The following is a 69,157-nucleotide window of genomic DNA, read 5'->3' as shown; positions in this document are numbered from 1 at the left end:
ACAACACCTTCATACTTTTATTTGTTCATATTGACAGTCAATATATGGACATAACAATCCTGGTGTGTGATAAACATGGTAAATGGCACTCAGTTGGAAGTGGCCTTTGAGGACCAGCCTTATATCGAGAACAGTTTGAAGATTCCGTCCACATCGTTATCTACAGCAGGCTCCTCATACTGGGGACCCCCTGCTGACCTGTTCCTGTGATATGGACTTGTACATACAATAAAACTACACTACCTACACTGGAGTCTGTTCTGTATCCTGGACCGTGGAGCACCAGTAGCCACTGCTTTCTGTAAGATGGCTACAATTGTCACTGATGGCTACTGTCACTGATTGTCATGGTGGCCATGCTCATGCTGTCAGTCACTGGTTCAAAGTGGATTATTTGCAGTGGCGTCAGAGGTATATTGGGGGGCATGGGTGGCCCAGTCATCTAAGGCGCCGCGATTCGCTGTGCAGAGTTGCGTCCCTTGGGCACGCCAGAAACCTATGATTGATGGTTTGAATCCCGGTTGGCCCCGCTTTTGTTTCTAGGTTTGTGAGTACCATACCCGTGCTCGTGGGTTTCACCGAAGTGGTAAATGTCTGAGACCTGCATCACTTCGGGCTTTCCTCCCACGTTAAGCTGACACGCCGTGATGTAACTGGAATACTGTAAAAAGCGTTAAACCCAACTCACTCACTCACTCACAGGTATATTTCTGACCATGGCATTAAACAGCATTCACACACTCTGTGTTCCTAGGTAGTGAATAACAGGAGACAACTCAGTGTGTGAAATAATAATAATAATAATACGAGTAATAATAATTATAATAATGGCAAGGTTATATTACACTGTATCCTCACCCTGAGGCTTGTTCATGGTGCAACATTATTATCCAAGTAAACAGATCACTGCCAGTTCCAACTGGTATCTCAGCTTCCTGGGGAGTATACATATGTGAGAGTAAATATACTCCCCCTGAACATTGTTTTGGGGGAACCGATACCAGGAGTACTGGTTCCTGTGAAACAAAGTACCTGAGATGAGGACTGTATTTCCCTCCCTCTGTCAATTTCTACATAGGAATTATTATTCCTTCAGGAATATTTATACCTAGGACTAATTCATCGCTCACATATACAACCCAAGCTGCGTGTAAGGCACAGAAAGGTTTTGATTTCACTTCATACTCACTAGTTGCTGACTAAACAGAGGGCAAATACACAACTGTTTGTAGTGTTAGGCAGGACCTACATGCAAGTGTGGGGGCACAGGTGGCCCAGTCGTCTAAGGCGCCGCGATTCGCTGTGCAGAGTTGCGTCCCTTGGGCATGCCTGAAACCTATGATTGTGGGTTCGAATCCCGGTTCGCCCCGATTATGTTTCTAGGTTTGTCAGCACCATACCCGTGCTCGTGGGTTTCACCTTGGTGGTAAACGTCTGAGACCTGCATCACTTCGGGCTTTCCTCCCACATTAAGCTGACATGCCGTGATGTAACTGGAACAATGTTAAAAACGGCGTTATACCCAACTCACTCACTCACTACATGCAAGTGTTAGAAACTCTCAAGACATAAGCTTGCACAGCATAGTCACTAATCCCCCAACTCACCAAGCGTTGGTTAACATCACCTGATTTGAAAACATAACACAAAACTGCTTTAGGAAAGTGATAAATATAAAAGTTTATTGCTTTGTGATGGTAGCAGGTGTGCTTGAGGTGTATAATAGTCTGAATAGTACATCACTCATTGATGAAGACACATTTACACTAGTACAGAGACATGTTTAAAGCTGCACGACGTGGATGTTTTTTCAGGAAAGCACCATTATACAGCATTCATAATAGTGTGATACACATGGTGTATGAAAAAACATTAAACTGATGGTAGAATCAGAAGCTACCCAAGAAGTTAAGTACAATGCAATGCAGCATGAAAACAAGTGCAATTCTGGCAAAATATATTGAACAATTCGTTGACCATATTGGAACTGGATTTCCAATTAATATTAAAATAAAATGCCACTGAAAAACGAGTTATACTTGATCTTGAAGTCACCACGTGTAAACTTCATCAATCTAATATTTGCTAAGACTAAAACATATCGTGTACATGTACCAGGGTGATCAATGTACAAACATCTGCACACATGGCATGTCAGGCTGTGATGGACAACTCAAGTCACTGCAAACTACACATGACTATACTGACATATACAATGTATACTTGCTAAGTTTACAGGAGTGTCTAGAGAGAGCCATGGTTACAGGAATGGATTAGAAAGACTATTACCATGGTTACATCTATACATAAATGCTGAGTATTCTATACAAATACATTGACATGATTAGACCTATGCTTAAATGCTGCATACAATATATACAGTCGAACCACGTTATCTCTAACTCTGTTACATGTATCTCGAATGCACCGATATCTTTAACCTCTTCTCCGGTCACAAAATAAATAAATATAAATTTGAGATTTATTGTATCTGAGATAAATATACATAACGCTATCTCGAACTTTGGACTCGATCCCAACTTTGTCTTTACAACAGAATTTTGTACCTTGTATCTTATCTAATACCTTTCCCTTTTATTGACAAATGAAAGATCGTGAGTGGACATGATTAAAGACATGGCTCTTCCTAGTTCTAAGTGCTAATCAAAGTTGGATTAATGGAATGAAAGCCGCTTGAGGCGAGAGCGGCACTTTGTTGTTTTCGTCAAGTGGACAGACTGATTGCTACTATGCCTAAGGTACATGTACACTGTACATAATTTGTCACAGTTATTATTACTCATTGCTGGTGAAAAACATTTCAATTTGTCATCGCATGCATGCGATGTGTTCTTAATTTCCTGTGTATGTATCTAAACTACTGTTACTTGATCTGTCTGGATATTCATTGTCTCGAAGTTATAAGACGGTCCTGCAAAATTCATGATGACGGGTTCAAAACTGTAGGTATATTATGACTGCCATTGTTACAGCTAAACTTGAAAAACTCTATGTACAGATATACTGAGATTGCCATGGTTACAGCTACGCTTAAAAGCAATCTCATTAAAATTAGATCTTAGTTCCCGCTATTGCTAAACAAAGATCTGAGGACATCCCATTACGGGTCGCATCAGAACGACCATTCATCTAACCAATCAGAGCGTCGCTTACCAGATCATGAAAGTGATGGACGGAATGTGTTTTCTCATCATGCAAAATCGAAAAAAATTAACACAGGGTATTCCAAACGACAGTTAAGTTTTCTTTTTATTATATCCATACAATCTAGGCCATCTATAAGCCATTCCAGAATGTTCTTTTCATCAGTTTTAAATTTTTTAATCAAGAATACATCAAAATATGTTTTGAAGCGTAGTCACCAGTTTGAAACTTGTGTCGCAAAGCTCGAGAAAGCTGCCTCCTGATTGGCTAATGTCGATTGCTTGTTAGTCATTTCATTGGTCGGTCAAAGTTCGCAAAAGGTCGTTCTGATATGACCTGTTATGGGATGTGCTCCGATCTTTATTTAGCGGTACCGAAAACTAAGATCTGATTTGAATGAGATTGGCTTAAAAGCCTTCTATATACAGCTATAGTGAGATTACGATGGTTACAGCTTGTTAATGGCTGCTGTATATATACAAATAACGTGAGATTGCCGTGGTTACAGTTGTGTTGAATGCCGAGTGTACACAGATATATTGAGATTGCCATGGTTACAGGTACGCTGGAAAGCCGTATATATACAGCTATAGTGAGATTATGATGGTTACAGCTGTTATATGTTTGCTGTATATATACAGATAGTGAGATTGCCATGGTTACAGGTACGCTGTAAAGCCTTATATATACAGCTATAGTGAGATTATGATGGTTACAGCTGTTATATGTTTGGTGTATATATACAGATATAGTGAGATTGCCATGGTTACAGCTTGTAATGGTTGCTGCATAGAAACAACAGAGTATCATGCTAACACCAAAGCATAACAAATTGATGTCCAGGAATAAATGTCCTGTTACATTGTGAGTATTTATGGTGGACATTAATACAGGTTAAGATACTGACAAAAAGATATCATCTCAAGCACCAAGTTTTTCTATCTTAGATGGACATTAAGTGAACAGAAAAACCAGAAGCACAGGCGTTTGACATGGCATTTTGTGTGTATCTTAAAGATTATGAATGATTATTTGGCAAGGTAGTGTATGCTTGGCACCAATATTTCACATCTACCACTCTTTTATGTCTAAACTTAGTACTTGTATTGTTTTCGATGAGATAGTATTTGGAAGCAATGGCCAAGATTCTCTCCTCAAGGTTGCAACACACTGTAATACCACCAGTGGCAGGTCCGGGGTGCTGATATTGTGTACTCTATGCCAAAGTCATTAAGTGAAACACATAAGTTGACACCATCCCTGATTATCAAGTGCCTTATACATCAGTTCTATAACGATAAATATCCTGGACCAATTCACCACCACAGCGTATTTGAGAGTCTGGGTCAAATGACAACATGAAAAACAGATCTGGAATTATTGCACTGTCCTTTCTTGGTTGACACAAGCTGCCAAATCACCCGGACTCCCCGTGTCTCGTATTCCACCAGGAACCTTAAAGCATGAGCTACTCCTTTAGGAAAACCTTTCACAAGCCAAAATATTGGAATTTTGAGAAGAGGCGTTGTGATTGGTTATTCATTTCAAGCTCATATGTGAGAGAAATTCTCTGCAAAGTTAGCGACAAGAGCATCAAAATGGTGGTGTCACTTCTGAAACGAAGCTATGGTGTTCACTGAGTCCAGAGTGTTTATCGACGTGGAATGGAGACACACTGGACAATTGAGGATGGGCTGACACATAAGAAACTGACACTGCTTCCTAATCCCCTGGCAGCATACACCTGGGTACCCCATGACACATCAAACTGATGACTTATGTACAATTAAATAGCACAATCTCATTAAAATCAGATCTTTGTTCTCGCTATCGCTAAACAAAGATCTGAAGACATCCCATTAAGGGTCACGTCAGAACGACCTTTCATCCAACCAATCATAGCGTTGCTTACCAGATCATGAAAGTGACAGTCGGAATGTGTTTTCTAACCATGCAACCATGAAATATTTAACAGAGGGTATTCTGAACAACAGTTACAGGTTCTATGATTATACCCATACAATCTAGGCCACCTGTAAACCATTCCAGAGTGTTCTTATCAGTTTTAATTGTTTTAATCGAGAATACGTCAAAATATGTTTCGAAGCGTAGTTGCCAGTTTGAAACTAGTGTCATAAAGCTAGAGAAAGCTGCCTTCTGATTGGCTAATGTCGATTTCTTGTCAGTCATTTCATTGGTGGGTCTGACGTGACTCGTAATGGGATGTCCTCAGATCTTTGTTTAGCAGTAGCGAAAACTAAAATCTGATTTTAATGAGATTGTTAAATAGCATGTCTCAGAATCCTTATCTAAAGTTGAGTATTATAATACAAACAATAACAGTTAACTGAAAAGTCCTGTTCACACTGCAAACAGATTCCAGATGTGGACAACATGGTGATACATTACCCTGAAGAACTGAAGGCAGCTAATACATTGTCAGTCAAATACATTAAGGCGATGGAGCATTTAAACAGCTCATGTCCTTTGAAAAAAAGGAAAGGTTGATTGTACACAATACTGTTGAAAGGACTTGTTCACCATGACTTAAACTCGACAAAACAATATATAGGTAAAAACAGACTTCTTTCTCTTTTTGTTTGGGCTAAACTGACATAATGATTTGTTTTATTATAACATACAATCATGTATACAAGTCTAAGTACAGACACTTCATGTTTCAAAATGTTTCAATGGCTTGTCTATATACATGGTGTAAAAATAGTCATGTATTCATCCAGGTTCTACAAGAAAATATCGATACAAACAACTGTTTATAAAAAGTCTGATTAACGCTGAAATCCTCACCTCAGAATTAATCAGATCAATATATTAACATTTCCTCATCCAGGTAAAAATTAATAAATTCTCTAACAACCATAAGAATGTAGTGTTGGAAATTAAGCGTGGTCCAGGGCTCCTGAGGTTTGCTGCTGTAGTATTTGAATCGAGGTACCTTCAAATCATCCCCCGTTAACTTTAAGGCTATGGAAAGAACCCATTGACTCCCAAGCTTAATTCCGAACACTGAGAATGCATCACTGAGACGCCAGCTGATGGAGGGAGACAGGTTACAGGTCCTCACGGCCAGCTTCAACAGGCTCAGGTATACGTAGATTGCGTCCTGGTTTCACCTTGAAGCTCTGCATCTCCGGATCAAATTCCAAATCCGACTCCTGACATCACAACAGTCACAAAATTAGTAAACTGATAATTTACACCAATGATTACACAATTTGATCAAAATGTTTCCATCATTGTTTGACCAAGGTTTGGTCACTAACATGTTTTTCTTGATCAAAGGATGTGGGATGACAAGGGCGCTCAAATACTTAGACTTTTAACACTGACTACATATTTAGCTATCCATGAAACAATCATAAACTACTTGCAAACACAGAAGAAGCCCATTAACCACCATCTCCTGAAAGTTCCCAATACGTTAAAATACCAGTTCACAGATGCCACACCATGATCTACATGAGATCCAATAGTTACCAGTCGTTCGATTGTACAAGTAAAACCTAGCACTGAATGATATAACCATGTTTCACAATAAAATCAAAGATGACCTTGACATAATAAAACGCCAGCAACATTTGTTAGAATGTGTAAAATTTAAAGCTATACCTGTAGAAGTTACCATGCCTCAGAGTGAGTGAGTGAGTATGTTTTTCTGCCGCTTTTAGCAATATTCCAGCAATATCACAACGGGGGACACCAGAAATTGGCCTTACACATTGTACCCATGATGAGAATCGAACCTGGGTCTTCGGCGTGACGAGCGAACACTTTAACCCCTAGGCTACCCGACCGTCCACCATGACGCAGAAACTACCAATGATATAACCAAGTTTCATACAAGTCTGAATACTAACATTAACCAATAACTTCCTTTGACCTCAACCTTCTCAAAGCAGGGCCTCCTACCACAGAAGGTGTACACAAAGTTTAAGACAAACACATGAATACTTAATAGAGAATTGTAGCAATCTTGTGAGCATAACCTTTCATGTGGAATAAGTCCATTTTGGAAATGTCAGTAACCTTGGAACCATATTCATGAGAAGATGATTATACCAACACTTACCAGATGTTTGGGAAATCTTTTTTTGCCGGCAACGTCAACGCATGCCATGGAGAGGTCGATGCACACTTGCTGCGACAGGTCGAGGTAGGTCGCCATGTAGGTGCGGCTGTAGTGGCCGACCAGGAGAGGCTCCAGGATGTCTTGATGCGTATCTGGAAGTCAACAGAGGGACAACTGATCACATCCAACAGGTGTTACTGTAACCACATAACACATCTGATAGTTGTAACATTGGCATGATTACATGTCAAAGAGGTAGTTTGTGGATAAAGTTCCATGTAATACACAAAACATTCAACAGATTTCATTCTCATTTATGATATCATTTAGGGCTGGGACGGGTAAATCGGGTACCCGGGTTGGGTGGGTCCTGAGTAGGACCTTGGTACCCAAAGGACTACCCGGACCCGTGGTTTGTCACGTGATATATATTGTTTGATGACAAAAAATATCTAAAACTCTATGGTTATACTATAAGTCACTAATAAATATCCCATTTCTTTCTGACAATGTATCCATTCCTTCTGACCTCTATATGTTTGAATAAAGATAAAACTTCATACATTAAACTTCAGTGTATGCATGAGTGGATCGTCTTACACGTGTATCTGAAAACATTTTGACAGAGCTAAGGTCAAACGTTTCCAAATCGGACAGTTTGTACCTATCTCTAAATATCTACAGCGGGTACCCGGGTAGGGTCGGGTAATAGGGTGGTGGGTACCCGGGTAGTAAATTTGGACCCGTCCCAGCCCTAATATCATTTGTAAAGCATTATAATTAAAAACGATGATCACCATTTAATACCGAGGTTCGAGGCTGGTTTGGGTAGCCTAGAAGGATGTGTTCGCTCATCACACAGAAGGCGTGGCTTTGAACCCTTAAAAGGGTACAATATGTAAAGCCCATTTCTGGTGTCCCTCTCCGTAATATTTCTAAAAGTCTGCAAAGCTTGATAGAATGGTACATGTTATGTATTGTGAAATTCTCACCAGTTAAAAATTTGCAGGCCTTCAACAGACTGTCGGCAGAAACTTCCGCCCCACTGAAGTGATTCTTGTCACAAACAGCCTCAATGGCTTCGGCCACTTGAATGTCCAGTGTGTCAGATTCTGATCGGACTTTCAACAGATTGTCCAAAGCTGTCAAACAAAATATCAGATAGATCACATTCATACTTCTGTTACTGCGATAAAGTATCGGTTTAAAAAATATTCAAATGAATGTGCAGGATGGTCATTCTACCAGTCAGTGATTGCCAATGTGGTGTAAGAACTTTTGGATATAAAATTGTGAATTGTCATAAAATGATCAAAAACATATCTATACAATGTTCATGATGTACAAAAGTAATTCCTGGTTATTTATAATGATATAGTTTAGCTATTGACATGTTTCATAAAGAAGATGTGTTACCTTTCACTGTGTATTCACACCCTATACAGTAAATGTCTGAAATAAAAAGTAGAGAATTATACCAGAGTAAATAAACCATTTCCTTTATCATAAGAAATCTTAAAACCAGAGTCCATTTATCACTCCAACTATATCATAAGCATGTGTTTATGAATCACAATCAAATAGTGATGACACCAGGTGTTCATGAAAGGTTAGGCATATCCATGGCACCCATTACAAACAAATGCAAAGGCAAGTCGATTGTTCACAAAAATATAGATGGGGTCAAATGGTACATGTCAAAATAGGAAATTGCATCGGATAAGTTTCACTGATGCATCAAATTTGGAGGGAGTGGGTGAGTATGGTTTTACGCCGCTTTTAGCAATATTCCAGCAATATCACGGTGGGGGACACCAGAAATAAGCTTTACATATTGTGTGCATGTGCGGAATCGAACCCGGGTCTTCGGGGTAAAGAGCGAACGCTTAAACCATTAGGCTACCCGACCGCCTCCATCAAATTAGGAAATGTCCTCCACATGTGTACCATAGTTTAAAAAAAAAGTTTTGCTAAGGTCTTGAATGTTGTAACCCCAGTTAAACAACTTTTGAGCATGAGTCATATGATATGCTTTTTGAAATCATGGGAGAAAGAGTATGATCAACTGTACTTCAAAAGTTGTGAAATGTACCTCAAAGGCTGCTGGAATATTGCTCAACATAAAGGAAAAGTTGACTATTGGAAAGTTGAAGTCAACCCTCTTGTCATACAGTCATGTGTATAATTTTTTTCACTCTGAGCATGGATCGGAATATGAAACAGGTGAGGTGGTTTTACTGGTCTTGCTCAGGTGGGTAAATCAGTTGGGTTATAGCGAAAACGGCACTTCAGCAAAACGTCATCTTATTTTATTACACCTTGGTCAAATAAATGATAGTAAACTTACATAGAACAAGTAAGAAATTAGACCCCTTCTCCAATTGACTCGCCGACTCTGATTGGTAGGCGCAGTTAACTTATTGTGAAAACACTTTACGCTTTGAAGTTTTAAGTACTTTTACTCAATTTAAGCTGAAACTGTATTTAAGAGGCCAAACATGGTGCTGTCAGATCACAATTATTCATAATGGCCTTTCGCATGGCGAACTGAACCCGGGAACTGTGGCGCCCCAAAGAGCCGAGGACATTGGACTTCGAGGTACTAATAATAATAAAATAAACTACATAATGCTATTGTATAAATTCTCAGAATAATTGCAATGTTGTAACATAACGAATATTGTGTTTTAACTTTTATTCATATTTTCTGATTGCCGAGGACTTCTTACCTGTCCGTGTAAATACATCACATACATCATATACCATGTAAATAAACCATATATATTACTACAAGAATCCTTCTTATCCATATTAGAAATAGAGGTGCCGTTTTCGCCCGACACATAGTAGCTGTTTTCGCCAGAAAAATCAGTGACGTTTTGCTGAGGTGCCGTTTTAGCCTGCACCCAATCAGTTCAAGCAAACTGGCTATTTGTATTCTCTTGTTTTGATTTTGCCAAGCAGAGATTCTGACTCATATATACAATATGTGTATGCAAAAAGAGATTAGTAAGGAGGGGGCACAATCGGTGCCCTTGGAATGCCTACTTCTTGCCTAAATGTCCTATCCACAAATTTCACATAGATATTATCTGTGAGGAAGTCAAGCATTTAACATATTAATTTCTCAGTAAACATCAGATGACATTTGCTTTGAATTTTGACAATTTGTCCTGAAAAAAGTCGGTTTAATAAATCTGTTTATACTTGTAGCCAGGGGTTAAGATTTGTAAAAAACAATAGAGGCAGGGGTTACGGGCGGAAGTTTTAGCTACACACAGACCATATACGATCATGTTCACTGAAGCGTGTCGACTATCGAATTCTACACATAGTGAATGATCCTGTACGGATATCAAAACGAAGTCCCCCTCCTGCAAATAGCACCCCCGTTGGCACCTTTAGGAATGTCCTTTGGCACAGATATCTCTTTGGCACCGTGCGAGACACCTGACATGCATGTCACAATGAAGACAATCCATACAGAACTAGAAAATGCCATTTTCATCGAATAACTTGATTAGCAGGTTGAAGCGTCTCTTCGCCGGAAGTGTTGTCAGGTGCGCTAAGGGAGGTAACTGGAAGGTAACTGCAAGTCGCTAGAAATAATTGATCTGTGTTAGGAAAAAGGAACTATCTGTCGTATTATGGTTACGGTGTTAGTTTTTTTAATCGTGTTGCGTAACGGAGAATGAAGAAAGACATATATGACGTTCGCTGAAGGAAATTCATTGACCGCACAACCATCGTTCTACAAAATAGTCCAGGCAATTACGTATAAGGTGCAATCATTTTTCGATATATTTTGGTGCTTCCTTCTCCTAAAATATATCATAAGACACCGTTTTACTATGTATTCCCTATTTTATAATATCGTGTTATATACAAATATATATGAATATCATACCATATCTAATGATATCACAAATTCGAGTTTGAAACGTAATTATATTATTTTAAAGATATTAAATAATGTATTGGTGATATCACTTATTCATTTCTTGATATCACTAAATCGATTTATTAATATCTAAATAAACTTAGATTTTTTTATTATTTTTCAAAAATTGAATTTATTATATTCAAGAAATGACTCATTGACATCATCATGTAGGGAATAGATGGTAAAACAGCGCCTCACATGCAACAGACTCCAACCGACCAGATCGACTGAAGCGGACATAAAATATCCCACTATATGTCGATACAGCAGAGAGCGGCTGGCGTGTGACTTCATCAGGGCTAAACTACCATATGAAAACGCGTAGATGTAGACGTGCAAATACCAGAACACACTACAAGAGGGTTCATGCTTGAGCTAATCAGTAAATCAGTTTAAATCAGGTCATTCAAACACCACTTTGTTTGTCTGCTAACACAGGTTTATTGTCTTGATCACCTTGCAATAAATGACTACTCTAATTACAGAAACAATGTCTCAGTTCCACATAAGAAGCTAATAACAACGGCTAGACCTAGACAGGGCAGTAGACCGTGAAACATTGAAAGTGTTTCTTAGATTACAAGTTACATTAAACGTTTGGGATATACTTTTCTCTCCGCCACTACTTACTGCTAGGCGTCACTGATCGCGCACCACGCCCACCGCTTGAGATATGCCAGTTTGACTGACGGTATCAAAAACCAATCTGCCCCACCCTCGCAACAATAGAATGGCAGGTAGGCTGAAAACTGATAGGAAGTAAATCATTACAGGTGTATACCCGACACCCGCTGTCTCCATGATCGGACTATAGGTGGCGCTCGAACACCCGGGGTGTCAACTCTATATCTACATATACATCTAGTAGAGCTTTATGGCTGTCCCGTCTCTTCTGCTTTAGTACTAGCATGTTAAGTAGACCCCGTGCAGGTATTTACCAGCTCTTGATATGTGACATTTATTGAACTCTAGATCTAGTTTATTGCTCAATTCTACACACATTATGATACTATTTACCCCACTACATTCGTCATCAGTCGCCCTTTTCCCTAACCTTCTTTCAACGGTTTGTCCTGGGATGATTCGGGTGGCTACGAATGATTTGAGACAGTGTCGTCAGTGACATACTGGTGACAACACTGAAATGTCCCTCTTCGGGACAGTCACCAGACATAGAAGTGAGTCCTGGATTGCAGATAGAGTTAGTTTTAAGTTGTCGGTATGGGTGATTCTTGGTAAATTTGGACGACCTAAAACAGTAACCACCTAATATTGTACTTGTCATCCACACTAGGTATCCACTATGCATGGCCTGTTACTTAACTAACCTTGTATTACAGTTGACAAGCGACGGCACGGGGACATGCAATGAATAGCATGGCCAGTTAAAGAAGAAAACGGCAGCTATTCTGATCTGCAAATAGCATGGTCAGTTAAAGAAGTAAACGGCAGCTATTCTGATCTGCAAATAGTATGGTCAGTTAAAGAAGTAAACGGCAGCTATTCTGATCTGCAAATCGCATGGTCAGTTAAAGAAGTAAACGGCAGCTATTCTGATCTGCAAATCGCATGGTCAGATAAAGAAGTAAACGGCAGCTATGCTGATCTGCAAATCGCATCAGACAAGTTCGGAACAGGCAGCTAGTATGATCTTCAAAGCGCATGGTTAGACAATCAAGGAACCAGCAGCTGTTCTGATCTGCAAATCGCATGAGACAAGTTAGGAACAGGCAGTTAGTATGATCTTCAAAGCGCATGGTTAGACAATCAAGGAACCGCCAGCTGTTCTGACTTGCAAAGCGCATCAGACAAACAAGGGAACATTGGCCTTTGCTGCCCAGAATGCTCATTGTAAGGCAAGCAAAGGTATCCCTGACCTATACACACCAATGCAAACAACGTATTCCGGGTCTATTCTGCACTGCACCAACCAAGGGGAGGCAACTCTGGCATCTGGCGACAAATCTGTCTGCCATCCTCGCGGGAGGTTCTGACAATACCCTTTGTCGTTGAGGACAGTCTAAAGCAGTGGGACTGACTGCTATTTCTCTGCTTGAGTCAACAGCTTACCGTGGTGGGGTCCTGTCAGGTAAACTCAACCTACCCTCTAGCAAACTGTAACATAAGAGAATGTTTACTGTAGATGCCTTCAGCAGATTTGTCTCTGATCATGGGGATTAGCAGTCTTCACGCCGTAAAGAGAATCCGAAAAGCAAAGAGGCCTTAGATGGCGGGCAAGTTAATCGGTGTAAATGTGGACGGTGGGATTCGGCTTAGAGTCTGGAAGACTCATGTAGATTCGAGTTTGTACACAGCGCCAGGTCGGAGGTGGCTTGACTGGCTGTGTATCGCGCGTCGGAGACACCCACAACGGCGACATGAGACGCCTGCAGCACGCCCGTGTGGTCATCTGCCGCCACTGTGCCGCTACCGTCACTTCCACCCCTCAGTACATGACTGTCTCCACACGCAGGGCACGTCCGAAAAACACCACAAGACCCCCGGGCGTCGGAGCCTATAGAAATACAACCTACGTATACAAACATCTCTACACAAGGTGCGAAAATAACGATATTCTCAGTGTTCTTCTGCCTGGGGTCTGGGTGTCACAAGTACAGTTGTCTAGTAGGCCTCTAAAGTAAATGATCTGGCACCCAAGTTATGTACATAACGTGAGCATGGAGCGCGTGCTGTTGGATGTAGCAATGTGTATTCCTCACAGCAAGGCTTAAAGCCGACAAAGGGTCATATTTTAAAGACAGAACACAATCCTCCTTGTTTGTTGTGCTGATCAGGTCAAACATGTCCGTCCTTCCAGTTGGTCTTATGCTGCAGAAACTTGTTATTACGTAACCCAATAACACGGGATGGAGTGAGACTGAACATGAGAAGCAATACCACAGAGGCAGGAAGAGTGAGTGAGTGAGTTTGGTTTTACGCCGCTTTTAGCAACATTCCAGCAATATCACAGCTGGGGGAGACCAGAAATGGGCTTCACACATTGTACCTATGTCGGGGATCGAACTCGGCATGACGAGCGAACGCTTTAACCACTAGGCTACCCCACTGCCTAAGAGACAGGAAGAACTGGCACCGCAGGGAATAAAACACATGAGAAGTACATTGCTAACCAGAAGTCTATCCCCATACCTTGATGTGTTGGATTTAATCGTTTAGTGCTTCTACGCATGCCCCTTGTTATGACAGGAAGTTGAAGATTATAACCTCTATTATCACCAACTGCAACACATCACCTCGCGTGCTTCCATGACGTAGGAGAGAGGCGGACTGAGTCACGCTATCTCCCTGTCCGCCCGCATGTACAGCCAATATTTACATCATAACTAACAAACGAGAAATTATGTATTACCTGCAGCGAATTAAGTGTTATAAACCCAGCATTATTAACGAGCTACCGACTTGAGTTGGCCCCAAGACTAGACCTACAACCTTCATTAACCGCGAGAGTACATATGTTGTTCCCGTTATACGATACAGACCTTTTCGAGTTTCTTTCTTTTGATTGTTTTTGCAGGAAGATGACAGAACAGAAGCCTCGAGTTAAGGAGTCACTGAAAACAACTGATTAACATTAGCGTCAGGCTTGGTTAGCCACGCCATATTGACCACCGATTGAAAACTAGTTAATATCTGTGTCAATAAGTTTGTCTACAGACTCTCACTGTCTGTTGGGTCTATTGTTTTCACTATTGGTTGCATGGTCTTTATCACATCGTCTATTGTATCTGTGCTTAGTCTCCGCTCTCTTCTAATGGTATTGGTATAACACTCTACTCTCTCGTCTATTAATATAGGTATACTATTTTACATTCTCTTCTCTTGATATAGGTGTTCATATTGTACACTCTCGATTGATCCTTTGCGATACAGACCACATATTCTACCTTCACCGATAGTGACACAGACCACATATTCTACCCTCACCAATAGCGATACAGACCACATATTCTACACTCACCTATAGTGACACAGACCACATATTCTACCCTCACCGATAGTGACACAGACCACATATTCTACCCTCACCGATAGTGACACAGACCACATATTCTACCATCTCACCTATAGTGAGATAAGACCGCATATTCTACCTTCACCTATAGTGACACAGACCACATATTCTACCATCTCACCTATAGTGACACAGACCGCATATTCTACCCTCATCTATAGTGACACAGATCACATATTCTACCCTCACCGATAGTGACACAGACCACATTTTCTACCCTCACCTATAGTGACACAGACCACATATTCTACAATCTCACCGATAGTGACACAGACCACACATTCTACCATCTCACCTATAGTTACACAGGCCACATATTCTACCCTCACCGATAGTGACCCAGATCATATATTCTACCCTCACTTAAAGTGACACATACCACATATTCTACCCTCACCTATAGTGACACAGACCACATATTCTACCCTCACCGATAGTGACACAGACCACATATTCTATCTCACCTATAGTGACACAGACCACATATTCTACCCTCACCTATAGTGACACAGACCACATATTCTATCTCACCTATAGTGACACAGACCACATATTCTACCCTCACCTATAGTGACACAGACCACATATTCTACCCTCACCGATAGTGACCCAGATCATATATTCTACCCTCACTTAAAGTGACACAGACCACATATTCTACAATCTCACCTATTGTGACACAGACCACATTTTCTACCCTCACCTATAGTGACACAGACCGCATATTCTACCTTCATCTATAGTGACACAGGCCACATATTCTACCATCTCACTTATAGAGACACAGACCGCATATTCTACCCAAACCTATAGTAACACAGACCACATATTCTACCCTCACCTATAGTGACACAGACCGCATATTCTACCCTCATCTATAATGACACAGGCCACATATTCTACCCTCACCTATAGTGACACAGACCGCATATTCTACCCACATCTATAGTGACACAGATCACATATTCTACCATCTCACCTATAGTGACACAGACCGCATATTCTACCCACACCTATAGTGACACAGACCACATCTTCTACCATCTCACCAATAGTGACACAGATCACATATTCTACCCTCACCTATAGTGACACACACCGCATATTCTATAGTGACACAGGCCACATATTCTACCATCTCACCTATTGTGACACAGACCGCATATTCTACCCACACCTATAGTGACACAGACCACATCTTCTACCATCTCACCTATAGTGACACAGACCACATATTCTACCATCTCACCTATAGGGACACAGGCCACATATTCTACCATCTCACCTATAGTGACACAGACCACATATTCTACCATCTCACCTATAGGGACACAGGCCACATATTCTACCATCTCACGTATAGTGACACAGACCGCATATTCTACCCTCACCTATAGTGACACAGACCACATATTCTACCATCTCACCTATAGTGACACAGACCGCATATTCTACCCTCATCTATAGTGACACAGATCACATATTCTACCATCTCACTTATAGTGACACAGACCACATATTCTACCCTCACATATAGTGACACAGACCACATATTCTACCATCTCACCTTTAGTGACACAGACCACATATTCTATTCTTGTGATTAAGTTCACATAATCCACCTACCTTTTCCTTTGATAGGAGTCGGGCCCACCTCGTCTACCTAGAAAAACGAACTCCCGTTTTGAATGGGGCGGGATTAAGGTTTAGCCGAGCCGGCAGCTCTGTTTGATGTTGCGCGAGTCTTATATAATTACATGTATCTACATATCTATTATGTATATATCCGGTGATATCTAGAGTACAGACGCATTATGTAGAATCTCACAAAATCACCAACCTCTGTCTACAGTGTAACATGTCGGCGACTGGGCGGCGTTGGGAACGGGGTGAGCACGGCATTCCTGGGGAGGACGACTACCGCGGTACTCCGCGATGTCAGAACACAGACTTCGCGGCGTCCTGTGGTGTCAACAGACAAAATACATCAAAGAATCGAACTGAATTTCAAATAATAGGTATCCGATGGCGGTGACTTTGTGATGTGTCATGTCCTCAAGGTAACGCCGTACTCCCTCACACATTCCCCTCCGGTATACGGGTGGGTGCTATCGTTCTTAAGGTACATTTAGTTGTAGTGAAAAAACCTGATATATAACACATGTGCTGTACGATAAATGGTAAAACCTGATGCATAACACGTGGTTGTACGATAAATGGTAAAACCTGATGTATAACACGTGTGTTGTACGATAAATGGTAAAACCTGATGTATAACACGTGGTTGTACGATAAATATTAAAACCTGATGTATAACACGTGGTTGTACGATATATGGTAAAACCTGATGTATAACACGTGTGTTGTACGATAAATGGTAAAACCTGATGTATAACACATGTGCTGTACGATAAAAGGTAAAACCTGATGTATAACACGTGGTTGTACGATAAATGGTAAAACCTGATGCATAACACGTGGTTGTACGATAAATGGTAAAACCTGATGTATAACACGTGGTTGTACGATAAATGGTAAAACCTGATGTATAACACGTGGTTGTACGATAAATGGTAAAACCTTATGTATAACACGTGGTTGTACGATATATGGTAAAACCTTATGTATAACACGTGGTTGTACGTTTAGTGTTAAAACCCTTAACCACTACCAGTACGACCCTCGTGTACGCCACCCTCTTCCACTACTAGTACAACCCTCGTGTACGCCTCGCTCTTCCACTACCAGTACAACACTCGTGTACGCCATCCTCTTCCACTACTAGTACAACCCTCGTGTACGCCTCGCTCTTCCACTACCAGTACAACACTCGTGTACGCCACGCTCTTCCACTACCAGTACAATCCTCGTGTCCCCCACCCTCTTCCACTACCAGTACAACCCCCGTGTACCCCACCCTCTACCACTACCAGTATAACCCTCGTGTACCCCACCCTCTACCACTACCAGTACAACCCTCGTGTACCCCACCCTCTACCACTACCAGTACAACCCTCGTGTACCCCACCCTCTACCACTACCAGTACAACCCTCGTGTACCCCACCCTCTACCACTACCAGTACAACCCTCGTGTACGCAAACCTCTACCACTACCAGTACAACCCTCGTGTACCCCACCCTCTACCACTACCAGTACAACCCTCGTGTACGCAAACCTCTACCACTACCAGTACAACCCTCGTGTACCCCACCCTCTACCACTACCAGTACAACCCTCGTATACGTCTCGCTCTTCCAGTACCAGTACAACCCTCGTGTACCCCACGCTCTTCCACTACCAGTACATCCCTCATGTACCCCACGCTCTTCCACTACCAGTACATCCCTCATGTACCCCACGCTCTTCCAGTACCAGTGTAACCCTCGTGTACGCCACGCTCTTCCAGTACCAGTACATCCCTCATGTACCCCACGCTCTTCCACTACCAGTACATCCCTCATGTACCCCACGCTCTTCCAGTACCAGTACAACCCTCGTGTACCCCACGCTCTTCCAGTACCAGTACAACCCTCGTGTACCCCACGCTCTTCCACTACCAGTACAACCCTCGTGTACCCCACGCTCTTCCAGTACCAGTACAACCCTCGTGTACCCCACGCTCTTCCAGTACCAGTACAACCCTCGTGTACCCCACGCTCTTCCACTACCAGTACATCCCTCATGTACCCCACGCTCTTCCAGTACCAGTACAACGCTCTTGTACCCCACGCTCTTCCAGTACCAGTACAACCCTCGTGTACGCCACGCTCTTCCACTACCAGTACATCCCTCATGTACCCCACGCTCTTCCAGTACCAGTACAACCCTCGTGTACCCCACCCTCTACCACTACCAGTACAACCCTCGTGTACGCCTCGCTCTACCACTACCAGTACAACCCTCGTGTACCCCACCCTCTACCACTACCAGTACAACCCTCGTGTACCCCACCCTCTACCACTACCAGTACAACCCTCGTGTACGCCTCGCTCTACCACTACCAGTACAACCCTCGTGTACCCCACCCTCTACCACTACCAGTACAACCCTCGTGTACCCCACCCTCTACCACTACCAGTACAACCCTCGTGTACCCCACCCTCTACCACTACCAGTACAACACTCGTGTACCCCATCCTCTTCCACTGCCAGTATAACCCTCGTGTACCCCTCCCTCTACCACTACCAGTACAACCCTCGTGTACCCCTCCCTCTACCACTACCAGTATAACCCTCGTGTACCCCTCCCTCTACCACTACCAGTATAACCCTCGTGTACCCCACCCTCTACCACTACCAGTATAACCCTCGTGTACCCCTCCCTCTACCACTACCAGTACAACCCTCGTGTACCCCTCCCTCTACCACTACCAGTATAACCCTCGTGTACCCCTCCCTCTACCACTACCAGTACAACCCTCGTGTACCCCTCCCTCTACCACTACCAGTATAACCCTCGTGTACCCCTCCCTCTACCACTACCAGTACAACCCTCGTGTACCCCTCCCTCTACCACTACCAGTATAACCCTCGTGTACCCAACCCTCTACCACTACCAGTACAACCCTCGTGTACCCCACGCTCTTCCACTACCAGTACAACCCTCGTGTACCCCACGCTCTTCCACTACCAGTACAACCCTCGTGTACCCCATCCTCTTCCACTACCAGTACAACCCTCGTGTACCCCACGCTCTTCCACTACCAGTACAACCCTCGTGTACCCCATCCTCTTCCACTACCAGTACAACCCTCGTGTACCCCACCCTCTACCACTACCAGTACAACCCTCGTGTACCCCATCCTCTTCCACTACCAGTACATCCCTCGTGTACCCCATCCTCTTCCACTACCAGTATAACCCTCGTGTACCCCACCCTCTGCCCCTACCCGTACAATCCTTCTGCATGCTACCCCATCCTCTACCTCTTCCCTCTACCTGTACACATCTCCTGCAAGCTGCCCTCTTCCTCTACCAGTACATCCCACGTGTACGCCACCCTCTTCAACTACCCGTACAACCTTCTGCATGCTACCCCACCCTCAACCACTTCCCGTACAAACCTCCTGCATGCTACCCCATTAAACACAGGCGCAATTATTGAGTCAAGATCACTGAGTTATTGAGTCCCTGCAGTGAGCAGAAAAGGAGACGAGGTGAGAGGTGTGAAATTTATAATCTTACAAGCTGTGTGGCGGCGCCATCTGCCACCGACTGTGAAAAGCGAGCAATAAGAGCGAGAAGTGCTTACAGCGTTATACAAATTAAAACATGATTTACTGACAGTCGCCCGAGAAGGATTATCCCTTCCACCTGTGGGGTAGATGTTGCCTTCTTCAGATAGTTGTAGTGTGTGAGTCGGCCTTGCGACATCCACGGGGATCACACACTGTCAACACAAACCAGAAATGAATTACAAACCCTAAGTTTACGGCCCATATTCCACCACAGATATGTCAGTACTCTGAACTTCCAAATATCCCCAATAGACTTGCACAAGTCTCTAAGGCAATTATTAGTTTAAATCATAAGTTCTAGATTATGTAAATAATAAGAACAAGGTGTCCCTATAAGAGTCTGTACTGTCCATTATCTAGACTTGCCTCTTACGAGGATAAAATACTACACATGCATGGACTTTTCTTTCAGTACAGCAAGGCTAGATCATCGACACAATATGGTGAATATTATATATATTGTTATAGATATGTTACTTATGAACAAAGTATGAATTCATGAGTCCAGTGGATGAAAGCGTTCAGGACTTGGTTAAAAAAGGGGGACAAAAACATTTCCATTATTGTAACGTACGTAAGCAATCTCTAATAAAAGCAGAGTCCATTGTACGATTTCTGCTCTATCATGAGCATGTGTTTATGAATCACTATCAAATAGTGATGGTACCAGCTGTTCGCGAAAAGGTGAGCGTATCCTGCCCCACCGTTGGCATCCGTTATAAACACATGCAAAAGCAAGTCACCCGTTCACTTGGAAAAAACCTCCAACATATGGTTAAAATAGAGAATTCCATCGGACATAATTTTTGTCGCTGACGCGTCACATTCGGAAATGGTCTTTCACGTGTCTACCATAACAGGTGAGGTGTGGTGAAATGGGGTTTAACGTCGCGTTCAAGATAATTGCACTTATATAGCGACGTGCATGTACGTGTGTGTGTGTGGCTGCTTGTTCTAGTCCGGACTGATGCCGATTTATAGTGCTAGCTCACTGAGATACCATGCCGCAGTTTAACATGAATATCCCACTTAGACACAGTATACTGACTCCGAGCCGACCAGTCCTTGTTTTAGCCTCTTTTGGTATGACGCGGCCGGGGATCGAACCCCGGACCTTCCGCTCTCCGGGCGGACACTCTACCACTAGACCACGGAGGCGGTCTGTCTACAATAACACGTTTTGAGAGCTTTACTGATGCCTTGAACGCTGTAACCCCGATCAAACAACCTATGAGCAATAATGAAATGGAGCACTTTCAAATCTTGGCAGAAAGAGCATGCTCGATTGTATCTCAAAATTTGTGAAATATAGACACCAAAGGCTTGAGCTGCGGGAATATCGCTCCACATAAAGGGAAAGTTAACAATTGGGAAGTTGAAGTCATCCCTCTTGTCATCTTGTCTTGTGGAGATTGTTTTGTCATTTTGAATCTTTATGCATGGATCTAAATAGCATATAGATGAGGCGGTCCCACTGGTCTCTTGTATTGAAACAAAGGTGCAGGACTGAGGGTAGGAAACTCGAGCCTGTCACGTTATCGCTTGGCCAGTTGATCGAACCACGAAGATATACACATGTGCGATAAATTGGCAGTCACAGGTCAGCAGGATATATAACAAGGCGTCCACATACTGAACACCACGGTGGCTCAGTACACATAGGTTCATTGAAGATATAGTAGGACAAATACAGGGCTGTAAACCCGTTTGTCGATTGTGGACGAAATGTGAATCGGCTGTAAACTCGTTTGTCATTAGTGATTACAACAGTGATTCGGCTGTAAACTGGTTTGTCATTAGTTGGCATAAATGTGAATCGGCTGTAAACTGGTTTGTCATTAGTGGGCAAAAATGTGAATCGGCTGTAAACTTGTTTGTCATTAGCGGGCAAAAATGTGAATCGGCTGTAATCTCGTTTGTCATTAGAGGGCAAACATGTGAATCGGCTGTAATCTCGTTTGTCATAAGTGGGCAAAAATGTGAATCAGCTGTAATCTCGTTTGTCATAAGTGGGCAAAAATGTGAATCGGCTGTAATCTCGTTTGTCATAAGTGGGCAAAAATGTGAATCGGCTGTAAACTCGTTTGCTTTTAGTGGGCAAAAATGTGAATCGGCTGTAAACTCGTTTGCCATTAGTGGTCACAACAGTGAATCGGCTGAAAACTCGTTTGTCATTAGTGGGGCAAAAATTGAACCTGCTTTCAACTGGTTTGTCATTAGATGGCAAAAATGTGAATCGGCTGTTAACTGGATTGTCAGAACAAACAGTTGGATATTAGTTGAAACGAGAACTTAGGATCAGATGCAGAATACTTCGTGCTCGACGGCAAAATAAATAAATTGATCACTGGGATCAAGACTACGTGGGACCAATCCTACCCGGTATCCCCACGTGGTACGCCCAGCATAGTCTACTTGGGACCAGGGCTACCCGGAATCTCCACGTGGTACGCCAAGCATAGACTACTTGGGACCACGGCTACCAAGAATCCCCACGTGGTACGCCCAGCATAGACTCTTTGGGACCAAGGCTACCCGGAATCCACACGTGGTACGAGGAGCATAGACTACTTGGGACCAGGGCAACCCGGAATCCCCACGTGGTACGCCCAGCATAGCCTACTTGGGACCAGGGCTACCAAGAATCCCCACGTGGTACGCCCACCATAGACTACTTGGGATCAAGGCTACCCGGAATCCCCAGGTGGTACGCCCAGCATAGACTACTTGGGACCAGGGCAACCCGGAATCCACACGTGGTACGCCCAGCATAGACAACTTGGGACCAGGGCTACCCGAAGTCCCAACGTGGTACGCCCAGCATAGACAACTTGGGACCAAGGCTACCCGGAATCCCCAGGTAATACGCCCAGCAGAGACTACTTGGGACCAGGGCTACCCGAAGTCCCCACGTGGTACGCCCAGCATAGACTCTTTGGGACCAGGGCAACCCGGAATCGACACGTGGTACGCCCAGCATAGACAACTTGGGACCAAGGCTACCCGGAATCCACACGTGGTACGAGGAGCATAGACTCTTTGGGACCAGGGCAACCCTGAATCCCCACGTGGTACGCCCAGCATAGCCTACTTGGGACCAGGGCTACCCAGAATCCCCACGTGGTACGCCCACCATAGACTACTTGGGACCAAGGCTACCCGGAATCCCCAGGTAGTACGCCCAGCATAGATTACTTGGGACCAGGGCAACCCGGAATCCACACGTGGTACGCCCAGCATAGACAACTTGGGACCAAGGCTACCCGGAATCCCCACGTGGTACGCCCAGCATAGACTACTTGGGACCAGGGCTACCCGAAGTCCCAACGTGGTACGCCCAGCATAGGCAACTTGGGACCAAGGCTACCCGGAATCCCCAGGTAGTACGCCCAGCAGAGACTACTTGGGATCAAGGCTACTCGAAGTCCCCACGTGGTACGAGGAGCATAGACTCTTTGGGACCAGGGCAACCCGGAATCCACACGTGGTACGCCCAGCATAGACAACTTGGGACCAAGGCTACCCGGAATCCACACGTGGTATGCCAAGCATAGACAACTTGGGACCAGGGCTACCCGGAATCCCCAGGTAGTACGCCCAGCAGAGACTACTTGGGACCAGGGCTACCCGAAGTCCCCACGTGGTACGCCCAGCATAGACTCTTTGGGACCGGGGCTACCCGGAATCCACACGTGGTACGAGGAGCATAGACTACTTGGGACCAGGGCAACCTGGAATCCACACGTGGTACGCCCTGCATAGCCTACTTTGGACCAGGGCTACCCAGAATTCCCACGTGGTACGCCCACCATAGACTACTTAGGATCAAGGCTACCCGGAATCCCGAATATCCGAATGCCAGTGGTGGTAGGCCCAGCAAAGACCCGTATAGACCAGAATTGACACAAGTTCCATAGTCCCTGTCGAGGTTCCCCGTGGTCATGGTGATGGACGGCGCGGACCTATTGTATTATTCGTAGATTATCGCGTGGAGATTTTTCAGCGGGCAGTGTATCGGTATTGCAGTGAGGAGGAAGTCTGCGATTGGAAAGGGTGAATTGATGGTAAGGTGAGCATGCGCAATGGACAACTGGGCTATTGATAGTCAGCAGCCATTGTGATCACCCGATTCACTATTTCAATCGAAAGACAATCACACGATACTGAAGATCCTTTCAGTCCAGATTCTCAACGGGTGTTGAAAGATGGGATTGGATACGAATGGGTTATTAACAAATTGCCACACGCAGACACATTCTGACAGGAGATTTAACGAGAGTTAGGTCGACCATGAGTTCTGTGTAATATTATCATTATGAAACACGTTTTCTTTGAGGTATCCAGTATGCGAATACCCTTAAGACAGTCGGGTATTATTTTGTATACATGCTTGCCTCTATTCAAACAAACCGACAAACGATCAAGGCGATAGCACGTGTCTTTGTTTTAGTGTTGCGACCTGCCGTGGGGTGAACGCGGCGCGTGCCGTACCGGTGCCGTATAACTGAGGGAGGGTACCGTAAAGCTGAGGGAGGGAGGGTCCCCGACAGGGGCAAGTGTTGAGCCGTGGTGGCATAGGAAGATAAGCAGCGTCTGATTTGCTAATTGTGAAGGTAAACGCTCATTAGAAGTTGCATTACGCTGGTGTTCGCAGCGTGAACTTGCTTAAGAAGAGCAAGTGTGGTGGAGAAGTGGATGCTGGCAAACGTGCAAAGAATTCTGGAAATTTGGCGGCGACTTTAATGGGGCAGAAATGATGGCGGCAGGCTTAAAAACTGTTGTGATGAGACGGGTCTCGACGGGCAATGTTTTCCTCGATGGAACAGCATCTTCACACGGTTAAAGGTGGCAATGAGAGGGTCGAAGAGGGCTGATTAATCGGAGCTCGTGACGCCGTTGTAGTAGGAATGGCGACGTTTCGGAGCCGACGTGGCGGGGACGACTTGGAGAAGATGGGGAGATGCCATCGGGGGAAGCGTTTACTCTGCCCCCTCCCCCGCCTGACTGGTATACCGTCCTGGGAAGTCTCCGAGAGGTAAGGGTGGGAAGGGCGTCTGTCTCCCGTGGGTCGGCCTCGTTACGTGCACAGTGGCGACACCTAGCGAAAACGGCACGCGTTGGCGGCCCATAGCCTCTCCAGTGCATCCTCACACCTCTCCTAATGCTTGTGGTATTGTGGCAATCAACCCTTTGAAACTGACACTAGCAGGCTGGGGTACAAAGAACGCTTCTTCTAGGTGGTCGAGTCCGGGGCTGCGGGAGGACCTTGGGAGGCAGGATGGCGAGGAGGGGCTTGGGGGCAGAGGGAGTAGGGGTCATGGGTGCCTCATCAGGATGACGACGTGGGAAGAGGTCCAAATACTTGCTGCAGATGAGAGGGAAGGGGGAAAGAAAGTCTCAGGTCTGGCGCCATGTGGGATGAGGGAGAACCATCAATTAATACTGACTGGTGGGGTGTGAAATGCTAGTGCCACGTATAAAAAGGGCGGGAAGATGACAGTTTACTTAAATTGATTGAGGAAAGGCATACCGTGCAGGCAGTCTTGTGTGTTGTGAAGGGCACCTGTTGGACAATCTGTCTCACCGGCCTCTGACTCGCACCTGTTGTCACAGGTAAGACTTCCAATTTATTGCACGTGCACCAATACGTCACCAGGCTCCATACCTTACAGGCAGGCTACCGTCACTGTGAACTCAAACCCAAACCACGCTAATGATGTAACCAACTCACTGTCGCCATTGACATAAACACACACTGTCACCATTGACATAACCAACTCACTGTCATCCCTCATATAGCCACAAACTGTCACCACTGACAAAACCACACACTGTCATCACTTACACGACCACACACTGTCATCACTGACGAAACCAGGCACTGTCATCAATGACAAAACCCCACACTGTCATCACTGACACAACCACACACTGTCATCACTGACACTGGTTTTGTCAGTGATGCCAGTAGTATAATTGAGTCAGTGATGACGGTGTGTGACTATGTCAGTGATGACAGTGTGTGGTTGTGTCAGTGATGACATTGTGTGGTTGTGTCAGTGATGACAGTGGTATAATTGTGTCAGTGATGACAGTGAGTGGTTCTGTCAGTGATGACAGTGTGTGGTTGTGTCACTGATGACAGTGTGGGGTTTTGTCAGTGATGACAGTGTGTGGTTGTGTCAGTGATGACATTGGTATAATTGTGTCAGTGATGACAGTGTGGGGTTTTGTCAGTGACGACAGTGTGTGGTTGTGTCAGTGATGACAGATTGTGGTTGTGTCAGTGATGACAGTGTGTGGTTGTGTCAGTGATGACAGTGTGTGGTTGTGTCAGTGATGACAGATTGTGGTTGTGTCAGTGATGACAGTGTGTGGTTGTGTCAGTGATGACAGATTGTGGTTGTGTCAGTGATGACAGTGTGTGGTTGTGTCAGTGATGACAGATTGTGGTTGTGTCATTGATGACAGTGTGGGGTTTTGTCAGTGATGACAGTGTGTGGTTGTATCGGTGATGACAGTTTGTGGTTGTGTCAATGATGACAGTGGTACAATTATGTCAGTGATGACAGTGTGTGGTTGTATCGGTGATGACAGATTGTGGTTGTTTCAGTGATTACAGTAGTATTCTTATGTCAGTGATGACAGTGTGTGGTTGTATCAGTGATGACAGATTGTCGTTGCATCAGTGGTGACAGTGGTATTATTATGTCAGTGATGTCAGTAGCATAATTTTGTCAGAGATGACAGTGTGTGGTTGTGTCAGTGATGACAATGTGTGGTTTTGTCAGTGATGACAGTGGTATAAGTATGTCAGTGATGACAGTGTGTGGTTGTATCAGTGATGACAGATTGTCGTTGCATCAGTGATGACAGTGGGGTATTATTGTGTCAGTGATGACAGCAGCATAATTTTGTCAGAGATGACAGTGTGTGGTTGTGTCAGTGATGACAGTGTGTGGTTGTGTCAGTGATGACAGTGTGTGGTTGTGTCAGTATTGACAGATTGTGGTTGTGTCAGTGATGACAGTGTGTGGTTGTGTCAGTATTGACAGATTGTGGTTGTGTCAGTGATGACAGTGTGTGGTTGTGTCAGTGATGACAGATTGTGATTGTGTCAGTGATGACAGTGTGTGGTTGTGTCAGTGATGACATTGGTATAATTGTGTCAGTGATGACAGATTGTGGTTGTGTCAGTGATTGCAGTAGAATTATTATGTCAGTGATGACAGTGTGTGGTTGCGTCAGTGATGACAGTAGCATTATTATGTCAGTGATGACAGTGTGTGGTTGTATCGGTGATGACAGTGTGTGGTTGTATCAATGATGACAGTGGTACAATTATGTCAGTGATGACATTGTGTGGTTGTGTCAGTGATGACAGTGGTATTATTATGTCAGTGATTACAGTAGCATAATTTTGTCAGTGATGACAGTGTGTGGTTGTGTCAGTGATGAAAGTGTGTGGTTGTATCAGTGATGACAGTGGTATAATTATGTCAGTGATGACAGTGGTATTATTATGTCAGTGATTACAGTAGCATAATTTTGTCAGTGATGACAGTGTGTGGTTGTGTCAGTGATGACAGTGTGTGGTTGTATCAGTGATGCCAGTGGTATAATTATGTCAGTGTTGACAGTGTGTGGTTGTATCGGTGATGACAGTTTGTGGTTGTGTCAATGATGACAGTGGTACAATTATGTCAGTGATGACAGTGTGTGGTTGTATAAGTGATGACAGATTGTCGTTGCATCAGTGATGACAGTGGTTCTATTATGTCAGTGATGACAGTAGCATAATTTTGTCAGAGATTACAGTGTGTGGTTGTGTCAGAGATGACAGTGTGTGGTTGTGTCAGTGATGACAGTTTGTGGTTGTATCGGTGATGACAGTGTGTGGTTTTGTCAGTGATGACAGTGGTATAATTATGTCAGTGTTGACAGTGTGGTTGTATCGGTGATGACAGTTTGTGGTTGTGTCAATGATGACAGTGGTACAATTATGTCAGTGATGACAGTGTGTGGTTGTATAAGTGATGACAGATTGGCGTTGCATCAGTGATGACAGTGGTATTATTATGTCAGTGATGACAGTAGCATAATTTTGTCAGAGATGACAGTGTGTGGTTGTGTCAGAGATGACAGTGCGTGGTTGTCTCTGTTGACAGTTTGTGGTTGTGTCAGTGATGACAGTGTGTGGTTGTGTCAGTGATGACAGTGTGTGGTTGTGTCAGTGATGACAGTGTGTGGTTGTGTCAGTGATGACAGTGTGTGGTTGTGTCAGTGATGATAGTGTGTGGTTGTCTGTGATGACAGTGTGTGGTTGTGTCAGTGATGACAGTGTGTGGTTGTGTCAGTGATGACAGTGTGTGGTTGTCTGTGATGACAGTGTGTGGTTGTGTCAGTGATGACAGTGTGTGGTTGTGTCAGTGATGACAGTGTGTGGTTGTCTGTGATGACAGTGTGTGGTTGTGTCAGTGATGACAGTGTGTGGTTGTCTGTGATGAAAGTGTGTGGTTCTCTGTGATGACAGTGTGTGGTTGTGTTTGTGATGACAGTGGTATGATTGGTAGTATCATACGTATAAGTGGTATAATAATAAACCAGACACTGTCACCACTGACACAACCACAGACTGTCATCACTGACACAACTACACACTGTCGTCACTGACATAATAATACCTCTGTCGTTACTGACACAGCCACACACTGCCATCACTGACACACTGTCCGCTGACAACCACACACTAACAACACAACTTTCACAGCACATTAAGTAAGGTGGGGGCAAATTGGGGTTGTAAAGGGGAACATTGAAATAGGCGAGGAGGTACGTAAGTGTCACTTCCTCCTGCACGACCGTCCATGTTGCTCTGTTTCTCACCTGTAAATCTCGTTTGTCTGGAGCCAGATCTCGTGCTGAGCGCGAGTACAACAGAGCGATAATTACATCGCTTCCGCTGTTTCTCGTGTATTGCGAGTGCTAGCAGAACGCTCTGATAAGCTTTGCCTACACACACCTTGGCACGGGCGGGTTGAAAACTGCCAATTACACACGACGCAACCTGTAAGTGTCTCGTGTAATTGCTCAGATCGGAAATGGACTTCATTTATGAGACAAATGACTATCGGGGTAATACCGCTCTACCAGTAGTAAAAGTGGTAGGGCACAGAATAAACGTCGATACGTTGATTTACTGGTATTTATGTTGTTTTTCTTCTCTTTATTTATTTATTTATTTATTTATTGTTTATTTATTTATTTATTTATCCATCTCATGTTTATGTATACACTATCTTTTTCAAAACAGTTCTGCGACAAGGTCTGTTGACTCTAAGACTGAGTATATTAATTAGTTGCGAGCGTGGTGCCACGGCGGGAGTTTGGTGTTCCCCGGCATGGCGGAAACTGGCAGCAGGTGGGCGTGAGGCTCGGCGACGTGCCAAGCTATCTGCAGTGGCGACTCCATGTCGTCGGTCTGAGACAACATGGCAGCCAAGTGAACGGCAGGAAAGAAGACTTTTACCGGAGAACCTCTCGCCATCATGTGCGTGTGTTTTTGTTGAGACTAGTCATAACATAATTAGTTTGTTTTGATCGAATGAGCGTTCGTCAGTGTGGGGGAATGTGTCTCCAAGTGCCACGTCAGCATGGGGTCCTTCCGACGTGATACATCTCTATACTGTAGTTGGTCGACTTGTCAGTACTCCCATTGATCTGACCGCTAGAATACCTCCAGATCCCTGGGCCAGGTCTGGACCCCGCGTTGTTAGTACGGATACAGTGTGTGTAGAACTGCCACACACAACAGACCCCAGCCGACTTGAATAGGAAAATAGTATCATACGTATAGGTGTCATAGGTGAGGTGAGGTGAAATTTGGTTTAACGTCGCGTCCAAGATTATTGCACTTATATAGCGACGTACATGCACGTGTATGTGTGGCTGCTTGTACTAGTCCGGACTGATGCCGATTTATAGTGCTAGCTCACTGAGATACCATGCCGCAGTTTAACATGAATACCCCACTCAGACACAGTATACTGACTCCGAGCCGACCAGTCCTTGTTTTAGCCCCTTAATGCCGAGCGCCAGAACATGAATACCGCACTCAGACATAGTATAGTGACTCCGAGCCGACCAGTCCTTGTTTTAGCCCCTTAATGCCGAGCGCCAGAACATGAATACCGCACACAGACACAGTATAGTGACTCCGAGCCGACCAGTCCTTGTTTTAGCCCCTTAATGCCGAGCGCCAGAACATGAATACCGCACACAGACACAGTATAGTGACTCCGAGCCGACCAGTCCTTGTTTTAGCCCTTTAATGCCGAGCGCCAGACAGGGTCACAGCAAGTACCATCTTTTAACGTCTTCCACTAGACCACGGAGGCGGTCGTATCATACCTGAACGGATCGCACGTTGCATACATACATAACAGAATGATGCTGTTATGAGTGAGTGAGTTGGTATTTACGCCGCTTGGTATTTTATTTATATCACCGCGTGATGTGTAAGGAAAACTCAAAGTGATGCAGGCCTTTGATGTTTACAACTTTGTAAAAACTCCGTGAGAAAAGACGTGGTGCCGAAAATCCCCAAAACATATTCTTAGAGAATCTGGGATTCGAACCCATGACCACAGTTTTTTAAGCACAGCGAATTTGCCCCTCTAGTATCAGAGCAAGCCACTAACAGATTGGATATTTACTTAAATCATTTGCTTCAGGCCACAACGCTCTACTGAAGACGATACTCTGTCTAATACCTACTGTGTCTGTGACCATATATTCTTCAGAGGTATCTTCGTTACCAGGGCACCATTGGGTATTGGATAATCGCTAATGAGGTTAGCTACTGGGTATTGGACAATAAAACCGGCGACTTGATATAGCATATTCACTTCCTGACTCGGTTGATATAGGCTACACTGCTGACTATGTTGATATAGCATATTCACTACTGACTGGGTTGATATAGGCTATTCACTGCTGTCTGTGTTGATATAGGCTATTCACTGCTGTCTTTGTTGATATAGCATATTCGCTACTGACTGGGTTGATATAGGCTATTCACTGCTGTCTTTGTTGATATAGCATATTCGCTACTGACTGGGTTGATATAGGCTATTCACTGCTGTCTTTGTTGATATAGCATATTCACTACAGACTGGGTTGATATAGTCTATTCACTGCTGACTGTGTTGACATAGCATATTCAATTTCTGACTGGGTCCATATAGGCTATTCAATGCTGACTGTGTTGATATAGGCTATTCACTACTGGCTGGGTTGATATAGGCTATTCACTGCTGTCTTTGTTGATATAGCATATTCACTTCCTGACTCGGTTGATATAGGCTACACTGCTGACTATGTTGATATAGCATATTCACTACTGACTGGGTTGATATAGGCTATTCACTGCTGTCTTTGTTGATATAGCATATTCACTACTGACTGGGTTGATATAGGCTATTCACTGCTGTCTTTGTTGATATAGCATATTCGCTACTGACTGGGTTGATATAGGCTATTCACTGCTGTCTTTGTTGATATAGCATATTCGCTACTGACTGGGTTGATATAGTCTATTCACTGCTGACTGTGTTGACATAGCATATTCGCTACTGACTGGGTTGATATAGGCTATTCACTGCTGTCTTTGTTGATATAGCATATTCGCTACTGACTGGGTTGATATAGGCTATTCACTGCTGTCTTTGTTGATATAGCATATTCACTACTGACTGGGTTGATATAGGCTATTCACTGCTGTCTTTGTTGATATAGCATATTCGCTACTGACTGGGTTGATATAGGCTATTCACTGCTGTCTTTGTTGATATAGCATATTCGCTACTGACTGGGTTGATATAGGCTATTCACTGCTGTCTTTGTTGATATAGCATATTCGCTACTGACTGGGTTGATATAGGCTATTCACTGCTGTCTTTGTTGATATAGCATATTCACTACAGACTGGGTTGATATAGTCTATTCACTGCTGACTGTGTTGACATAGCATATTCAATTTCTGACTGGGTCCATATAGGCTATTCAATGCTGACTGTGTTGATATAGGCTATTCACTACTGGCTGGGTTGATATAGGCTATTCACTGCTGACTGTGTTGACATAGCATAATCACTTTCTGACTCGGTTCATATAGGCTATTCACTGCTGACTGTGTTGATATAGCATATTCACTACAGACTGGGTTGATATAGGCTATTCACTGCTGTCTTTGTTGATATAGCATATTCACTACAGACTGGGTTGATATAGTCTATTCACTGCTGACTGTGTTGACATAGCATATTCAATTTCTGACTGGGTCCATATAGGCTATTCAATGCTGACTGTGTTGATATAGGCTATTCACTACTGGCTGGGTTGATATAGGCTATTCACTGCTGACTGTGTTGACATAGCATAATCACTTTCTGACTCGGTTCATATAGGCTATTCACTGCTGACTGTGTTGATATAGCATATTCACTACAGACTGGGTTGATATAGGCTATTCACTGGTGACTGTGTTGATATAGCATATTCACTTTCTTACTGGGTTTAAATAGGCTATTCACTTCTGACTGTGTCGATGAAGCATATTCACTACTGACGGGGTTGAAATGGGCTATTTACTGCTGACTGTGTTGATATAGCATATTCACTTTCTGACTGGGTTGAAATAGGCTATTCACTGCTGACTGCGTTGATATAGCATATTCATTACTGACTGGGTTGAAATAGGCTATTCACTGTTAACTGTTGGTATAGCATATTCACTACTGACTGGGTTGAAATAGGCTATTCACTGTTGTCTGTGTTGATATAGCATATTCACTTTCTGACTGGGTTGATATAGGCTACATTGCTGACTGGGTTGATGTAGCATATTCAATACTGACTGGGTTGAATTAGGCGTTTCACTGCTGACTGGGTTGAAATAGGCTATTCTCTGTTGACTGAGTTGATATAGCATATTCACTATTGACTGGGTCGAAATAGGCTATTCACTGTTGACTGTGTTGATATAGCATATTCACTACTGACTGGATTGATATATGCTATTCACTGCTGACTGTGTTGATATAGGCTATTCACTACTGACTGGGTTGAAATAGGCTATTCACTGTTGACTGTGTTGATATAGCATATCCAATACTGACTGGTTTGAAATAGGCTATTCACTGCTGACTGTGTTGATATAGCATTATCACTGCCGACTAGGTTGATATAGATTATTCAATTTCTGACTGTGTTGTATATAAGCTATTCACTGCTGACTGTGTTGACATAGCATATTCAATTTCTGACTGGGTCCATATAGGCTATTCAATGCTGACTGTGTTGATATAGGCTATTCACTACTGGCTGGGTTGATATAGGCTATTCACTGCTGACTGTGTTGACATAGCATAATCACTTTCTGACTCTGTTCATATAGGCTATTCACTGCTGACTGTGTTGATATAGCATATTTACTACAGACTGGGTTGATATAGGCTATTCACTGCTGACTGTGTTGATATAGCATATTCACTTTCTTACTGGGTTTAAATAGGCTATTCACGTCTGACTGTGTCGATGTAGCATATTCACTACTGACGGGGTTGAAATGGGCTATTTACTGCTGACTGTGTTGATATAGCATATTCACTACTGACTGGATTGATATATGCTATTCACTGCTGACTGTGTTGATATAGGCTATTCACTACTGACTGGGTTGAAATAGGCTATTCACCGTTGACTGTGTTGATATAGCATATCCAATACTGACTGGTTTGAAATAGGCTATTCACTGCTGACTGTGTTGATATAGCATTATCACTGCCGACTAGGTTGATATAGATTATTCACTGCTGACTGTGTTGATATAGGCTATTCACTGCTGACTGTGAAGATATAGGGTATTCACTACTGACTGTGTTGATATCATTTATTCATTACTGACTGTTGATCTAGGCTATTCACTACTGACTGTGTTGATATAAGATATTCACTGCTGACTGTGTTGATATAAGATATTCACTGCTGACTGTGAATTAGTAACCTGACTGTGCTACAACTTGAATACTGAGGATGTTCACAGAGGGAAGCCACAGTCATGTTGTGCAGCCATGGCGACAAGAGATGTGTGCACATGTGCGTCGTCCTAGTGGAACAACACACCTTCAATGAGTTTCCCACGACCTTTAGCCTTAATATTACCATGCAGTTGTCTAAATAGATAAGTATAATATTAACCACTAAAGGGTCTGACCTTTCCAGAGGTAGTCCGATAGTACGATTCCTTTTGAATCCCAGAAAAACCGAGGCCATCACCTTGCTGATGAAACAGACTTCTTTGTCGTCGGAGATGTTAGAAGTTTCCATTGCTTTGTCTAGTTTGTGGCTGGTCGTGATGTGAACCTAAGATTTAACCGTGGTTACAAATCTCTCAACGAAATCAGCTGGTTCTGATTCAAAATGACGTCAATTCTCACGAGAGATGATGAACCTGGAGCGTTTCTGATCAGGAGTCAGAAGCCTTGGAACCCAGGGTACTGAAATCCTTGTCATGCTCAGTCAATTCCTCGGAATCTCTCAAGAGATGTCAACTGTATTGGCTATGTGACGCTTGGTGAGTCGTCGATCGTCTATAACCATATCATATATTGTATTAACAAATTCCTAAGGAGTGGCAGTTGAAGTTCTTTAGCGGTGACAGTTGAAGTTCTTTAGCGTTGACGTTCTTTAGCGGTGACAGTTGAAGTTCTTTAGCGGTGACAGTTGAAGTTCTTTAGCCGTACAGTTGAAGGTCTTCCTCATCTTGGATCATCTTCGAGGTTCTCTCTTCCCCTCTTGAACTCTGCTGCCCACCTCTTAGCTGTGGAATCATCCCCTACTGTTGACACCAAATTCACAGGGACGGCTGTTGGAGTTGACCTTTTCAGTTGGAGATACCTGATGACAGCGCGGAAGCCAATTGTCAACAACAAAGAATACCTAGTCACTTGGCCTCTTCCCGAGGCAAGAGTGTTAATTGACATTAATAGTCCAGTTTCACCCTTGCCCAACTAGGCTCTAATTCGTAGCACCACCAGTGGCTATTACGAGTTATGTCCCTTCTACGCCTCTCCTATGGACCAATCAGATTCCACCCCTCGTATCACTTGCATTTGCTCCAAACAAAATGTCGGCGCCCAGTCCAGCCGATCTGATCGACAATCAAGATCTATATTGTGATAAAATGGATCTTATATCGCGAAGTGCATCAAATCACATGTGCACCTTGAATAAAAACATAAAAAGATTTAGAAAATATCTGTTGACACCGAGTTGGCGGTGCACATGCTTTGCAAATCCTGCAATCGACCGAAATCTGCTTGACAGTTTACGAACAGGATTTCGATTTCATTGCGCGATTTTGATTGGACTATGCATAGACTCGTTAGTCAAGCCAAAATCTCCATAATACCAGCCTATAGTCAGTTAGCTCTCTTGCCTCGGGAAGATAGTCTTTTGGACGCCTGCAAAAATATGCTGCCGGCCGTATATACTCTTCAAATGCAGCCTGTTATCATTGGGAGTATTGTTTAGGACTTTATTCAAGAAAACTGCTCACCATACATCTTTTGTAGTTGGTCACCGTCGTGACTTATATACTGCTACAGCTTTTAACTCTCTGACTGACCAACGTTGAAATTCACCACCCTCTCACCCCGCCCCCCACACAAGACCAGACTCTCAATCATTACCTGCCCCCGGGCCCATATACCTTCTTAGACCTACCCCCCACACGCGTTAGCTCGGGGCACAGGGTTGTCAGGAGTCAAATGGGACAAATGAGTGACAGCCTCATCACTATCATCAACTATCGTCGTTAGCATTACAAGCTGGTAATAGACACAGTCTCTATCCGGGGAACATGACCGGAGACAGGTGCCCGTTAAGATCATCATAAAAATCCCCTGCTCGTCCCTCTTCTGAACAGGTTATAGTCACTGTTCCTTAAACAACAAAGATGCCCCCTGTCATTTGATCCGTCAGTTGTGGAGTGATCAAAGTGTGCTGCTGTAATGTGGCTGCCCCACTGCGGGATCGCGGCAGACTTCCAGTCAGACATACTCCGTTGTGTATTCAGGAAAAAAACCCACTTTGAACAGATTGGAGTTCGAACCGATTCGTGATATCCGGGTACCATATATCATCTCACGAGTGACATAGTAACGGCTAGGGTGATAGTGGACATTGTATTTGAGTTACGCGATGTGCTAACTATCTTGGTAGAGACGATAGGAGCTGTGGTATACCTGAATATATTCTCATTGGGAGAAGGTGGCGATGTTGAAGGGGAGATGGAAGACGATGTGGTGAGATGAGGGATGGCATGTGGTGAGGTGAGGGTGGCATGTGGTGAGGTGAGGGGTGGCATGTGGTGAGGTGAGGGGTGGCGATGTGGTGAGGTGAGGGTGGCATGTGGTGAGGTGGGTGGTGGTGATGTGGTGAGGTGAGGGGTGGCATGTGGTGAGGGTGGCATGTGGTGAGGTGGGTGGTGGTGATGTGGTGAGGAGAGGGGTGGCATGTGATGAGGTGAGGGTGGCATGTGGTGAGGTGGGTGGTGGTGATGTGGTGAGGTGGGGGGTGGGTGGCATGTGGTGAGGTGAGGTGTGGCGATGTGGTGAGGTGGCATGTGGTGAGGTGAGGTGTGGCGATGTGGTGAGGTGAGGGGTGGCGATGTGGTGAGGTGAGAGGTGGTGATGTGGTGAGGTGAGGTGAGGTGTGGCGATGTGCTGAGGTGGCATGTGGTGAGGTAAGGGGTGGCATGTGGTGAGGTGAGGGTGGCATGTGGTGAGGTGAGGGGTGGCATGTGGTGAGGTGAGGGGTGGTGATGTGGTGAGGGGTGGTGTGGCGATGTGGTGAGGTGGCATGTGGTGAGGTAAGGGGTGGCATGTGGTGAGGTAAGGTGACATGTGGTGAGGTGAGGGTGGCATGTGGTGAGGTGAGATGTGGCGATGTGGTAAGGTGGCATGTGGTGAGGTGAGGTTAGGTATGGCGATGTGGTGAGGTGGCATGTGGTGAGGTGAGGGTGGCATGTGGTGAGGTGAGGTATGGCGATGTGGTAAGGTGAGGGGTGACATGTGGTGAGGTGAGGTGGCATGTGGCGAGGTGAGGGTGGCATGTGGTGAGGTGAGGGTGGCATGTGGTGAGGTGAGGGTGGCATGTGGTGAGGTGAGGTGTGGCGATGTGGTAAGGTGAGGGGTGGCATGTGGTGAGGTGAGGTGGCATGTGGCGAGGTGAGGGTGGCATGTGTTGAGGTGAGGGTGGCATGTGGTGAGGTAAGAGGTGGCATGTGGTGAGGTGAGTTGGCATGTGGTGAGGTGAGGGGTGGCATGTGGTGAGGGTGGCATGTGGTGAGTTGTGGGGTGGCATATGGTGAGGTAAGGGTGGCATGTAGTGAGGTGAGAGATGGCATGTGGTGAGGTGAGGTGTGGCGATGTGGTGAGGTGGCATGTGGTGAGGTGAGGGTGGCATGTTGTGAGGTGAGAGGTGGCATGTGGTGAGGTGAGTTGGCATGTGGTGAGGTGAGGGGTGGCATGTGGTGGAGTGACGGGTGGTGATGTGACAGGGTAGATGGAAGAGGATGTGGTGGTGTGCTGTTGTACACCCTCGTCAATAAAATAACGTATCCTTTTCACCATCACGATGTGTTATGTTTGTATGTGTCATCCCTGCTGGTCCGTGTTATACGTACAGCTCCTACACGCCATGGTGAGGTTTAAGGGACACTGACAGGGATGACGAAATGTGTTGAATAATTGGCAAATGATAAACCAGACTTAAATATATCTTACGAGCCCAGGTGGTAAAAACGGAACAAGGATTTTACGAGAGCATGTTTCGACTTGAGATTAAAGGCTCGAACCCTTCCCCTAATCGTTAAACCCTTTGTTAACCACACAACACAGAATATTTCTAACATCTGTCTTCATGTGCATATGGTATAGAGTCTGTGTGGTGAAAGGTTTCGTAAATACAGAATTATATCCACGAGTCAGCGAACAGGGACAGAAAGTCCACTTCAAATCCATCCCAAGTTCACTTCAAGTCCATGTTGTCATCCACCCGTCTTGTTCAGTGGTAACATCTGCCCGCGAGTACACACCCCGTGTTTTGATGCAAGACGAGTCGGCTGATGGCTGCATATTACAACGGCTGCAGAGATAAACTTGCTTAACAATAAACAATTAATGCTTTAAATAAAGACAACAGGATTAATCACATGCTTAGATTACCTCAATATCATTAAAGTCAGATACAAGGTTGTCGCTTTCGCCGAGGACGGCCCATTACAGGTGGTCACGTCAGAACAACCTTTCGCGAACTATGACCAAATGAAATAACTAACAGGAAGTCGACGTTAGCCACGAAGAAAGCAGCTTTCTTAGGCTTTGTGTTACCAGTTTCAAACTTGCGACTTCCATTCCAGACTATGCTTTTAAATTATTTTGAATAAGTCATACAGTCCGTAAAAGAAGTTGCATGATTAGAAAACATATACTGTTAACAATGTAACAAAACAATAGGAATATTTCATTTATATTTTTTTTATTACGTGTTTGTATCTTTATCTATTGTGTAGTTGTCCGATTTTCGATCACAAACGTTGATACTACCTAATTGTTTATCCGACATACTCGTTAATCCGACATAATCATCTGCAACCAACAATGTCGGATTAACGGGACTTGACTGTACAATACGGACAAATCTGGTCACCCTGCTATCGTCACTTTGTAGGATATGGTAAATGACAGATCTAGCAACTGAGAGTACACAACGACACTTAGACTTACACAAGTGTATAACACGTTTAATATTAAATATTAAACTCATATTTTCTAGATGATATGAATAATAATGATAAGTTGTCTATAAAAGACTGGCGTCCTTCCGCTTATCTAGACTTGCCTATTATATGGATAGAATTGCTATACACCAATGGACGTATCATTCAGTACAGCCTTGGAGCAAGGCTAGACATCATTGGTGGTGTGGAGAGTAAAGCATTGAACTACTGGTACAAGAGTCGATACAGGATCTTAGAAAATGGGTGTGAACAGTGTTTTTGAAAAGGGGCGGTGAACATGACATACTAAATAACAAGCACATAATTAGGTAATCAATATGTATCTGTTAGCCAAAACAGTCTTTTATTTATAGTTTTGTTGTAGAAAACATGTCTCAAAATGATTTAGCTTGATCGGTTATCAACATAATTAGTATGCTTGAAAAGGGCGGGGAGCCCTTCATCTGGATATCGTATGAGGTAGTTGGTTGTACTGTTGTTTGTTTGTTGTTTAACACAGCACTCATCAATATTCCAGCCATATGTCGGCGGTCTGTAAATAATTGACTCTGGACCAGATAATCCAGTGATTGATATCATGAGCATCGATCCAGCAATTGGGATACGATGACATGCATGAACCAAGTCCGGGAGCTTGACCACGCGATCCCGTTAGTCGCCTCGTACGACAAGCATAGTCGCCTTTCACGGCAAGCATGGGTTGCTGCAGACCTATTCTACCCCGGATTTTCACGGGTCCTTGCTCGAACCACGGACCTATATACAAGTCCTTGCTCGAACTGAGACCAGTCAGAACTGAACAGACACAATAGCTGTTGATAATGAAGAAAGCTTGGACAATCACACACAATATTCTTACTCAGCAAAACAAGGATCTAACTGACATTGGTTCGCTGGTTTGTCTTGGCCAGACTCAACACTGTCCCAACTGTACTGCATCGAACAACAGCGTAAGTGAAGCCTATTTCCAAGGACATCAGAGGACAGTTAAGCCACACTGCCATTCAGTTAATATGCCAACTCCGATTCACGGAATGAACAACATATTTTTGTATGTTTTTATTGTTAATGTAACACGTCAGTAAAATATTCAATTTGGTTGTTCCTGATTGAAGTGACACTACTGTAAAAGCTTGGTGGGGTGAGCTGACGACACGACCTGGCGCCGAGGGGGCGTCCTCTTCCCCGACCCTCCACACAACGCCGACGACATTACCCATGTTAATACGGTCAGCTGAGCGGAAGGATCAAAGCGTGCAATGAGACGTGACGATATGGATGTAAACACGGTGACGGAAACAATCCCTGTCTGTCAGTCGAGGAAATCACTGCACTTTATATGGCTGCCGGGGAAGCTGAAGGCAGATTTCTTAATTGGTTTATTCAAGTACTCGTCTAATGTCATGCCATACCATTTCCCCTTCATCTTTTTCTCATCAATAATAGTCAAGAGACATTCATGTATAGCATGAATCGACTGTCGCCCGACACACTAAGCCGACCCTGGGTCCCCTGAGAGCCAAGTATCTCCATTTAAATTCATTTTGAAAAGGCGTACAGCTTGCAAGTCAGCTTTTTAAAAGATAAAATTATTGTTTGTTTCAAACAGTGACATTTATTGTGTAACCAAGTATTCAAAGACAATATGTGTTAGTCTGTGTGGTAATACTATGTCCTCAAAACTATATTTTGTCCTTTGATAACATAACCGGAGAATCTTTACTCTTTGCGACTGGAGTAGTAACGTCTGTTGGGAAGAAGTGGACGTTTTGCAGCGTTGTTCGCGCTGTTGCTGTCGTGAAGGAGTGGTTGTCGTGAGTACAACGACAGCAACGCTATGCCCAGACGACTGCGGAATCTCGACTACAAGTCGCTGTAACAAAGCCAGTCAACATTACGGGTGTCTGATTACCACTGCAACCCGAGAAAATCTTGATTAAAAGCAGCAGGTGCCCCTCCCCCCTCTCAGGCGGTGATCCTAGCGGCAGAGCGAGACCACCACCCTGCGAGGTGCCACCCAGACTCGGCTCTAATCCCGGGATCACTGTCACCAGCGTCCGGCCAGGTTCCGCCGGGTTCATCGGCGTCTACTGTAACGACTGAGGGAATGCGCAGTCGCTAGATACGCCCAGTGTTTGTGGAGATGGGGATATACTAGACGGGGAGATGAGGGTATACTAGACGCTGAAGGCAAGAAGATGGGGGATATGGGATGGGATATTAGCCACTCAATTCATGAAGATGGGGATATACTAGACGTTGAATTCTTGAAGATTGGGGATATATTAGACGCTCAAGTCGGAAGAGGCGATAGATCAACTACACGCTCGATTAGGAAGAAACGAGACATAAACTCGACGCTCAAATCGGGGAGACGATAGATTAACTAGACGCTCAATAGAGAAGAAACGAGAGATCAACTAGGCGCTCAAGTGGGAAGAAACGAGAGATAAACTCGACGCTCAAGTCGGGGGGACGATATATCAACTAGACGGTCAAGTGGGAAGAAACGAGAGATCAACTAGACGCTGAAGTGGGAAGAAACGAGAGATCAACTAGGCGCTCAAGTCAGGGAGACGATATATCAACTAGACGCTGAAGTGGGAAGAAACGATATATCAACTAGACGCTCAAGTCAGGGAGACGATATATCAACTAGACGCTCAAGTGGGAAGAAACGAGAGATAAACTAGGCGCTCAAGTCGGGGAGACGATATATCAACTAGACGCTCAAGTGGGAAGAAACGAGAGATCAACTAGACGCTGAAGTGGGAAGAAACGAGAGATAAACTAGGCGCTCAAGTCGGGGAGACGATATATCAACTAGACGCTCAAGTGGGAAGAAACGAGAGATCAACTAGACGCTCAAGTGGGAAGAAACGAGAGATAAACTAGGCGCTCAAGTCGGGGAGACGATATATCAACTAGACGCTCAAGTGGGAAGAAACGAGAGATAAACTAGGCGCTCAAGTCGGAAAAGACGATATATCAACTAGACGCTCAAGTGGGAAGAAACGAGAGATAAACTAGGCGCTCAAGTCGGGGAGACGATATATCAACTAGACGCTCAAGTGGGAAGAAACGAGAGATAAACTAGGCGCTCAAGTCGGAAAAGACGATATATCAACTAGACGCTCAAGTGGGAAGAAACGAGTGATAAACTAGGCGCTCAAGTCAGGGAGACGATATATCAACTAGACGCTCAAGTCGGAAGAAACGAGAGATAAACTCGACGCTCAAGTCGGGGAGACGATATATCAACTAGACGCTCAAGTCGGAAGAAACGAGAGATAAACTCGACGCTCAAGTCGGGGGGACGATATATCAACTAGACGGTCAAGTGGGAAGAAACGAAAGATCAACTAGACGCTCAAGTCGGAAGAAACGAGAGATCAACTAGGCGCTCAAGTCAGGGAGACGATATATCAACTAGACGCTCAAGTGGGAAGAAACGATATATCAGCTAGACGCTCAAGTCGGGGAGACGATATATCAACTAGACGCTCAAGTTGGAAGAAACGAGAGATAAACTAGGCGCTCAAGTCGGGGAGACGATATATCAACTAGACGGTCAAGTGGGAAGAAACGAGAGATCAACTAGACGCTCAAGTGGGAAGAAACGAGAGATAAACTAGGCGCTCAAGTCGGGGAGACGATATATCAACTAGACGCTCAAGTGGGAAGAAACGAGAGATAAACTAGACGCTCAAGTGGGAAGAAACGAGAGATAAACTAGGCGCTCAAGTCGGGGAGACGATATATCAACTAGACGCTCAAGTGGGAACAAACGAGAGATAAACTAGGCGCTCAAGTCGGAAAAGACGATATATCAACTAGACGCTCAAGAGGGAAGAAACGAGAGATCAATTAGGCGCTCAAGTCGGGGAGACGATATATCAACTAGACGCTGAAGTGGGAACAAACGAGAGATAAACTAGGCGCTCAAGTCGGAAAAGACGATATATCAACTAGACGCTCAAGTGGGAAGAAACGAGTGATAAACTAGGCGCTCAAGTCGGGGAGACGATATATCAACTAGACGCTGAAGTGGGAAGAAACGAGAGATAAACTCGACGCTCAAGAGGGAAGAAACGAGAGATAAACACGACGCTCAAGTCGGAAGAAACGAGAGATCAACTAGGCGCTCAAGTCGGAAAAGACGATATATCAACTAGACGCTCAAGTGGGAAGAAACGAGTGATAAACTAGGCGCTCAAGTCGGGGAGACGATATATCAACTAGACGCTCAAGTCGGAAGAAACGAGAGATAAACTCGACGCTCAAGTCGGGGGGACGATATATCAACTCGGCGCTCAAGTGGGAAGAAACGAGAGATAAACTCGACGCTCAAGTCGGGGGGACGATATATCAACTAGACGGTCAAGTGGGAAGAAACGAGAGATCAACTAGACGCTCAAGTCGGAAGAAACGAGAGATCAACTAGGCGCTCAAGTCAGGGAGACGATATATCAACTAGACGCTGAAGTGGGAAGAAACGATATATCAGCTAGACGCTCAAGTCGGGGAGACGATATATCAACTAGACGCTCAAGTGGGAAGAAACGAGAGATAAACTAGGCGCTCAAGTCGGGGAGACGATATATCAACTAGACGGTCAAGTGGGAAGAAACGAGAGATCAACTAGACGCTCAAGTGGGAAGAAACGAGAGATAAACTAGGCGCTCAAGTCGGGGAGACGATATATCAACTAGACGCTCAAGTGGGAAGAAACGAGAGATACACTAGGCGCTCAAGTCGGAAAAGACGATATATCAACTAGACGCTCAAGAGGGAAGAAACGAGAGATCAGATTAGGCGCTCAAGTCGGGGAGACGATATATCAACTAGACGCTGAAGTGGGAAGAAACGAGAGATAAACTAGGCGCCCAAGTCGGAAAAGACGATATATCAACTAGACGCTCAAGTGGGAAGAAACGAGTGATAAACTAGGCGCTCAAGTCGGGGAGACGATATATCAACTAGACGCTGAAGTGGGAAGAAACGAGAGATAAACTCGGCGCTCAAGTCGGCATAAACGAGAGATGAACTAGACGCTCAAGTGGGAAGAAACGAGAGATCAATTAGGCGCTCAATTGGGAAGAAACGAGAGATCAACTCGACGCTCAAGGGGGAAGAAACGAGAGATCAACTCGACGCTCAAGTCGGAAGAGACGAGAGATCAACTAGATGCTCAAGTCGGAAGAGACGAGAGATCAATTAGACGCTCAAGTCGGAAGAGACGACAGATCAACTAGATGCTCAAGTCGGAAGAGACGACAGATCAACTAGATGCCCAAGTTGGAAGAGACGAGAGACCATCTAGACGCTCAAGTCGGGGAGACGAGAGACCAACTAGATGCTCATGTCGAAGGAGAGGCTTTTTCAAAAGGAAGTAAACTCAGGGTTAACAAGAAGGTGGGTAGAATAGAGTATTCGAACCTCATCCTTGTATAGTGTCCATGGCTAACATAATGTGGGTCGGCTTGTTAGAGAGTGTAAACCAGCTAATTGTGTCATTGTTCACTCAGAGATAATGATCATGCCATCAGCCACTGGTCTGTTTGGTCCAAATAACACTGCGGCGTAAAACAACATATCGCTCCTGTCGTTGAAATGCAGTACTCCGCTTCACAATAGAGGAAGCCAGCGCAATGGCTGGGATGTTGTAGATTAGCGCGCCTTGAACACTGATGGGCGACAGGGTTGTATTGGGATTACGAGGTCAACATGGCGACACCTCGAGGTGTTGCGTGCCGGGCTGTAAACAGTGAAGACTAATTAATGACTGACAGCAGGCTTACCTGACGCCACAGAGACAAGGGAACATGGCAGAACGCAAAGCTCCACAGACGACCAACTTACCTGCCAGTACCGACCCTCCACGCCAGGCCCCGCGGTATCACGTTCAGCAAACACACAGATCCCCCCTCAGCGTGACGCCAGGCGGAATGGGGTTCTGGGGGTGCTGGTGGTGGGGTGGGGTGGGTTGGGGGTGTAGGTGGTGGGGGTGCTGGTGGTTGGGTGGGGTAGGGTGCTGGTGATGGGGGTGTAGGTGGTGGTGGTGGGGTGGGGTGGGGTGGGGTGGGGTTGGGGTGTAGGTGCTGGTGGTAAGGGTAGGGATGGAGCGGTGAGCTGGAAAGGGGGTGTCCTTAGACTTGGAAAGTATTGAAAATGTTCATTGCAAAATGTCATAGAACCGTCCATAGGATTGTTTTTTGTTTATTTTTACATCCAAAACAACATGAGAACAATTGATTTTTTTCGGGAACAGGTTATTTTTTATATATAAAGTATCTTGCTTGTCTCATTCCATTCAGAAGTTGGAACCCAGTTCGAATATTTGATTTGTTAGATCATATTATATGATTTCATAAATATTCTTCCTCTGGATAATTGCGTCTTATTCACGTTCTGAAGTTGTACTGCTCTTGTTGCTGCAAAATGTCATGCTCACATACGGAAACGTACAACTTCTGGTTTATTGCATATAGCGACGTTTCGATGTAATTTTCACCTGTTTTGATTCTCACGCATCGAAGCGTCGCTATATGCAATAAACCAGAAGTTGTTATCCATAAAGTTGTACGTTTTCTTACTAATTCACCAACTTCTAGAATGCCAATCAAACAGCCATGCTCACATGTTAAGACAGGGTTCAAATGCCATGATAAAGCTAGGCCTAGTGTACTTCTTCTTTTCGGTAGGTGAAGTGCGACTGTCACTAGCTACAATAATGTTAGTCAGTGGGCCCCAATGGTGTGACTGTTCTCAGACTGTCGTGTTCGAGACAACCATGGATTGAGTGCCCTTCTGTTCCCAGACTGTCGTGTTGTAGACACCCAGGGACTGTGCCCCTTTCTGTTTCCAGACCGCCGTGTCGAGACAACCATGGGTTGAGTACCCTTCTGTTCCCAGACTGTCGTGTTCGAGAAAACTACGGATTGTGTCCCCTTCTGTTCTCAGACTGTCGTGTTCGAGACAACCATGGATTGAGTGCCCTTCTGTTCCCAGACCGCCGTGTTCGAGACAACCATGGACTGAGTGCCCTTCTGTTCCCAGACCGTCGTGTTCGAGACAACCTTGGATTGTGTGCCCTTCTGTTCTCAGACTGTCCTGTTCGAGACAACCATGGATTGTGCGCCCTTCTGTTCTCAGACTGTCCTGTTCGAAGCAAGCATGGATTGTGTGCCCTTCTGTTCCCGATCTGTCGTGTTCTAGACGCCCACGGACTGTTCCCCTTCTGTACCCAGACCGTCGTGTTCGAGACAACCATGGATTGTGCGCCCTTCTGTTCCAAGATTGTAGCGTTCGTGACAACCATGGATTGCGTGCCCCCTTATTAGATTGTCATGTCCCTGTCAACCATGGATTGCGCCCCCTTCTGTTCCAAGATTGTCGTGTTCGAGACAACCATGGACTGAGTGCCCTTCTGTTCCCAGACAGTCGTGTTCGAGACAACCATGGACTGAGTGCCCTTCTGTTCCCAGACAGTCGTGTTCGATACACCCATGGATGATGATCCCTTCTGTTCCCAAAGCGTCGTGTTCGAGACAACCATAAACTGTGCCCCCTTCTGTTCTCAGTCTATCGTGTCCCTGTCAACCATGGATTGTTCTCCCTTCTGTTCCCAGATTGACATGTCCCCGTCAACTATGGATCGCGCCCCCTTCTGTTCCAAGATTGTCGTGTTCGAGACAACCATGGACTGAGTGCCCTTCTGTTCCCAGACAGTCGTGTTCGAGACAACCATGGACTGAGTGCCCTTCTGTTCCCAGACAGTCGTGTTCGATACACCCATGGATGATGATCCCTTCTGTTCCCAAAGCGTCGTGTTCGAGACAACCATAAACTGTGCCCCCTTCTGTTCTCAGTCTATCGTGTCCCTGTCAACCATGGATTGTTCTCCCTTCTGTTCCCAGATTGACATGTCCCCGTCAACCATGGATCGTGCCCCTTTCTGTTCCCTGACTGTCATGTCCATGTTTACCGTGGATTGTGCCCCTTTCTGTTCTCAGTCTATCGTGTTCGTGTCAACCATGGATTGTGCCCCCTTGTTCCCAGATTGTCATGTCTATGTTAACCATGGATTGTGCCCCTTGTTCCCAGATTGTCATGTCTATGTTAACCATGGATTGTGCCCCCTTGTTCCCAGATTGTCATGTCTATGTTAACCATGGATTGTGCCCCCTTGTTCCCAGATTGTCATGTCTATGTTAACCATGGATTGTGCCCCCTTGTTCCCAGATTGTCATGTCTATGTTAACCATGGATTGTGCCCCCTTGTTCCCAGATTGTCATGTCTATGTTAACCATGGATTGTGCCCCCTTGTTCCCAGATTGTCATGTCTATGTTAACCATGGATTGTGCCCCCTTGTTCCCAGATTGTCATGTCTATGTTAACCATGGATTGTGCCCCCTTGTTCCCAGATTGTCATGTCTATGTTAACCATGGATTGTGCCCCCTTGTTCCCAGATTGTCATGTCTATGTTAACCATGGATTGTGCCCCCTTGTTCCCAGATTGTCATGTCTATGTTAACCATGGATTGTGCCCCCTTGTTCCCAGATTGTCATGTCTATGTTAACCATGGATTGTGCCCCCTTGTTCCCAGATTGTCATGTCTATGTTAACCATGGATTGTGCCCCCTTGTTCCCAGATTGTCATGTCTATGTTAACCATGGATTGTGCCCCCTTGTTCCCAGATTGTCATGTCTATGTTAACCATGGATTGTGCCCCCTTGTTCCCAGATTGTCATGTCTATGTTAACCATGGATTGTGCTCCCTTCTGTTATCTGTGTTACCAGTGGTTTACGCCAATTTTCTTTCACCGATCCGACGGCGTTCATTTCTCTTACGGGTAGACTTACGCGGTTTCTTGGATCGCGCCGGCCCCCCGTTCATCAACAGGATTGACCCCAAAGCTTCTTGATGAAGTAGTTTCTCATTTTACCTCTTTTTATTTCCGGGGAGCGCCATATTGTCTCCTATTGTCTGTAAGGAGTATTGCAGCGTAATCTTTAAAGCTTGGTGGCTGTACTGCGACCCTTATCAAATGATTACGGGATTTCTACCCGGCCGCTAGCGTACCCAGGACGAATGGAGGAAGGCGTGGTGGTGGAGGGGGCTTCGTGGTCTTCTCAAACTGGGTGCTTTACGGCAAACGACATACGGAGGGGACTTTGTCTTGAGGTTGTCGGCATCTTGAGGTTGTCGGAGTCTGGAGGTCGGGATGTCAGAATGTTGGAATTTTTGAGGTTTTCAGAGTCGGAAGGTTGTCGGATTCGGAAGGTTGTAGGAGTCGAGAGGTGGTCGGAGTCGGGAGGTTTTGATAGCCATGTGATTGTTTAAGTGGGGTTGTGGGCGGTTGATGGTTGTCGGGGTGCGTCGTTGAGTGATCTAAGCTATCGTCTTCGCGTGAGGAATCGCGTGCTAGAATGTGTGTACAATCAACAAATCGTCATAAGCCAATATTCGACCTTTTAATCTCCCCAAAATAAACATTTCCAGGTAAGCTTTACTCTCTTCACCTGTTTGACCTCCAGCACCCGACGGTCTCTGCAGATGGCGGAGTGTTTTCAGTGAACACACGGGAAGTGACAAATGAATGTTTATAACAAACACTACACGTGTGGGATGGACTACAGGGAACCTGTCGGGGATGATTTACTCGTTACCAGGTTAGGACGGGTTGTACTTATAATTGTGTAGATACATCTTAGTTCTAAGTCTATGGTTTTGTTTGGTTTTTGGTTTTGGCGTGAGTGTTAGTGAGTGTTGTTTTACGCCGTTTTAAGCAATATTCCAGCAATATCACGGCGGGGGACCCCAGAAATTGCCCTCACGCATTGTACCCATGTCGGGAATCGAACTCGGATCTTCGTTGTGACGAGCGAACGCTTTAACCACTAGGCTACCCGACCACCCCCCTCCCCCCTCCGTTTTTCTTTATTTTTTATGTAAAAGTATTGCTACGACAGTCGCAAGTTTATGTTAACGTATGGGAGTTACGATTACGCTACGACAGTCCGGGTTAAAGTACGGTAGTTGCGATCACCTTAGCGCTAAGACACTCGTAAGTTTGTGTTGAAGTTTGAGAGTTACGATCGTTTCAGTGCTAAGATCTCACTGTGGCCCATTCCCAGTGTTCCGTGTCATAACGCGGTCGTAGTGCTATGTCTGTCGTAAGTCTGTGTAATAATTAGAAGCTACGACATTCGTCGCGCTATGACCCCTTTTTTAATCGGGACCCGGTAGCTCATGATCATGCTTTTATTAAGCGCCGTCTAGTGAAGTCGGGTTGTCATCTCAGTGACGTTGTTGGTATCGTGTCATCGTGTCCGGTTGCGTGGATCGTTGCTCATGCCATCAGTCATTAGTTTATCTGGTCCAGGATCCGTTCTTAATAGTCACATACAGGCCACCTGCCTTCCGGTCTCAGTGGCGCAACTAGGTTAATTTTAAGCGTAAGCAAAACCAGTTTTGCGAGCGCTAGTCAGGGTGAAAAACTATAGTAACTTTTAGGGCTGAGACGTGTAACTCGGGTACTCGGGTCGGGCGGGTACTGAGTAGGATCCGGGTACCCACAGGACTACCCGGACCAGTAGTAAGTCACGTGATTATATTGTTTACTGGCAAAACATATTTAGAACTCTATGGTTACACAATAAGTGACAAATATCTTTCTGACTATACACACAATCCTTCTGACTTTATATGTTTGCATAATTATATAACTTCAGTCAACTTCAGTGTATGCATGACCAGATCGGATTATACGTGTATCTAAATATATTTTGACAGGAGTACGGTCAAACGTTTCCCAATCAGACATTTTGTACCCCTCTCTTGTGACCTACAACGGGTACCCGGGTAGGGTCGGGTAATAGGGGGTTGGGTACCCGGATAGTAAATTTGGACTCGTCCCAGCCTTAGTAACTATCGTTATACAAAAGTTACTAGTATACTACTTATCCGCTATTAGTTTGTCATAAATCAACATAGGAGTGTAATGATGATCTAATATAGCCTTTCAATCTTCGTTGACAGCCAATATTTAGGTTCTACCACACTAAATCACAACAAGTTGTGACAGCCGTTTTCGTGGAGTGCATGTCGAGAGATATCTGGAGGCTGTGGTTGGATGATATTGTGTAACATTTCTATGTTTTTAAATTAACATTCATTCAGTAATTAAAACTGAAAATGTTTTTCAATATTTTTAACAAAATAACTTGTACTGAATGTTAGCATTTGGTGCCGAACTGGGGTTGGTGTGTGTTCAGCTTCCTGTACTCGGAAAAGGAGCTGGCTAACCTAGCCAGCATATATGTACATGTAATGGCTGTTGAATGCCTACTTATTTTATATAAAAAAATAACTTGACTATAAAAGTCTATGGGAAAACATTTGGTTGTGTGTAACCTTAACAACTGCCCCCTGTCACCAAAGGGACATCACTCTCACAACTTGTAAACCATCTACCACTAAAATCCTAAAGTGCGTAAATATTCCGATTTTAAGTTAGACAATAAATATCATGTTCGACCGTGTAGAGTTAATAATTTACTTCATAGATGGTAAATTGATGTTTACTTATTGTTTAAAACAAATTGTATTTTTTTTAGGTGTAAGCAATTGTTTTCCTGCTACTCAAGTCTAGAATAATTTGGCAGGTCCAGATTGCCTCGGCTCTTGGACCTTAAATTAAGGATTGTTCTGGGCTCCATTTTAATTTTACTTTATATTTTGGCGATTTATTTTTTAAATTTTTTTAATTACTTGTGTCTGATGGTATGTTAGTTTATTTCTGATGGTATGTTAGTCTAGGTTTGACGGTATGTTAGTGATGAAGCGAGACATGCAACACATGAACTATCGTCCTTTTTCACGAATGTTTGGGTTCCGTTCGTCTACATATACAGTTACACACACACAGCTACGCCTGGTTCCATCCAGTGTGCTTACCCCATGATGCACCACGACATAAACCGGAAAAAGAACCTGACCTTTCTAACCCGAGGTGACCGCCTTCTACCATGGCGTAGTTGCGAGCGCGCAGCTCGATATGGAAGCGACACCGGCGCGCTCTGATAACAAACGTGCTCAGCTAATTATTTGACATATGAACTTGATTTTCCATACATATTGTTTCAGTCCCGGCCTGTTGTTGGCAGTGGTAACATACCTGTGCAATCGTTTATGTTGCATTCCCTCCCACACTAAGTCTACACCACCATTTGTACACAGCGCCCTCTACCGGCGGGTGGTGGTGTGGGGTCCGACTGGACAACTGGTTGGTACACCTCGTACCTCTCATCTCACTAATGATGCTAAGTACCGGCAACAAAGGAGCGCCCTCTCTTTCATCTACGTCTGACAAACACCCAACACCGACGCCCTCTAGTGGCGAACTACGAACTACGTGATCTTCTGCAGCTCCCCCATGCGGCTACACGCTTGTCCAAGAGGCATCACATTTACACATGCTGCATCAATCACAGTTTGTCGGAGCACCAATGACTTAATGTAACAATTGTGAATAAAAACGACAACATGCTTAAGATGAAATAAAGGACCGGTCATTTATTACGGGGGGGGGTGGGGGGGGGGGGGGGGGGGGGGGGGGCCCAAAAATATGACATGCTCTATGGGAGGGGTCTTAAACAAATTGGGGAGGGTCATGTGAAAATAGACATTTTAAGATAAATTATAATGTGCATTTGCATTTTATCTTTTTCAGGAGGGTCACGAATAAACTGTACAAGCACATGGTGAGGGTCAACCAAAATTATTAGGGGAAGGTAATTATTTTCAGTACAAATGCGCATCAAAATCCTCTGACATTTGACATCTGAAGCTGTACAGAGTTCCGTCCCTTGGGCACGCCAGAAACCTATGACTGTGGGTTCAAATCCCGGTTCGCCCCGATTATGACACGCCGTGATATAACTGGAATAATGTTAGAAGCGGTGTTAAACCCAACTCATTCACACAAATCTAGTTGCTGTTCGTGTTCATATCAAAGTGAAAGATTGGAAACGTAAGACCACAGGCAATATGCTTACATGCCCTATCTGTCACTTTCACTCCATCATTTGGTATGATACAGGAAGCCTGCACACCCTCACCCCTGACTATGCCCCCACCGCTGCACTCACACACCCTCGCCCCTGACCGTGCCCCCCCCCCCCCCCCACCTCCGCATCCTGCACACCCTCAACCTGACTGTGCCCCCACCGCTGCACTCACACACCCTCACCCCTGACTATGCCCCCACAACCTCACCCCGCACCCCTCACCCCTGACCGTGTCCCCACAACCGCATCCTGCACACCCTCAACCTGACTGTGTCCCCCCCCAACCTCACACCGCAATCCCTCACCGCTGATCGTGCCCCCACAACCGCACCCCGCACACCCTCACCCCTGACCGTGCCCCCACAACCGCATCCCGCTCACCCTCATCCATGACCGTGCCCCACAACCGCACTCCCACAACCGCACCCCCCCCCCCCCCCCATCCATGATCGTGCCCCCACAACCGCATCCCGCTCACCCTCACCCCTGACCGTGCCCCCACAACCGCATCCCGCACCCCGCTCACCCTCATCCATGACCGTGCCCCCACAACCGCACCCCCCCCCCCCATCCATGACCGTGCCCTCACCCCGCACACCCTCACCCCTGACTGTGCCCCACCCCTGCACTCACACACCCTCACCCCTGACTGTGCCCCCACAACCGCAACCGCAACCCGCACACCCTCACACCTGACCGTGCCCCCACAACCGCACCCCGCCCACCCTCATCCATGACCGTGTCCTCACCCCGCACACCCTCACCCCTGACTGTGCCCCCACAACCGCACCCCGCACCCCGCACACCCTTACCCCTGACCGTGCCCCCACATCCCGCACACCCACAACAACAGCCTCTCCAAATTCAAACGCGGTCGAAGATAACCACATGAACACTGACTTAGCAACAAGTCATCGCCGTATTAACCAAACTGTCATACTTAAATAAGCCAATGTCGAGTAGCGGGTTGTTGTAAAACACATATCCTCATTTGTCATGCCTCTCTGCCGGGGGTTGCTGGGGGGTTGCCAGGGGTTGAGTTGGGTCGGGGGTGACACCCAGGGGGTCCTACTGACGGAGACATCTACATTCCTTAAATAGGTACAGCATGTGGTATAGACACGGCCCCTTTATAGCGTGGTGTAAGTCACGTTAACAATGGTGAAGAATCGCTTGTTTGAGGCTAGATGACACTCCACAAATATGTAGATTTCTGTTGTTATGAAATGTATGCGAATGATGTGAGACGGCTGGAGGACAAGTATCGTGGCAGGGTACCTGTCATTCTAGACTTATGAAAACAATCGCACCTCATAAACTCCTGTCACGTTTACCTGTGTCAGAGCGTAACGTGTTTACAAACAGATAAGTCTTGTTCTTATTTGAAGATACAAAAGCGTACACCCGTCCACGTATAGATGACAGATGACAAACACCCCGGGTACCTGCAGATGACATACACCCCGGGTACCTGTAGATGACAGATGACATACACTCCGGCTACCTGTAGATGACAGATCACATACACCCCGTCTACCTGTAGATGGCATACACCCCGTCTACCTGTAGATGACAGATGACATACACCCCGGCCACCTGTGGATGACAGATCACATACACCCCGGGTACCTGTAGATGACAGATCACATACACCCCGGCTACCTGTAGATGACAGATGACATACACCCCGGCTACCTGTAGATGACAGATGACATACACCCCGGTACCTGTAGATGACAGATGACATACACCCCGGCTACCTGTAGATGACAGATGACATACACCCCGGGTACCTGTAGATGACAGATGACACACACCCCGGCTACCTGTAGATGACAGATGACATACACCCCGGCTACCTGTAGATGACAGATGACATACACCCCGTATACCTGTAGATGACAGATCACATACACTCCGTCTACCTGTAGATGACAGATCACATACACCCCGTATACCTGTAGATGGCATACACCCCGTATACCTGTAGATGACAGATCACATACACCCCGTCTACCTGTAGATGACAGATCACATACACCCCGGCTACCTGTAGATGACAGATCACATACAATCCGTATACCTGTAGATGACAGATCACATACAATCCGTCTGCCTGTAGATGACAGATCACATACACCCCGTCTACCTGTAGATAAAAGATCACATACACTCCGTCTACCTGTAGATGACAGATAACATACACTACATCTACCTGTAGATCACATACACCCCGTCTACCTGTAGATGACAGATGACACACACCCCGGGTACCTGTGGATGACAGATCACATACACCCCGGCTACCTGTAGATGACAGATCACATACACCCCGTCTACCTGTAGATGACAGATGACATACACCCCGGCTACCTGTAGATGACAGATCACATACACCCCGGCTACCTGTAGATGACAGATGACATACACTCCGTCTACCTGTAGATGACAGATCACATACATTCCGTCTACCTGTAGATGACAGGTCACATATCACAGATCACTTCGTACGGTGCATATTGGGTGTAGGGAAGATGGCAGTGATATCGGTGTGACATGGGTGTAGGGAAGATAGCAGTGATATCGGTGTGACATGGGTGTAGGGAAGATAGCAGTGATATAGGTGTGACATGGGTGTAGGGAAGATGGCAGTGATATCGGTGTGACATGGGTGTAGGGAAGATGGCAGTGATATAGGTGTGACATGGGTGTAGGGAAGATAGCAGTGATATAGGTGTGACATGGGTGAAGGGAAGATAGCAGTGATATAGGTGTGACATGGGTGTAGGGAAGATGGCAGTGATATAGGTGTGACATGGGTGTAGGGAAGATAGCAGTGATATCGGTGTGACATGGGTGTAGGGAAGATAGCAGTGATATAGGTGTGACATGGCTGTAGGGAAGATAGCAGTGATATAGGTGTGACATGGGTGTAGGGAAGATGGCAGTAATATAGGTGTGACATGGGTGTAGGGAAGATAGCAGTGATATAGGTGTGACATGGGTGTAGAGGAGATGGCAGTGATATAGGTGTGACATGGGTGTAGGGAAGATGGCAGTGATATAGGTGTGACATGGGTGTAGGGAAGATAGCAGTGATATAGGTGTGACATGGGTGTAGAGGAGATGGCAGTGATATAGGTGTGACATGGGTGTAGGGAAGATGGCAGTGATATAGGTGTGACATGGGTGTAGAGGAGATGGCAGTGATATCGGTGTGACATGGGTGTAGGGAAGATAGCAGTGATATAGGAGTGACATGGGTGTAGAGGAGATGGCAGTGATATAGGTGTGACATGGGTGTAGGGAAGATGGCAGTGATATAGGTGTGACATGGGTGTAGAGGAGATGGCAGTGATATCGGTGTGACATGGGTGTAGGGAAGATAGCAGTGATATAGGTGTGACATGGCTGTAGGGAAGATGGCAGTGATATAGGTGTGACATGGGTGTAGGGAAGATAGCAGTGATATAGGTGTGACATGGGTGTAGGGAAGATGGCAGCGATATCGGTGTGACATGGGTGTAGGGAAGATAGCAGTGATATAGGTGTGACATGGGTGTAGAGGAGATGGCAGTGATATAGGTGTGACATGGGTGTAGGGAAGATGGCAGTGATATAGGTGTGACATGGGTGTAGGGAAGATAGCAGTGATATAGGTGTGACATGGCTGTAGGGAAGATGGCATTGATATAGGTGTGACATGGGTGTAGGGAAGATGGCAGTGATATAGGTGTGACATGGGTGTAGGGAAGATGGCAGTGATATAGGTGTGACATGGGTGTAGGGAAGATGGCAGTGATATAGGTGTGACATGGGTGTAGGGAAGATGGCAGTGATATAGGTGTGACATGGATGTAGGGAAGATGGCAGTGATATAGGTGTGACATGGGTGTAGGGAAGATAGCAGTGATATAGGTGTGACATGGGTGTAGGGAAGATGGCAGTGATATCGGTGTGACATGGGTGTAGGGAAGATGGCAGTGATATAGGTGTGACATGGGTGTAGGGAAGATGGCAGTGATATAGGTGTGACATGGATGTAGGGAAGATGGCAGTGATATAGATGTGACATGGGTGTAGGGAAGATAGCAGTGATATAGGTGTGACATGGATGTAGGGAAGATGGCAGTGATATCGGTGTGACATGGGTGTAGGGAAGATAGCAGTGATATAGGGAAGATGGCAGTGATATAGGTGTGACATGGGTGTAGGGAAGATAGCAGTGATATAGGTGTGACATGGGTGTAGGGAAGATAGCAGTGATATAGGTGTGACATGGGTGTAGGGAAGATGGCAGTGATATAGGTGTGACATGGGTGTAGGGAAGATAGCAGTGATATCGGTGTGACATGGGTGTAGGGAAGATAGCAGTGATATAGGGAAGATGGCAGTGATATCGGTGTGACATGGGTGTAGGGAAGATGGCAGTGATATAGGTGTGACATGGGTGTAGGGAAGAAAACAGTGATAACGGTGTGACATGGGTGTAGGGAAGAAAGCAGTGATATAGGTGTGACATGGATGTAGGGAAGATAGCAGTGATATAGGTGTGACATGGGTGTAGGGAAGATAGCAGTGATATAGGTGTGACATGGGTGTAGGGAAGATGGCAGTGATATAGGTGTGACATGGGTGTAGGGAAGATAGCAGTGATATCGGTGTGACATGGGTGTAGGGAAGATAGCAGTGATATAGGGAAGATGGCAGTGATATCGGTGTGACATGGGTGTAGGGAAGATGGCAGTGATATAGGTGTGACATGGGTGTAGGGAAGAAAACAGTGATAACGGTGTGACATGGGTGTAGGGAAGAAAGCAGTGATATAGGTGTGACATGGATGTAGGGAAGATAGCAGTGATATAGGTGTGACATGGGTGTAGGGAAGATAGCAGTGATATAGGTGTGACATGGGTGTAGGGAAGACAGCAGTGATATAGGTGTGACATGGATGTAGGGAAGATAGCAGTGATATAGGTGTGACATGGCTGTAGGGAAGAAAGCAGTGATATAGGTGTGACATGGGTGTAGGGAAGATGGCAGTGATATAGGTGTGACATAGCTGTAGGGAAGACAGCAGTGATATAGGTGTGACATGGATGTAGGGAAGATAGCAGTGATATAGGTGTGACATGGCTGTAGGGAAGAAAGCAGTGATATAGGTGTGACATGGGTGTAGGGAAGATGGCAGTGATATAGGTGTGACATGGGTGTAGGGAAGATGGCAGTGATATAGGCGTGACATGGGTGTAGGGAAGATAGCAGTGATATAGATGTGACATGGGTGTAGGGAAGATAGCAATGATATAGGTGTGACATGGGTGTAGGGAAGATGGCAGTGATATAGGTGTGACATGGGTGTAGGGAAGATAGCAGTGATATAGGTGTGACATGGCTGTAAGGGAAGATAGCAGTGATATAGGTGTGACATGGGTGTAGGGAAGATAGCAGTGATATAGGTGTGACATGGGTGTAGGGAAGATGGCAGTGATATAGGTGTGACATGGGTGTAGGGAAGAAAGCAGTGATATAGGTGTGACATGGATGTAGGGAAGATAGCAGTGATATAGGTGTGACATGGATGTAGGGAAGATAGCAGTGATACCGGTGTGACATGGGTGTAAGGAAGAAAGCAGTGATATAGGTGTGACATGGGTGTAGGGAAGATAGCAGTGATATAGGTGTGACATGGGTGTAGGGAAGGTGGCAGTGATATAGGTGTGACATGGGTGTAGGGAAGATGGCAGTGATATAGGTGTGACATGGGTGTAGAGGAGATGGCAGTGATATAGGTGTGACATGGGTGTAGGGAAGATAGCAGTGATATAGGTGTGACATGGGTGTAGAGGAGATGGCAGTGATATAGGTGTGACATGGGTGTAGGGAAGATGGCAGTGATATAGGTGTGACATGGGTGTAGGGAAGATAGCAGTGATATAGGTGTGACATGGGTGTAGGGAAGATGGCAGTGATATAGGTGTGACATGGGTGTAGGGAAGATGGCAGTGATATCGGTGTGACATGGGTGTAGGGAAGATGGCAGTGATATAGGTGTGACATGGGTGTAGGGAAGATAGCAGTGATATAGGTGTGACATGGGTGTAGGGAAGATAGCAGTGATATAGGTGTGACATGGGTGTAGGGAAGATAGCAGTGATATAGGTGTGACATGGGTGTAGGGAAGATAGCAGTGATATAGGTGTGACATGGGTGTAGGGAAGATAGCAGTGATATAGGGAAGAAAGCAGTGATATAGGTGTGACATGGATGTAGGGAAGATAGCAGTGATATAGGTGTGACATGGGTGTAGGGAAGATAGCAGTGATATAGGTGTGACATGGGTGTAGAGGAGATGGCAGTGATATAGGTGTGACATGGGTGTAGGGAAGATGGCAGTGATATAGGTGTGACATGGCTGTAGGGAAGATAGCAGTGATATAGGTGTGACATGGGTGTAGGGAAGATGGCAGTGATATAGGTGTGACATGGCTGTAGGGAAGATAGCAGTGATATAGGTGTGACATGGGTGTAGGGAAGATGGCAGTGATATAGGTGTGACATGGGTGTAGGGAAGATAGCAGTGATATAGGTGTGACATGGGTGTAGAGGAGATGGCAGTGATATAGGTGTGACATGGGTGTAGGGAAGATGGCAGTGATATAGGTGTGACATGGCTGTAGGGAAGATAGCAGTGATATAGGTGTGACATGGGTGTAGGGAAGATGGCAGTGATATAGGTGTGACATGGCTGTAGGGAAGATAGCAGTGATATAGGTGTGACATGGGTGTAGGGAAGATGGCAGTGATATAGGTGTGACATGGGTGTAGGGAAGAAAGTAGTGATACAGGTGTGACAAATAAAGGGAAGATAGCAAGTATACGTGAGTGACATGATTGTGTGTTTAAAATGAAAGAAAATGGGACATATTTATGATACAGACAGCGTGTGCATCAGAAAGTACTCATCCGATCCGTGTGCTGGCTGTCGGAGAGAGAGGAGTCCGATTTGTGAAGACGGCCCAGCAGCCCGCCTGTCACGTGCAGACAGTCAGCCCAGTGACCGATGAAGCGACAGGGAATCGAGCTGACCGCAGACTGGCGACGATCTGGTGGGGGGCTCATTACACCGTAAAGTAAACTGTATTTGTCGCAAATCTAATCACACAAGATTAACCTCCAATATAATTTGACCGCAAGAATCATTAAAAGTGTGAAAAGCCGCGCCATAGCCCAAGGCAATGTATGACAGCCCACTGCCCGCTGTCCGAGGGGGTAGTCTCCTGCCCCGCCCCCCTCCGACTGTGGTCCGCCCGTCCCAGACTCTGCGTCGACGCTTCACAAAAAGATCGTCTACTCTGAGCGTACCGTCCCTACTCCTGCGGGCCAAGCAATGAGATAGGTAGAGTCGCTACGGCAGAGACAACGCACTAGCTGTGGTGATGAGAGCGGCGCGAGGAAATCTGTACTGAACGCTGTTATCTCTGTACCGTGTACCTGTACGCTGTCTTCTCTCCCTGTACGGTGCTCATACCTGGCCGCTAGGTGTGACGTGCATCCCATCGGACGCTGCTGAAGATGTGAGGGAGTCGGGGATGCCAATGTAGACGGCATCTCTCTGCACCGTCCGTCACACTGGACATAACACCCGGACTTATGCGCTGGACGATCGCGTGCGGCTAGCCCTCAATCACACACGGTTCGTATGCATTCTAGTTTTCAATTAGGTTAAAATTTGTAAATAGTTTATTAACTAAAATAATTTTCTTTTTCCCTAGTTGTGTAATGAGGACTGTGATTCCATCTTAATCTGGTATATCATATATCTTCCGGATAACATGGATCAATGTTCGGCTGATGAAGAGGGTATATCCATCCCATCCATTTCTGCTTGATGGCATTTCTCGATTGCGCCGAATATTTTCCAACTGTCCGTTTGATGTTTAATAGAAAAAATAACACTTTTTGTCCCTACTTTGCATTAAAACGTTAACGACATGAAGGACCTCCCCCAATCTGTACGGGACAATAGCTGGCATGAGGGGGTCAATCATTTCCAATTTGTGTTTGTCACTAGAGCTACTTGTTTTCTTTACGTCATTGCCTGGGATTGTAGCATTTTGTTTACCAGGTGTTAATTATCGCGTGTATTGTGTGAAGAGAGTGTTGTTTTCTCTCCATGTGTGTACCACTCTCCCCAGGTGTGCAACACTCAAGGGCTTACTCTCCCCCTCTCCGGCGTCACAACACCCCCTGACGCCGACACCGCTCGCTATACAAGCCTCGCTTGTCACCATCCTCACAGCAGGGATTGGGTGTCTCGCTAATTAGGGCGTTAATTAGAACTGTTAATTGTTGACACCTCTGTGAAATGACGTCACTTAACCCCAGCCCCTCGCTCACCCTGGTCAGTCTTCCCCGTCCGGACACAGGTGAGACACCCTCGATTTGTGCTTGAGAACTGTTCAGATGTCATTTCTTTTACTTCTCAAATGATTACCATTGATGTTCTCCTATCGCTGTACACTACCTATGTCGTGGTATGCAGCGCCTCTCAGAAACTGTTTAAATAAGATCTACTAAATCAATGCCGATGCTCCATTTCCGCATTTAGTAATACATGATTATTGTCGAAGAGGTTTAAATTAATATAAATCTATAATATTGTAGAACTGTATTTTACAACGATACGTAGAGAAGTTACCCGCCAACGCTGTGTTATTGGGTTCCACGTAATATTTAATAAAAATGTATATGTTAAAAGTATGTTATAAAAGGAGACGTGACTTTTCAGATGCTCACAACTTATTCAAGCTTTCATCGCTGTGGCTTATCTCTATTCATCCCGTAAAAAACGAGACTGCAGTTATTTTCTCTGTAGTATTTAGGAGCCACGTGTAATTTGTCCGTGAATCTAGTCTACGCATCACCCGGCGCCGACTGGCCCACAGCGCTGTTTATAGATACACGCAGGCATTGTTTTCTCTTACCGTGCCCAATATAAATGTAGTGGAGGGCTGTGGCTCGGAGTCGTAATGCGCTTCAGGAAGTAACGCGACTCTATCCCCAACAACCGAAACTATTACACAACAGACGCAGACTGAGTGATATTTATACACTAGTATTTAGTATGTGACGTTGATTGTGTTGCACGCCCTCATGTTGTATTGTATTTCCAACATATCCCGAGTATGTTTCTGCGGCATGTTGTTCAGATTCCGGTGGTTATACTTGCAATGTCGGTAATCGATATGATAAATGTCTGCATATTATGGAAACCGGTTTGAGAATGCTCTTTGATGTATGGACACGGGTTGTACAGGGTTTGGAAGTTCGTGTTTTAGTGATAGTCTGGGGAATTACATTGTATCAAAGATTTTCTCGCAGAAAGTTCCAATGAGCCGATTTTAAATGTCTTTCTTCATTTTGGTAGTACATTTGTTAAGCATAAGAGTACTGAATGATGTTAAGGGTCAGACATGTAGTACATTGGTACTTGTCACGACCCTGTCACAAGTGACTGTCCCCGATTCCCTCCAACCTCTTATTATAGGTTACCAGCCCCCATTTTGCATTAAACTACACGGGGACCCTTGTCGCCCACAGCACGACAGAAGGGTGCACAGGCGGCGGCATATGAGCCCTGTAGTACTTGTTTAAACCGCGGGGTCCGACATCTAAGGCACATGCACAACACGTAAGTAATTTTTTACACGTGCAACTGTACATACGGGTGTATATGGTATAATTTATATGCATAATGTATTATGCGTTCACAAGAAAATTAGGTGTGTTAATAAGGTATTTTAATAGTGTAAAGAACACATATTCATCAGTCCGTCGACTTACAACATGAAAAGGTTGTTTTCCAATGAAAGTCGAATGAGAAGAGATTTACCTTACAGAAATCTTCGCATGAAGCTACATGTGGTTGATTTCATCTATACACACTTGTTTGACTCCTTGAAACCAAAAGAAAACACAGTGCGCCCTGCTCCGAATGTCGTTTTGATGTATACTGAATAGCGTCAACTTCAGAATACAGAACTGTTGACAATTTTGTTTGGTATTTGCAAACAGTAATATAAGTAAGATAATCATCTAATCGTTCACATTACAACGTGTACATCCAGTGCAAATTTACACTTGCACCTGCTACCGACATGATGCAAATTTGCTCCTGGTGTAAAAATACACACATGAGAAAACGCGTTCACCTGACAAGTATACTCACGTATGTATATTTACACGCTAAGGAAATATACACACATGTAAAGAGGTGTATATGAACGGGGTATTATGTCTCATAACCAGGATCCGCGGGGTTTGGGTTCGAATCCAGGGTTCACAACAGTTTCTCCGCATTAGGTATGCGTTAGTGCTGCAGTAAACTACGTTTATAACGAACACGCTTATAACGAACTTCCGGATATAACGAACTGTTTCTTGGTCCCGTTCATTTTGTGGATAGATGTTGTACATATGCTTATAACGAACTACGATTATAACGAATTAAAATCAGTGGTCCCTTTGAGTTCGTTATAACCGTAGTTTACCGTAATGGTTTCTCAGGGTAGTGTTAAACGCGCAACTCAAACATTCTATAATTTTACATGGACCACAAATCTACACGTGAAATATGAACTGTTAAGCGAATCATTCTTTAAGTTAACCTTTTTATGTTATATAACCAACCACGGTTCATCGTGTTCATAATAGGTACCACCTGTAGTTAGGATAGTAACCGTGTACGACTCTTGTCAGATAGAGGGCGATGGGGTAGTCTAGTAGTTAAAGCGTTCGCTCACCCGGGTTCGATTCCCCACATGTGTACAATAGGTGAAGCCCATTTCTGGTGTCCTCCGCTGTGATATTAATGGAATATTGCTAAAAGCGGCGTAAAACCATACTCATTCACTCACTCACTGTTTCAGATAGCAAGACGCGAAGTATGATGTCTCCCCATCCAAGCCTGCTGGTACTGATGCTTTTCTGGCTGCTTCCCCACACGCGAGGAACGCAGGTCTACTTTAAGCTTCTGAAGGCGGAGGACCCCCAGACTGACAATTCCCTATACCCCCGGGACGGCACCCGACCTCTCCCCTCCGACCGCCTGCCTATTGAAGGCATTGTGGAGACGCGAGACAAATACTACGATCCCCGCCCCGAGGAGGTTAACAGGAAGAAACTGATGGCGCTTCTAGGCAGTGACTACGATAGAGAGTTTATGTCCGTTAAATCACCACGAAGGAAGAACGGGACTCTAGAGTATAAGTTCCATAAAGGACGCCCCGTTGGAAAGAAACCAGGATTCCTAAGGTTAATTCAGACGATGCAGTTGCAAGATGGGCCAACGTTAAAGTTGAAAGTGAGTAAGAAAGATAGAAGGAAGTTCCAGAAGTTTTTGTGGAGTTACTCTTATTGCCCCGTGAAGTACGTGTGGAGGGACCTTGGGGGGAGGTTCTGGCCCCGCTGGATCAGGGACGGTCTGTGCTCCACCCAGAGGTCGTGCTCCCTCCCCCCGGGGATGGTGTGTAAACCCAGCAAATCCACCACCAAAACAATTCTCAGGTGGCACTGCCGGAAGTGGCAAAGGCGCGATGCATGCCGGTGGATTAAGATCCGCTATCCTGTAATTACAGCTTGTGCGTGTTCCTGTCAGACGGAGGGAGAATGAGGAACTAGTCGGGAGTGTTTGTGCAGTAAACCCACAGTGCTACCCCGTGACGCAGTGCCTGCGTCACCGTGACGCCGGTGTAAATCGTTGAGGTAGTTGACAGCTCGCGCGGATCCGAACCAGACCGGGGCGAGATTGAGCTGACACTTCTTGCTAGTGCTATGTGTAAGAGTTGACGGGTTTGTAAGGCCCCACCCTCCCCACCCCTGTGTAGCGCCTCGCCCGAGTCCTGGACAACCGTGTACAACTGCGGAGATAGTGAGAGTGGATTTCTGTGCCCACAGAATAAGGGCTAGTCACTCCGGTGATCGAGATCACTGCCGTGGCGGGACAAATGCTAATGACATTTCTCACAAAGGTAGACAATTACTGTGAATGAAGAATCAAAGTGGCTTCCCACCAGTGTTGACGACAGAGTGTCTAGCCTACTAAATTGACTGTAATCGGCCGACTAGCCCATTGTATGTGTGTACGGGCTTGATACATGATAGGGGGACTTGAGCGCCCATGCTCTGACCGACGGGCCGTGACGATCGGGGCGGGGTTTACTGTAAAGCTTGACGCAGTAAGCCGACTTCTCATGTAAACAACCTTGTGATTGGTCCGTATTGTGCGCACTTGCGAGTTGACATGTTGAGTGACAGATGTATGGAGGGATATCTCAAGTTGTGGAAGCGCTCGTACAATCTGACGATTTAGGATTTGTTTTGCTCAGAAAGATAGTACGAGGTCAGTTGCAAATGGAAATATGTCCAGGTCACATTTTGTTATTTATATTTATAGATTCATTGTTATGAACGAACACTTCGTTAATCTTTAATGGATATCAATCTGTACATATGTTATTTGTAAATTTGACATGTGTATAATATCAATGTGATTAAATTATTGATTAAAAATGCACTGAGATACGCTTTTGAAATTATATGGTACAGACTACTTGTCGGGACGAATTCTACGCTATGAGGGCTCGAACGTTAAAGAATGCCGAGTAAACTATGCTTTTTGAAGGGGCGACTTAATGGATCGGTGGTCATACTCGGTGACTTGCTTGATTGCGTGTCAGCGTACCTCGTCGGCGCGCAACGTTGCTCATGATATCAACCACTGGTTTTTCTGGTCCAGTCTCGATTTACAGGCCTTATTTACATGATAAACAACACACAAGACTGTTACCTACTGTAAAGACGTACTTCTCGGATACCCCGCCTTTTGGATTATGTGTCACTGGTATACAACCTACACCGTTTCATTGTCCTCTTCGACAGCTCGCAGATACATGCTAGATCAAGGTGAACAAGCCTTCACAAGTTACAGCATTAGACAGAACACGTGTTCACGTTATAGTTATGTTTGGTTAGGTCTAAAGGCCGCAGACCTAAGTACAGTAAACTATGTTTATAACGAACACGCTTATAACGAACTGACGGATATAACGAACTTTTTTGGGGTCCCGGCCATTTGCTGTATATATGCGGTATATATGCTTACAACGAAATACGGTTATAACGAACTATAATGAGTGGTCCCTTTGAGTTCGTTATAATCATAGTTTGTTATAAGCATACATGTATATATGTACTTATATTATATCCAAAGTGGTGATACAATAACACGAAGTAATAAGTGCATTTAAAGTACAATTAGTATTATAATAATGAAACGTAAAGATAGGGCATCTTAACATTTATATGACAAAACAAATGTTACAACCAACGTCCTCAGTCAATTTGTGGACCTACTGCTACCAGTAGAATCATTCAGTCTGTCGTATATATCAATGAACATTTCAGGCATTTTCTGTGTCTAAATGATATTTTTGGCATTTAATTGGCACTGAATTTAAATCTATCATTGACAATAACACACTGTTCATACACAATGATAGGACATGCACAGACGCACGGAAACTAGTGTATGTAGCGCCCGTAAAATATGTACACATATCCCCTTGACTTGCATCCGATCTGTCGACGCTCTTTCTTGAGAGTTACCGCCTTCGTGGTCTAGTGGATAGAGCGCCTGTCAGAGAACGGAAGGTTCGGGGTTCGATCCCCTGATCACATCATACCAAAAGACGTATAAGATGGTTCTTGTTGTTACCCCTCCTGACGCTCGGTATTAAGGGGGCAACACAAGGACAACAACAAACAGACACATACACATGCATATGAGTTTAATCCCGTCTCCCTATGGCGGTGAAGACATATGTGTCCGCGTTGTTACTAATAATATGATATAAAATACATATATATGCTTGGAAGAGAGAGAGAGAGAGAGAGAGAGAGAGAGAGAGAGAGAGAGAGAGAGAGAGAGAGAGAGAGAGAGAGTATGGTTTTACGCCGCTTTTAGCAATATTCCAGCAATATCACGGCGGGGGACACCAGAAATGGGCTTCACACATTGTACCAATGTCGGGAAGCGAACGCGGGTCTTCGGCGTGACGAGCGAAGGCTTTAACCTCTAGGCTACCCGACCGCCCCGTAGTGTAGTGATGCTGACACCGATTCCATTGTAACGCCGAACATCACGCTGACACCAGCTCCATTGTAACATCGAACACCATGCTGACACCGGCTCCATTGTAACATCGAACACCACGCTGACACCCGGCTCCATTGTAACATCGAACACCACGCTGATACCGGCTCCATTGTAACATCGAACACCACGCTGACACCGGCTCCATTGTAACATCGAACACAACGCTGACACCCGGCTCCATTGTAACATCGAACACCATGCTGACACCGGCTCCATTGTAACATCGAACACCACGCTGACACCAAACTCTATTGTAACATCGAACACCATGCTGACACCCGACTCTATTGTAACATCGAACACAACGCTGACACCCGGCTCCATTGTAACATCGAACACCATGCTGACACCGGCTCCATTGTAACATCGAACACCACGCTGACACCAAACTCTATTGTAACATCGAACACCACGCTGACACCCGGCTCAATTGTAACATCGAACACCACGCTGACACCCGACTCTATTGTAACATCGAACACCACGCTGACACCGGCTCCATTGTAACACCGAACACCATGCTGACACCGGCTCCATTGTAACATCGAACACCATGCTGACACCCGGCTCAATTGTAACATCGAACACCACGCTGACACCGGCTCAATTGTAACATCGAACACCACGCTAACACCGGCTCCATTGTAACATCGAACACCACGCTGACACCCAACTCTATTGTAACATCGAACACCATGCTAACACCGGCTCCATTGTAACACCGAACACCATGCTGACACCGGCTCCATTGTAACACCGAACACCATGCTGACACCGGCTCCATTGTAACACCGAACACCATGCTGACACCCGGCTCAATTGTAACATCGAACACCATGCTGACACCCGCTCCATTGTAACACCGAACACCATGCTGACACCGGCTCCATTGTAACACCGAACACCATGCTGACACCGGCTCCATTGTAACACCGAACACCATGCTGACACCGGCTCCATTGTAACACCGAACACCATGCTGACACCGGCTCCATTATAACACCGAACACCACGCTGACACCGGCTCCATTGTAACACCGAACACCATGATGACACCGGCTCCATTGTAACACCGAACACCACGCCGACACCGGCTCCATTGTAACATCGAACACCATGCCGACACCGGCTCCATTGTAACACCGAGCACCATGCTGACACCACTAGACTACCCCACCGGCCCCCGAAGTTTGCTGAGCCAACTAAGAGTGGAAACCAGTTTACATACAGCCAGAGGTTCCACAAAGTCCCCATACGGTAGTGAGTTTCATACAGTACATTACATTACAGGAGAATTATGCTCCACGGCCCATCCCCAGTAGTCAGTGCCATGTGGCCATGTCTTTGCGTGATCGGTAACATCATACACATTAAGTTCGCAGACAAATTCATTTTGTTTGTTTGTTTATTGTTTAACACCGCACTCAGCATTATTCCAGCTATATGACGGCGGTCGGTAAATAATCGAACCTGGACCAGGCAATCCAGTGATTGACGTCATGACCATCGATCCACACAATTAGGATACGATGACATGCATCAAGCGAGGAATCTCCACCTCTCACCCTCCTGGGGTTGTATCTGTAGGCCCGAGGGTGAGAAATAGACAAAGCATGTCACAACGGGGGCTCCTTGACTGCGTGGCTGTGGCGGCCCATGCATGTGGTCGGGGGATAGAGCGACCGGGTGGTCCATGCCACCCATCTTTGCGTTGGATTAGCGTAATCTGCGGGTATTACGTGAAGTGTTCAGCTTTATCCCGTTATCTACAGCTTTATTACCAGGTCCATTTTCTAAACTACTTCCACTACTAAACTTAATCATGACACTTGGTACATTTATCCAGATGTTGGTGAGTATATATGATGATGATGTGTGTGCTGCTTGGGTCGAAACAAAGTGCATAGAGTGGGGACAGTGACACCATTCGTCACCACTCGTGTCATTCCGGGACTGGCGAGTAGTGCCGATCTACCGGTGCATATACCTCTACATCTAATGTGTCACATGTTTAACGCCGCACTGAGTAACATTCCAGGTGTATATGACGTCGGCCTGTAAATAATCGAGTCTGGACTAGACAATCCAGTGATTGATATAATGAGCAACGATCACACCGTCGAGGAACGATGGGTGGTGGGTAGATGGGTGAGGATATTGGGGGTAGTGGGTGGTGGGGGTGATGGGTGGTGGGTAGATGGGCGAGGATGATGGGAGTAATGGTGGGGGGGGGTGATGGGTGGTGGGTAGATGGGTGAGGATGATGGGGGTAGTGGGTGGTGGGGGTGATGGGTGGTGGGTAGATGGGCGAGGATGATGGGGGTAGTGGGTGGTGGGGGTGATGGGTGGTGGGTAGATGGGTGAGGATGATGGGGGTAGTGGGTGGTGGGGGTGATGGGTGGTGGGTAGATGGGTGAGGATGATGGGGGTAGTGGGTGGGGGGGGGTGATGGGTGGTGGGTAGATGGGTGAGGATGATGGGGGTAGTGGGTGGTGGGGGTGATGGGTGGTGGGTAGATGGGCGAG

General features: G+C 45.4%; 2 protein-coding genes across 4 annotated transcripts; one reads left to right on the top strand and one right to left on the bottom strand.

The window, feature by feature from the left end:
* Window positions 1-3,365: 3,365 nt before the first annotated feature.
* On the bottom strand, window positions 3,366-10,811 carry LOC124118942. Its single transcript, XM_046481270.2, has 5 exons — window positions 10,655-10,811; window positions 8,672-8,707; window positions 8,248-8,397; window positions 7,256-7,407; window positions 3,366-6,341 (listed from the first exon to the last, which is right to left on the bottom strand). Exons 1-5 carry the CDS (start codon window positions 10,761-10,763, stop codon window positions 6,237-6,239), a joined length of 552 nt encoding a protein of 183 aa, XP_046337226.1. The 5' UTR covers window positions 10,764-10,811; the 3' UTR covers window positions 3,366-6,236.
* A 15,101-nt stretch (window positions 10,812-25,912) lies between these two features.
* On the top strand, window positions 25,913-64,985 carry LOC124118940 (noggin-like). Of its 3 annotated transcripts, none has more exons than XM_046481268.2 (2): window positions 25,913-26,083; window positions 63,346-64,985. In XM_046481268.2, the coding sequence occupies exon 2, from the start codon at window positions 63,363-63,365 to the stop codon at window positions 64,086-64,088; it is 726 nt and encodes a 241-aa protein (XP_046337224.2). In that variant the 5' UTR covers window positions 25,913-26,083; window positions 63,346-63,362; the 3' UTR covers window positions 64,089-64,985. The 3 variants fall into 3 exon arrangements, with proteins under 3 accessions (XP_046337224.2, XP_046337223.2, XP_046337222.2); XM_046481267.2 differs by lacking the exon at window positions 25,913-26,083 and adding an exon at window positions 59,558-60,110; XM_046481266.2 differs by lacking the exon at window positions 25,913-26,083 and adding an exon at window positions 60,635-60,843.
* Window positions 64,986-69,157: the final 4,172 nt, after the last annotated feature.

Source organism: Haliotis rufescens, unplaced genomic scaffold (genome assembly GCF_023055435.1).
Source record: "Haliotis rufescens isolate VD_foot unplaced genomic scaffold, xgHalRufe1.0.p SCAF_20, whole genome shotgun sequence".
Classification (NCBI taxonomy): Eukaryota; Metazoa; Mollusca; class Gastropoda; order Lepetellida; family Haliotidae; genus Haliotis; species Haliotis rufescens.
This window is presented reverse-complemented; position numbering and strand designations above follow the sequence as displayed.

Coding starts and splice junctions, on each gene's coding strand:
- LOC124118942 (XM_046481270.2), bottom strand. CDS start 10,763: ATGAAAATGGCATTTTCTAGTTCTGTATGGATTGTCTTCATTGTGACA. Junction 8,398..8,671: donor GTGTGAATACACAGTGAAAG/GTAACACATCTT, acceptor TTTGTTTGACAG/CTTTGGACAATCTGTTGAAA. Junction 6,342..7,255: donor AAAGATTTCCCAAACATCTG/GTAAGTGTTGGT, acceptor TTGTGATGTCAG/GAGTCGGATTTGGAATTTGA.
- LOC124118940 (XM_046481266.2), top strand. CDS start 60,783: ATGACGTCACTTAACCCCAGCCCCTCGCTCACCCTGGTCAGTCTTCCC. Junction 60,844..63,345: donor TCTTCCCCGTCCGGACACAG/GTGAGACACCCT, acceptor TCACTGTTTCAG/ATAGCAAGACGCGAAGTATG.